The following is a 68,776-nucleotide window of genomic DNA, read 5'->3' as shown; positions in this document are numbered from 1 at the left end:
CTTTGGAAAGAAGACTGCGTGTTGTGCCTCTCAGCTCCAGGGCAATTTAGCATACCCAGAGCAGAAGTTCTACTTCAGCCAGATCTGGCCTGCAAACAAACTGCGTTTCACAGGCCTTTGTAAGAGATGTTCCCGGTAGGCTGTAAGAGCACTGTGTAGAGCGAGTTGTTTCTTAGCTTCCCAAAGAGCTGGAAGCAAGATGCTTTGGGGCCCAACTCGCCCTTTGGAAACAAGCCTGCACCTTGTACCTTTCAGCTCTAGGGCAATGTGGCACACCCAGAGCAGAAGTTCTACTTCAGCCAGATCAGGCCTGCAAAGAAACTGCCTTTCACAGGCCTTTGTAAGACATGTTCCCGGGAGGCTGTAAGAGCACTGTGCAGAGCGAGTTGTTTCTTCGCTTCCCAAAGAGCTGGAAGCAAGATGCTCTGGGGCCCAACACGCCCTTTGGAAAGAAGCCTGCACGTTGTGCCTTTCAGCTCTAGGGCAATGTGGCACACCCAGAGCAGAAGTTCTACTTCAGCCACATCAGGCCTGCAAAGAAAATGCGTTTCACAGGCCTTTGTAAGACATGTTCTAGGTAGGCTGGAAGAGCCCTGTGCACAGCAAGCTGTTTCTTACCTGCTCGAAGAGCTGGAAGCTGGACGCTGAGGTACTAGTCTCCCCTTGGGGAAACAAGGCAGGACTTGGTGCCTTGCATCTCTAGGGCCATGTTGCACACGGCAGAGCAGAAGTTCTACTTCAGCCAGATCAGGGCTGGGAAGAAACTGCGTTTCACAGTCCGTTTTAAGACATGTTCCCGGTAGGCTGTAAGAGCCCTATGCAGAGCGAGTTGTTTCTTAGCTGCCGAAAGAGCTGGATGCTTTACTTGAGGGACTTGTCTACCCTTGTGGAATCAAGGCAGGACTTTGTGCCTTGCAGCTCTAGCGCCATGTAGGACCCGGCAGAGCAGAAGTTCTACTTCAGCCAGATCAGGCCTGCAAAGAAATTGCGTTTCACAGGCATTGGAAGAGATGTTCCCTGTAGGCTATAAGAGCACTGGGCAGAGCGAATTGTTTCTCAGCTTCCCAAAGAGCTGGAAGCAAGATGCTTTGGGTCCCAACTCGCCCTTTGGAAAGAAGCCTGCACGTTGTGCCTTTCAGCTCTAGGGCCATGTGACACACCCAGAGCAGAAGTTCTACTTCAGCCAGATCAGGCCTGCAAAGAAACTGCGTTTAACAGGCCTTTGGAAGAGATGTTCCCGGTAGGCTGTAAGAGCACTATGCAGAGCGAATTGTTTCTTAGCTTCCCAAAGAGCTGGAAGCAAGATGCTTTGGGGCCCAACTCGCCCTTTGGAAACAAGCCTGCACGTTGTACATTTCAGCTCTAGGGCCATGTGGCACACCCAGAGCAGAAGTTCTACTTCAGCCAGATCAGGGCTGGGAAGAAACTGCGTTTCACTGTCCGTTTTAAGACATGTTCCCGGTAGGCTGTAAGAGCCCTATGCAGAGCGAGTTGTCTCTTAGCTGCTGAAAGAGCTGGATGCTGGACTTGAGGGACTTGTCTACCCTTGTGGAATCAAGGCAGGACTTTGTGCCTTGCAGCTCTAGCGCCATGTAGGACCCGGCAGAGCAGAAGTTCTACTTAAGCCAGATCAGGCCTGGGAAGAAACTGCGTTTCACAGGCCTTTGTAAGACTCGTTCCCTGTAGGCTGTAAAACACCAGTGCAGAGCAAGTTGTTTCTTAGCTGCCCAAAGAGGTGGAAGCCCCACGCTGTGGGGCCTGTCTGCCCTTGAGGAGTCAGGGCAGGACTTTGAGCCTTGCAACTCTAGGCCGATGAAGGACACGGCATAGCAGCAGTTCTACCTCAGCGAGATAAGGCCTGCAAAGAAAATGCGTTTCTCAGGCCTTTGGAAGACATGTTCCCGGTAGGCTGTAAGAGCACTGTGCAGAGCGAGTTGTTTCTTAGCTTCCCAAAGAGCTGGAAGCAAGATGCTTTGGGGCCCAACTCGCCCTGTGGAAAGAAGACTGCGTGTTGTGCCTCTCAGCTCCAGGGCAATTTAGCACACCCAGAGCAGAAGTTCTACTTCAGCCAGATCTGGCCTGCAAACAAACTGCGTTTCACAGGCCTTTGTAAGAGATGTTCCCGGTAGGCTGTAAGAGCACTGTGTAGAGCGAGTTGTTTCTTAGCTTCCCAAAGAGCTGGAAGCAAGATGCTTTGGGGCCCAACTCGCCCTTTGGAAACAAGCCTGCATCTTGTACCTTTCAGCTCTAGTGCCAGGTGGCACACCCAGAGCAGAAGTTCTACTTCAGCCAGATTTGGCCTGCAAAGAAACTGCGTTTCACAGGCCTTTGTAAGAGATGTTACCGGTAGGCTGTAAGAGCACTGTGCAGAGCGAGTTGTTTCTTCGCTTCCCAAAGAGCTGGAAGCAAGATGCTCTGGGGCCCAACTCGCCCTTTGGAAAGAAGCCTGCACGTTGTGCCTTTCAGCTCTAGGGCAATGTGGCACACCCAGAGCAGAAGTTCTACTTCAGCCAGATCAGGCCTGCAAACAAACTGCGTTTCACAGGCCTTTGTAAGAGATGTTCCCGGTAGGCTGTAAGTGCACTGTGCAGAGCGAGTTGTTTCTTAGCTTCCCAAAGAGCTGGAAGCAAGATGCTTTGGGGCCCAACTCGCCCTTTGGAAAGAAGACTGCGTGTTGTGCCTCTCAGCTCCAGGGCAATTTAGCACACCCAGAGCAGAAGTTCTACTTCAGCCAGATCTGGCCTGCAAACAAACTGCGTTTCACAGGCCTTTGTAAGAGATGTTCCCGGTAGGCTGTAAGAGCACTGTGTAGAGCGAGTTGTTTCTTAGCTTCCCAAAGAGCTGGAAGCAAGATGCTTTGGGGCCCAACTCGCCCTTTGGAAACAAGCCTGCACCTTGTACCTTTCAGCTCTAGTGCCAGGTGGCACACCCAGAGCAGAAGTTCTACTTCAGCCAGATTTGGCCTGCAAAGAAACTGCGTTTCACAGGCCTTTGTAAGAGATGTTACCGGTAGGCTGTAAGAGCACTGTGCAGAGCGAGTTGTTTCTTCGCTTCCCAAAGAGCTGGAAGCAAGATGCTCTGGGGCCCAACTCGCCCTTTGGAAAGAAGCCTGCACGTTGTGCCTTTCAGCTCTAGGGCAATGTGGCACACCCAGAGCAGAAGTTCTACTTCAGCCAGATCAGGCCTGCAAAGAAACTGCGTTTCACAGGCCTTTGTAAGAGATGTTCCCTGTAGGCTGTAAGAGCACTGGGCAGAGCGAATTGTTTCTCAGCTTCCCAAAGAGCTGGAATCAAGATGCTTTGGGTCCCAACTCGCCCTTTGGAAAGAAGCCTGCACGTTGTGCCTTTCAGCTCTAGGGCCATGTGACACACCCAGAGCAGAAGTTCTACTTCAGCCAGATCAGGGCTGGGAAGAAACTGCGTTTAACAGGCCTTTGGAAGAGATGTTCCCGGTAGGCTGTAAGAGCACTGTGCTGAGCCAGTTGTTTCTTAGCTGCCGAAAGAGCTGGAAGCTGGACCTGAGGGACTTGTCTACCCTTGTGGAAACAAGGCCGGACTTTGTGCCTTGCAGCTCTAGCGCCATGTAGGACCCGGCAGAGCAGAAGTTCTTCTTCAGCCAGATCAGGGCTGGGAAGAAACTGCGTTTCACAGGCCTTTGTAAGACTCGTTCCCTGTAGGCTGTAAAACACCAGTGCAGAGCAAGTTGTTTCTTAGCTGCCCAAAGAGGTGGAAGCCCCACGCTGTGGGGCCTGTCTGCCCTTGAGGAGTCAAGGCAGGACTTTGAGCCTTGCAACTCTAGGCCGATGAAGGACACGGCATAGCAGCAGTTCTACCTCAGCGAGATAAGGCCTGCAAGGAAACTGTATTTCTCAGGCCTTTGCAAGAGATGTTCCCGGTTGGCTGTAAGAGAGGTCTGCAGAGCGAGTTGTTTCTTAGCTTCCCAAAGAGCTGGAAGCAAGATGCTCTGGGGCCCAACTCGCCCTTTGGAAAGAAGACTGGGGGTTGTGCCTCTCAGCTCCAGGGCAATTTAGCACACCCAGAGCAGAAGTTCTACTTCAGCCAGATCAGGCCTGCAAAGAAACTGCCTTTCACAGGCCTTTGTAAGACATGTTCCCGGGAGGCTGTAAGAGCACTGTGCAGAGCAAGTTGTTTCTTCGCTTCCCAAAGAGCTGGAAGCAAGATGCTCTGGGGCCCAACACGCCCTTTGGAAAGAAGCCTGCACGTTGTGCCTTTCAGCTCTAGGGCAATGTGGCACACCCAGAGCAGAAGTTCTACTTCAGCCAGATCAGGGCTGGGAAGAAACTGCGTTTCACAGTCCGTTTTAAGACATGTTCCCGGTAGGCTGTAAGAGCCCTATGCAGAGCGAGTTGTCTCTTAGCTGCTGAAAGAGCTGGATGCTGGACTTGAGGGACTTGTCTACCCTTGTGGAATCAAGGCAGGACTTTGTGCCTTGCAGCTCTAGCGCCATGTAGGACCCGGCAGAGCAGAAGTTCTACTTAAGCCAGATCAGGCCTGGGAAGAAACTGCGTTTCACAGGCCTTTGTAAGACTCGTTCCCTGTAGGCTGTAAAACACCAGTGCAGAGCAAGTTGTTTCTTAGCTGCCCAAAGAGGTGGAAGCCCCACGCTGTGGGGCCTGTATGCCCTTGAGGAGTCAGGGCAGGACTTTGAGCCTTGCAACTCTAGGCCGATGAAGGACACGGCATAGCAGAAGTTCTACCTCAGCGAGATAAGGCCTGCAAAGAAAATGCGTTTCTCAGGCCTTTGGAAGACATGTTCCCGGTAGGCTGTAAGAGCACTGTGCAGAGCGAGTTGTTTCTTAGCTTCCCAAAGAGCTGGAAGCAAGATGCTTTGGGGCCCAACTCGCCCTTTGGAAAGAAGACTGCGTGTTGTGCCTCTCAGCTCCAGGGCAATTTAGCACACCCAGAGCAGAAGTTCTACTTCAGCCAGATCTGGCCTGCAAACAAACTGCGTTTCACAGGCCTTTGTAAGAGATGTTCCCGGTAGGCTGTAAGAGCACTGTGTAGAGCGAGTTGTTTCTTAGCTTCCCAAAGAGCTGGAAGCAAGATGCTTTGGGGCCCAACTCGCCCTTTGGAAACAAGCCTGCACCTTGTACCTTTCAGCTCTAGTGCCAGGTGGCACACCCAGAGCAGAAGTTCTACTTCAGCCAGATTTGGCCTGCAAAGAAACTGCGTTTCACAGGCCTTTGTAAGAGATGTTACCGGTAGGCTGTAAGAGCACTGTGCAGAGCGAGTTGTTTCTTCGCTTCCCAAAGAGCTGGAAGCAAGATGCTCTGGGGCCCAACTCGCCCTTTGGAAAGAAGCCTGCACGTTGTGCCTTTCAGCTCTAGGGCAATGTGGCACACCCAGAGCAGAAGTTCTACTTCAGCCAGATCAGGCCTGCAAACAAACTGCGTTTCACAGGCCTTTGTAAGAGATGTTCCCGGTAGGCTGTAAGTGCACTGTGCAGAGCGAGTTGTTTCTTAGCTTCCCAAAGAGCTGGAAGCAAGATGCTTTGGGGCCCAACTCGCCCTTTGGAAAGAAGACTGCGTGTTGTGCCTCTCAGCTCCAGGGCAATTTAGCACACCCAGAGCAGAAGTTCTACTTCAGCCAGATCTGGCCTGCAAACAAACTGCGTTTCACAGGCCTTTGTAAGAGATGTTCCCGGTAGGCTGTAAGAGCACTGTGTAGAGCGAGTTGTTTCTTAGCTTCCCAAAGAGCTGGAAGCAAGATGCTTTGGGGCCCAACTCGCCCTTTGGAAACAAGCCTGCACCTTGTACCTTTCAGCTCTAGTGCCAGGTGGCACACCCAGAGCAGAAGTTCTACTTCAGCCAGATTTGGCCTGCAAAGAAACTGCGTTTCACAGGCCTTTGTAAGAGATGTTACCGGTAGGCTGTAAGAGGACTGTGCAGAGCGAGTTGTTTCTTCGCTTCCCAAAGAGCTGGAAGCAAGATGCTCTGGGGCCCAACTCGCCCTTTGGAAAGAAGCCTGCACGTTGTGCCTTTCAGCTCTAGAGCAATGTGGCACACCCAGAGCAGAAGGTCTACTTCAGCCAGATCAGGCCTGCAAAGAAACTGCGTTTCACAGGCCTTTGTAAGAGATGTTCCCTGTAGGCTGTAAGAGCACTGGGCAGAGCGAATTGTTTCTCAGCTTCCCAAAGAGCTGGAATCAAGATGCTTTGGGTCCCAACTCGCCCTTTGGAAAGAAGCCTGCACGTTGTGCCTTTCAGCTCTAGGGCCATGTGACACACCCAGAGCAGAAGTTCTACTTCAGCCAGATCAGGCCTGCAAAGAAACTGCGTTTCACAGGCCTTTGTAAGACATGTTCCCGGTAGGCTGTAAGAGCACTGTGCAGAGCGAGTTGTTTCTTAGCTTCCCAAAGTGCTGGAAGCAAGATTCTTTGGGGCCCAACTCGCTTTTTGGAAAGGAGAGTGCAGGTTGTGCCTTTCAGCTCCAGGGCAATGTAGCACACCCAGAGCAGAAGTTCTACTTCAGCCAGATCAGGCCTGCAAAGAAACTGCCTTTCACAGGCCTTTGGAAGAGATGTTCCCTGTAGGCTGTAAGAGCACTGTGCAGAGCGAGTTGTTTCTTCGCTTCCCAAAGAGCTGGAAGCAACATGCTCTGGGGCCCAACACGCCCTTTGGAAAGAAGCCAGCACGTTGTGCCTCTCAGCTCTAGGGCAATGTGGCACACCCAGAGCAGAAGTTCTACTTCAGCCACATCAGGCCTGCAAAGAAACTGCGTTTCACAGGCCTTTGTAAGACATGTTCTAGGTAGGCTGGAAGAGCCCTGTGCACAGCAAGCTGTTTCTTAGCTGCTCCAAGAGCTGGAAGCTGGACGCTGAGGTGCTAGTCTCCCCTTGGGGAAACAAGGCAGGACTTTGTGCCTTGCATCTCTAGGGCCAGGTTGCACACGGCAGAGCAGAAGTTCTACTTCAGCCAGATCAGGGCTGGGAAGGAACTGCGTTTCACAGTCCGTTTTAAGACATGTTCCGGTAGCTGTAAGAGCCCTATGCAGAGCGAGTTGTTTCTTAGCAGCCGAAAGAGCTGGATGCTGGACTTGAGGGACTTGTTTACCCTTGTGGAATCAAGGCAGGACTTTGTGCCTTGCAGCTCTAGCGCCATGTAGGACCCAGCAGAGCAGAAGTTCTACTTCAGCCAGGTCAGGCCTGCAAAGAAACTGCCTTTCACAGGCCTTTGTAAGAGATGATCCCGGTAGGCTGTAAGAGCACTGTGCAGAGCGAGTTGTCTCTTAGCTGCTGAAAGAGCTGGATGCTGGACTTGAGGGACTTGTCTACCCTTGTGGAATCAAGGCAGGACTTTGTGCCTTGCAGCTCTAGCGCCATGTAGGACCCGGCAGAGCAGAAGTTCTACTTAAGCCAGATCAGGCCTGGGAAGAAACTGCGTTTCACAGGCCTTTGTAAGACTCGTTCCCTGTAGGCTGTAAAACACCAGTGCAGAGCAAGTTGTTTCTTAGCTGCCCAAAGAGGTGGAAGCCCCACGCTGAGGGGCCTGTCTGCCCTTGAGGAGTCAGGGCATGACTTTGAGCCTTGAAACTCTAGGCCGATGTAGGACACGGCATAGCAGCAGTTCTACCTCAGCGAGATAAGGCCTGCAAAGAAAATGCGTTTCTCAGGCCTTTGGAAGACATGTTCCCGGTAGGCTGTAAGAGCACTGTGCAGAGCGAGTTGTTTCTTAGCTTCCCAAAGAGCTGGAAGCAAGATGCTTTGGGGCCCAACTCGCCCTTTGGAAAGAAGACTGCGTGTTGTGCCTCTCAGCTCCAGGGCAATTTAGCACACCCAGAGCAGAAGTTCTACTTCAGCCAGATCTGGCCTGCAAACAAACTGCGTTTCACAGGCCTTTGTAAGAGATGTTCCCGGTAGGCTGTAAGAGCACTGTGTAGAGCGAGTTGTTTCTTAGCTTCCCAAAGAGCTGGAAGCAAGATGCTTTGGGGCCCAACTCGCCCTTTGGAAACAAGCCTGCACCTTGTACCTTTCAGCTCTAGTGCCAGGTGGCACACCCACAGCAGAAGTTCTACTTCAGCCAGATTTGGCCTGCAAAGAAACTGCGTTTCACAGGCCTTTGTAAGAGATGTTACCGGTAGGCTGTAAGAGCACTGTGCAGAGCGAGTTGTTTCTTCGCTTCCCAAAGAGCTGGAAGCAAGATGCTCTGGGGCCCAACTCGCCCTTTGGAAAGAAGCCTGCACGTTGTGCATTTCAGCTCTAGGGCAATGTGGCACACCCAGTGCAGAAGTTCTACTTCAGCCAGATCAGGCCTGCAAACAAACTGCGTTTCACAGGCCTTTGTAAGAGATGTTCCCGGTAGGCTGTAAGTGCACTGTGCAGAGCGAGTTGTTTCTTAGCTTCCCAAAGAGCTGGAAGCAAGATGCTTTGGGGCCCAACTCGCCCTTTGGAAAGAAGACTGCGTGTTGTGCCTCTCAGCTCCAGGGCAATTTAGCACACCCAGAGCAGAAGTTCTACTTCAGCCAGATCTGGCCTGCAAACAAACTGCGTTTCACAGGCCTTTGTAAGAGATGTTCCCGGTAGGCTGTAAGAGCACTGTGTAGAGCGAGTTGTTTCTTAGCTTCCCAAAGAGCTGGAAGCAAGATGCTTTGGGGCCCAACTCGCCCTTTGGAAACAAGCCTGCACCTTGTACCTTTCAGCTCTAGTGCCAGGTGGCACACCCAGAGCAGAAGTTCTACTTCAGCCAGATTTGGCCTGCAAAGAAACTGCGTTTCACAGGCCTTTGTAAGAGATGTTACCGGTAGGCTGTAAGAGCACTGTGCAGAGCGAGTTGTTTCTTCGCTTCCCAAAGAGCTGGAAGCAAGATGCTCTGGGGCCCAACTCGCCCTTTGGAAAGAAGCCTGCACGTTGTGCCTTTCAGCTCTAGGGCAATGTGGCACACCCAGAGCAGAAGTTCTACTTCAGCCAGATCAGGCCTGCAAAGAAACTGCGTTTCACAGGCCTTTGTAAGAGATGTTCCCTGTAGGCTGTAAGAGCACTGGGCAGAGCGAATTGTTTCTCAGCTTCCCAAAGAGCTGGAATCAAGATGCTTTGGGTCCCAACTCGCCCTTTGGAAAGAAGCCTGCACGTTGTGCCTTTCAGCTCCAGGGCCATGTGACACACCCAGAGCAGAAGTTCTACTTCAGCCAGATCAGGGCTGGGAAGAAACTGCGTTTAACAGGCCTTTGGAAGAGATGTTCCCGGTAGGCTGTAAGAGCACTGTGCTGAGCCAGTTGTTTCTTAGCTGCCGAAAGAGCTGGAAGCTGGACCTGAGGGACTTGTCTACCCTTGTGGAAACAAGGCCGGACTTTGTGTCTTGCAGCTCTAGCGCCATGTAGGACCCGGCAGAGCAGAAGTTCTTCTTCAGCCAGATCAGGGCTGGGAAGAAACTGCGTTTCACAGGCCTTTGTAAGACTCGTTCCCTGTAGGCTGTAAAACACCAGTGCAGAGCAAGTTGTTTCTTAGCTGCCCAAAGAGGTGGAAGCCCCACGCTGTGGGGCCTGTCTGCCCTTGAGGAGTCAAGGCAGGACTTTGAGCCTTGCAACTCTAGGCCGATGAAGGACACGGCATAGCAGCAGTTCTACCTCAGCGAGATAAGGCCTGCAAGGAAACTGTATTTCTCAGGCCTTTGCAAGAGATGTTCCCGGTTGGCTGTAAGAGAGGTCTGCAGAGCGAGTTGTTTCTTAGCTTCCCAAAGAGCTGGAAGCAAGATGCTCTGGGGCCCAACTCGCCCTTTCGAAAGAAGACTGGGGGTTGTGCCTCTCAGCTCCAGGGCAATTTAGCACACCCAGAGCAGAAGTTCTACTTCAGCCAGATCAGGCCTGCAAAGAAACTGCCTTTCACAGGCCTTTGTAAGACATGTTCCCGGGAGGCTGTAAGAGCACTGTGCAGAGCAAGTTGTTTCTTCGCTTCCCAAAGAGCTGGAAGCAAGATGCTCTGGGGCCCAACACGCCCTTTGGAAAGAAGCCTGCACGTTGTGCCTTTCAGCTCTAGGGCAATGTGGCACACCCAGAGCAGAAGTTCTACTTCAGCCAGATCGGGCCTGCAAAGAAACTGCGTTTCACAGGCCTTTGTAAGACATGTTCCAGGTAGGCTGGAAGAGCCCTGTGCACAGCAAGCTGTTTCTTACCTGCTCCAAGAGCTGGAAGCTGGACGCTGAGGTACTAGTCTCCCCTTGGGGAAACAAGGCAGGACTTGGTGCCTTGCATCTCTAGGGCCATGTTGCACACGGCAGAGCAGAAGTTCTACTTCAGCCAGATCAGGGCTGGGAAGAAACTGCGTTTCACAGTCCGTTTTAAGACATGTTCCCGGTAGGCTGTAAGAGCCCTATGCAGAGCGAGTTGTTTCTTAGCTGCCGAAAGAGCTGGATGCTGGACTTGAGGGACTTGTCTACCCTTGTGGAATCAAGGCAGGACTTTGTGCCTTGCAGCTCTAGCGCCATGTAGGACCCGGCAGAGCAGAAGTTCTACTTCAGCCAGATCAGGCCTGCAAAGAAATTGCGTTTCACAGGCCTTTGTAAGAGATGTTCCCTGCTGTCTGTAAGAGCACTGGGCAGAGCGAATTGTTTCTCAGCTTCCCAAAGAGCTGGAATCAAGATGCTTTGGGTCCCAACTCGCCCTTTGGAAAGAAGCCTGCACGTTGTGCCTTTCAGCTCTAGGGCCATGTGACACACCCAGAGCAGAAGTTCTACTTCAGCCAGATCAGGCCTGCAAAGAAACTGCGTTTAACAGGCCTTTGGAAGAGATGTTCCCGGTAGGCTGTAAGAGCACTATGCAGAGCGAATTGTTTCTTAGCTTCCCAAAGAGCTGGAAGCAAGATGCTTTGGGGCCCAACTCGCCCTTTGGAAACAAGCCTGCACGTTGTACATTTCAGCTCTAGGGCCATGTGGCACACCCAGAGCAGAAGTTCTACTTCAGCCAGATCAGGGCTGGGAAGAAACTGCGTTTCACTGTCCGTTTTAAGACATGTTCCCGGTAGGCTGTAAGAGCCCTATGCAGAGCGAGTTGTCTCTTAGCTGCTGAAAGAGCTGGATGCTGGACTTGAGGGACTTGTCTACCCTTGTGGAATCAAGGCAGGACTTTGTGCCTTGCAGCTCTAGCGCCATGTAGGACCCGGCAGAGCAGAAGTTCTACTTAAGCCAGATCAGGCCTGGGAAGAAACTGCGTTTCACAGGCCTTTGTAAGACTCGTTCCCTGTAGGCTGTAAAACACCAGTGCAGAGCAAGTTGTTTCTTAGCTGCCCAAAGAGGTGGAAGCCCCACGCTGTGGGGCCTGTATGCCCTTGAGGAGTCAGGGCAGGACTTTGAGCCTTGCAACTCTAGGCCGATGTAGGACACGGCATAGCAGCAGTTCTACCTCAGCGAGATAAGGCCTGCAAAGAAAATGCGTTTCTCAGGCCTTTGGAAGACATGTTCCCGGTAGGCTGTAAGAGCACTGTGCAGAGCGAGTTGTTTCTTAGCTTCCCAAAGAGCTGGAAGCAAGATGCTTTGGGGCCCAACTCGCCCTTTGGAAAGAAGACTGCGTGTTGTGCCTCTCAGCTCCAGGGCAATTTAGCACACCCAGAACAGAAGTTCTACTTCAGCCAGATGTGGCCTGCAAAGAAACTGCGTTTCACAGGCCTTTGGAAGAGATGTTCCAGGTAGGCTGTAAGAGCACTGTGCAGAGCGAGTTGTTTCTTAGCTTCCCAAAGAGCTGGAAACAAGATGCTCTGGGGCCCAACTCGCCCTTTGGAAACAAGCCTGCACGTTGTACCTTTCAGCTCTAGTGCCAGGTGGCACACCCAGAGCAAGAGTTCTACTTCAGCCAGATTTGGCCTGCAAAGAAACTGCGTTTCACAGGCCTTTGTAAGAGATGTTCCCGGTAGGCTGTAAGAGCACTGTGCAGAGCGAGTTGTTTCTTCGCTTCCCAAAGAGCTGGAAGCAAGATGCTCTGGGGCCCAACTCGCCCTTTGGAAAGAAGCCTGCACGTTGTGCCTTTCAGCTCTAGGGCAATGTGGCACACCCAGAGCAGAAGTTCTACTTCAGCCAGATCAGGCCTGCAAAGAAACTGCGTTTCACAGGCCTTTGTAAGAGATGTTCCCTGTAGGCTGTAAGAGCACTGGGCAGAGCGAATTGTTTCTCAGCTTCCCAAAGAGCTGGAATCAAGATGCTTTGGGTCCCAACTCGCCCTTTGGAAAGAAGCCTGCACGTTGTGCCTTTCAGCTCCAGGGCCATGTGACACACCCAGAGCAGAAGTTCTACTTCAGCCAGATCAGGGCTGGGAAGAAACTGCGTTTAACAGGCCTTTGGAAGAGATGTTCCCGGTAGGCTGTAAGAGCACTGTGCTGAGCCAGTTGTTTCTTAGCTGCCGAAAGAGCTGGAAGCTGGACCTGAGGGACTTGTCTACCCTTGTGGAAACAAGGCCGGACTTTGTGTCTTGCAGCTCTAGCGCCATGTAGGACCCGGCAGAGCAGAAGTTCTTCTTCAGCCAGATCAGGGCTGGGAAGAAACTGCGTTTCACAGGCCTTTGTAAGACTCGTTCCCTGTAGGCTGTAAAACACCAGTGCAGAGCAAGTTGTTTCTTAGCTGCCCAAAGAGGTGGAAGCCCCACGCTGTGGGGCCTGTCTGCCCTTGAGGAGTCAAGGCAGGACTTTGAGCCTTGCAACTCTAGGCCGATGAAGGACACGGCATAGCAGCAGTTCTACCTCAGCGAGATAAGGCCTGCAAGGAAACTGTATTTCTCAGGCCTTTGCAAGAGATGTTCCCGGTTGGCTGTAAGAGAGGTCTGCAGAGCGAGTTGTTTCTTAGCTTCCCAAAGAGCTGGAAGCAAGATGCTCTGGGGCCCAACTCGCCCTTTCGAAAGAAGACTGGGGGTTGTGCCTCTCAGCTCCAGGGCAATTTAGCACACCCAGAGCAGAAGTTCTACTTCAGCCAGATCAGGCCTGCAAAGAAACTGCCTTTCACAGGCCTTTGTAAGACATGTTCCCGGGAGGCTGTAAGAGCACTGTGCAGAGCAAGTTGTTTCTTCGCTTCCCAAAGAGCTGGAAGCAAGATGCTCTGGGGCCCAACACGCCCTTTGGAAAGAAGCCTGCACGTTGTGCCTTTCAGCTCTAGGGCAATGTGGCACACCCAGAGCAGAAGTTCTACTTCAGCCAGATCGGGCCTGCAAAGAAACTGCGTTTCACAGGCCTTTGTAAGACATGTTCCAGGTAGGCTGGAAGAGCCCTGTGCACAGCAAGCTGTTTCTTACCTGCTCCAAGAGCTGGAAGCTGGACGCTGAGGTACTAGTCTCCCCTTGGGGAAACAAGGCAGGACTTGGTGCCTTGCATCTCTAGGGCCATGTTGCACACGGCAGAGCAGAAGTTCTACTTCAGCCAGATCAGGGCTGGGAAGAAACTGCGTTTCACAGTCCGTTTTAAGACATGTTCCCGGTAGGCTGTAAGAGCCCTATGCAGAGCGAGTTGTTTCTTAGCTGCCGAAAGAGCTGGATGCTGGACTTGAGGGACTTGTCTACCCTTGTGGAATCAAGGCAGGACTTTGTGCCTTGCAGCTCTAGCGCCATGTAGGACCCGGCAGAGCAGAAGTTCTACTTCAGCCAGATCAGGCCTGCAAAGAAATTGCGTTTCACAGGCCTTTGTAAGAGATGTTCCCTGCTGTCTGTAAGAGCACTGGGCAGAGCGAATTGTTTCTCAGCTTCCCAAAGAGCTGGAATCAAGATGCTTTGGGTCCCAACTCGCCCTTTGGAAAGAAGCCTGCACGTTGTGCCTTTCAGCTCTAGGGCCATGTGACACACCCAGAGCAGAAGTTCTACTTCAGCCAGATCAGGCCTGCAAAGAAACTGCGTTTAACAGGCCTTTGGAAGAGATGTTCCCGGTAGGCTGTAAGAGCACTATGCAGAGCGAATTGTTTCTTAGCTTCCCAAAGAGCTGGAAGCAAGATGCTTTGGGGCCCAACTCGCCCTTTGGAAACAAGCCTGCACGTTGTACATTTCAGCTCTAGGGCCATGTGGCACACCCAGAGCAGAAGTTCTACTTCAGCCAGATCAGGGCTGGGAAGAAACTGCGTTTCACTGTCCGTTTTAAGACATGTTCCCGGTAGGCTGTAAGAGCCCTATGCAGAGCGAGTTGTCTCTTAGCTGCTGAAAGAGCTGGATGCTGGACTTGAGGGACTTGTCTACCCTTGTGGAATCAAGGCAGGACTTTGTGCCTTGCAGCTCTAGCGCCATGTAGGACCCGGCAGAGCAGAAGTTCTACTTAAGCCAGATCAGGCCTGGGAAGAAACTGCGTTTCACAGGCCTTTGTAAGACTCGTTCCCTGTAGGCTGTAAAACACCAGTGCAGAGCAAGTTGTTTCTTAGCTGCCCAAAGAGGTGGAAGCCCCACGCTGTGGGGCCTGTCTGCCCTTGAGGAGTCAGGGCAGGACTTTGAGCCTTGCAACTCTAGGCCGATGTAGGACACGGCATAGCAGCAGTTCTACCTCAGCGAGATAAGGCCTGCAAAGAAAATGCGTTTCTCAGGCCTTTGGAAGACATGTTCCCGGTAGGCTGTAAGAGCACTGTGCAGAGCGAGTTGTTTCTTAGCTTCCCAAAGAGCTGGAAGCAAGATGCTTTGGGGCCCAACTCGCCCTTTGGAAAGAAGACTGCGTGTTGTGCCTCTCAGCTCCAGGGCAATTTAGCACACCCAGAACAGAAGTTCTACTTCAGCCAGATGTGGCCTGCAAAGAAACTGCGTTTCACAGGCCTTTGGAAGAGATGTTCCAGGTAGGCTGTAAGAGCACTGTGCAGAGCGAGTTGTTTCTTAGCTTCCCAAAGAGCTGGAAACAAGATGCTCTGGGGCCCAACTCGCCCTTTGGAAACAAGCCTGCACGTTGTACCTTTCAGCTCTAGTGCCAGGTGGCACACCCAGAGCAAGAGTTCTACTTCAGCCAGATTTGGCCTGCAAAGAAACTGCGTTTCACAGGCCTTTGTAAGAGATGTTCCCGGTAGGCTGTAAGAGCACTGTGCAGAGCGAGTTGTTTCTTCGCTTCCCAAAGAGCTGGAAGCAAGATGCTCTGGGGCCCAACTCGCCCTTTGGAAAGAAGCCTGCACGTTGTGCCTTTCAGCTCTAGGGCAATGTGGCACACCCAGAGCAGAAGTTCTACTTCAGCCAGATCAGGCCTGCAAAGAAACTGCGTTTCACAGGCCTTTGTAAGAGATGTTCCCTGTAGGCTGTAAGAGCACTGGGCAGAGCGAATTGTTTCTCAGCTTCCCAAAGAGCTGGAATCAAGATGCTTTGGGTCCCAACTCGCCCTTTGGAAAGAAGCCTGCACGTTGTGCCTTTCAGCTCCAGGGCCATGTGACACACCCAGAGCAGAAGTTCTACTTCAGCCAGATCAGGGCTGGGAAGAAACTGCGTTTAACAGGCCTTTGGAAGAGATGTTCCCGGTAGGCTGTAAGAGCACTGTGCTGAGCCAGTTGTTTCTTAGCTGCCGAAAGAGCTGGAAGCTGGACCTGAGGGACTTGTCTACCCTTGTGGAAACAAGGCCGGACTTTGTGTCTTGCAGCTCTAGCGCCATGTAGGACCCGGCAGAGCAGAAGTTCTTCTTCAGCCAGATCAGGGCTGGGAAGAAACTGCGTTTCACAGGCCTTTGTAAGACTCGTTCCCTGTAGGCTGTAAAACACCAGTGCAGAGCAAGTTGTTTCTTAGCTGCCCAAAGAGGTGGAAGCCCCACGCTGTGGGGCCTGTCTGCCCTTGAGGAGTCAAGGCAGGACTTTGAGCCTTGCAACTCTAGGCCGATGAAGGACACGGCATAGCAGCAGTTCTACCTCAGCGAGATAAGGCCTGCAAGGAAACTGTATTTCTCAGGCCTTTGCAAGAGATGTTCCCGGTTGGCTGTAAGAGAGGTCTGCAGAGCGAGTTGTTTCTTAGCTTCCCAAAGAGCTGGAAGCAAGATGCTCTGGGGCCCAACTCGCCCTTTCGAAAGAAGACTGGGGGTTGTGCCTCTCAGCTCCAGGGCAATTTAGCACACCCAGAGCAGAAGTTCTACTTCAGCCAGATCAGGCCTGCAAAGAAACTGCCTTTCACAGGCCTTTGTAAGACATGTTCCCGGGAGGCTGTAAGAGCACTGTGCAGAGCAAGTTGTTTCTTCGCTTCCCAAAGAGCTGGAAGCAAGATGCTCTGGGGCCCAACACGCCCTTTGGAAAGAAGCCTGCACGTTGTGCCTTTCAGCTCTAGGGCAATGTGGCACACCCAGAGCAGAAGTTCTACTTCAGCCAGATCGGGCCTGCAAAGAAACTGCGTTTCACAGGCCTTTGTAAGACATGTTCCAGGTAGGCTGGAAGAGCCCTGTGCACAGCAAGCTGTTTCTTACCTGCTCCAAGAGCTGGAAGCTGGACGCTGAGGTACTAGTCTCCCCTTGGGGAAACAAGGCAGGACTTGGTGCCTTGCATCTCTAGGGCCATGTTGCACACGGCAGAGCAGAAGTTCTACTTCAGCCAGATCAGGGCTGGGAAGAAACTGCGTTTCACAGTCCGTTTTAAGACATGTTCCCGGTAGGCTGTAAGAGCCCTATGCAGAGCGAGTTGTTTCTTAGCTGCCGAAAGAGCTGGATGCTGGACTTGAGGGACTTGTCTACCCTTGTGGAATCAAGGCAGGACTTTGTGCCTTGCAGCTCTAGCGCCATGTAGGACCCGGCAGAGCAGAAGTTCTACTTCAGCCAGATCAGGCCTGCAAAGAAATTGCGTTTCACAGGCCTTTGTAAGAGATGTTCCCTGCTGTCTGTAAGAGCACTGGGCAGAGCGAATTGTTTCTCAGCTTCCCAAAGAGCTGGAATCAAGATGCTTTGGGTCCCAACTCGCCCTTTGGAAAGAAGCCTGCACGTTGTGCCTTTCAGCTCTAGGGCCATGTGACACACCCAGAGCAGAAGTTCTACTTCAGCCAGATCAGGCCTGCAAAGAAACTGCGTTTAACAGGCCTTTGGAAGAGATGTTCCCGGTAGGCTGTAAGAGCACTATGCAGAGCGAATTGTTTCTTAGCTTCCCAAAGAGCTGGAAGCAAGATGCTTTGGGGCCCAACTCGCCCTTTGGAAACAAGCCTGCACGTTGTACATTTCAGCTCTAGGGCCATGTGGCACACCCAGAGCAGAAGTTCTACTTCAGCCAGATCAGGGCTGGGAAGAAACTGCGTTTCACTGTCCGTTTTAAGACATGTTCCCGGTAGGCTGTAAGAGCCCTATGCAGAGCGAGTTGTCTCTTAGCTGCTGAAAGAGCTGGATGCTGGACTTGAGGGACTTGTCTACCCTTGTGGAATCAAGGCAGGACTTTGTGCCTTGCAGCTCTAGCGCCATGTAGGACCCGGCAGAGCAGAAGTTCTACTTAAGCCAGATCAGGCCTGGGAAGAAACTGCGTTTCACAGGCCTTTGTAAGACTCGTTCCCTGTAGGCTGTAAAACACCAGTGCAGAGCAAGTTGTTTCTTAGCTGCCCAAAGAGGTGGAAGCCCCACGCTGTGGGGCCTGTATGCCCTTGAGGAGTCAGGGCAGGACTTTGAGCCTTGCAACTCTAGGCCGATGTAGGACACGGCATAGCAGCAGTTCTACCTCAGCGAGATAAGGCCTGCAAAGAAAATGCGTTTCTCAGGCCTTTGGAAGACATGTTCCCGGTAGGCTGTAAGAGCACTGTGCAGAGCGAGTTGTTTCTTAGCTTCCCAAAGAGCTGGAAGCAAGATGCTTTGGGGCCCAACTCGCCCTTTGGAAAGAAGACTGCGTGTTGTGCCTCTCAGCTCCAGGGCAATTTAGCACACCCAGAACAGAAGTTCTACTTCAGCCAGATGTGGCCTGCAAAGAAACTGCGTTTCACAGGCCTTTGGAAGAGATGTTCCAGGTAGGCTGTAAGAGCACTGTGCAGAGCGAGTTGTTTCTTAGCTTCCCAAAGAGCTGGAAACAAGATGCTCTGGGGCCCAACTCGCCCTTTGGAAACAAGCCTGCACGTTGTACCTTTCAGCTCTAGTGCCAGGTGGCACACCCAGAGCAAGAGTTCTACTTCAGCCAGATTTGGCCTGCAAAGAAACTGCGTTTCACAGGCCTTTGTAAGAGATGTTCCCGGTAGGCTGTAAGAGCACTGTGCAGAGCGAGTTGTTTCTTCGCTTCCCAAAGAGCTGGAAGCAAGATGCTCTGGGGCCCAACTCGCCCTTTGGAAAGAAGCCTGCACGTTGTGCCTTTCAGCTCTAGGGCAATGTGGCACACCCAGAGCAGAAGTTCTACTTCAGCCAGATCAGGCCTGCAAACAAACTGCGTTTCACAGGCCTTTGTAAGAGATGTTCCCGGTAGGCTGTAAGTGCACTGTGCAGAGCGAGTTGTTTCTTAGCTTCCCAAAGAGCTGGAAGCAAGATGCTTTGGGGCCCAACTCGCCCTTTGGAAAGAAGACTGCGTGTTGTGCCTCTCAGCTCCAGGGCAATTTAGCACACCCAGAGCAGAAGTTCTACTTCAGCCAGATCTGGCCTGCAAACAAACTGCGTTTCACAGGCCTTTGTAAGAGATGTTCCCGGTAGGCTGTAAGAGCACTGTGTAGAGCGAGTTGTTTCTTAGCTTCCCAAAGAGCTGGAAGCAAGATGCTTTGGGGCCCAACTCGCCCTTTGGAAACAAGCCTGCACCTTGTACCTTTCAGCTCTAGGGCAATGTGGCACACCCAGAGCAGAAGTTCTACTTCAGCCAGATCAGGCCTGCAAAGAAACTGCCTTTCACAGGCCTTTGTAAGACATGTTCCCGGGAGGCTGTAAGAGCACTGTGCAGAGCGAGTTGTTTCTTCGCTTCCCAAAGAGCTGGAAGCAAGATGCTCTGGGGCCCAACACGCCCTTTGGAAAGAAGCCTGCACGTTGTGCCTTTCAGCTCTAGGGCAATGTGGCACACCCAGAGCAGAAGTTCTACTTCAGCCACATCAGGCCTGCAAAGAAACTGCGTTTCACAGGCCTTTGTAAGACATGTTCTAGGTAGGCTGGAAGAGCCCTGTGCACAGCAAGCTGTTTCTTACCTGCTCGAAGAGCTGGAAGCTGGACGCTGAGGTACTAGTCTCCCCTTGGGGAAACAAGGCAGGACTTGGTGCCTTGCATCTCTAGGGCCATGTTGCACACGGCAGAGCAGAAGTTCTACTTCAGCCAGATCAGGGCTGGGAAGAAACTGCGTTTCACAGTCCGTTTTAAGACATGTTCCCGGTAGGCTGTAAGAGCCCTATGCAGAGCGAGTTGTTTCTTAGCTGCCGAAAGAGCTGGATGCTTTACTTGAGGGACTTGTCTACCCTTGTGGAATCAAGGCAGGACTTTGTGCCTTGCAGCTCTAGCGCCATGTAGGACCCGGCAGAGCAGAAGTTCTACTTCAGCCAGATCAGGCCTGCAAAGAAATTGCGTTTCACAGGCATTGGAAGAGATGTTCCCTGTAGGCTATAAGAGCACTGGGCAGAGCGAATTGTTTCTCAGCTTCCCAAAGAGCTGGAAGCAAGATGCTTTGGGTCCCAACTCGCCCTTTGGAAAGAAGCCTGCACGTTGTGCCTTTCAGCTCTAGGGCCATGTGACACACCCAGAGCAGAAGTTCTACTTCAGCCAGATCAGGCCTGCAAAGAAACTGCGTTTAACAGGCCTTTGGAAGAGATGTTCCCGGTAGGCTGTAAGAGCACTATGCAGAGCGAATTGTTTCTTAGCTTCCCAAAGAGCTGGAAGCAAGATGCTTTGGGGCCCAACTCGCCCTTTGGAAACAAGCCTGCACGTTGTACATTTCAGCTCTAGGGCCATGTGGCACACCCAGAGCAGAAGTTCTACTTCAGCCAGATCAGGGCTGGGAAGAAACTGCGTTTCACTGTCCGTTTTAAGACATGTTCCCGGTAGGCTGTAAGAGCCCTATGCAGAGCGAGTTGTCTCTTAGCTGCTGAAAGAGCTGGATGCTGGACTTGAGGGACTTGTCTACCCTTGTGGAATCAAGGCAGGACTTTGTGCCTTGCAGCTCTAGCGCCATGTAGGACCCGGCAGAGCAGAAGTTCTACTTAAGCCAGATCAGGCCTGGGAAGAAACTGCGTTTCACAGGCCTTTGTAAGACTCGTTCCCTGTAGGCTGTAAAACACCAGTGCAGAGCAAGTTGTTTCTTAGCTGCCCAAAGAGGTGGAAGCCCCACGCTGTGGGGCCTGTCTGCCCTTGAGGAGTCAGGGCAGGACTTTGAGCCTTGCAACTCTAGGCCGATGAAGGACACGGCATAGCAGCAGTTCTACCTCAGCGAGATAAGGCCTGCAAAGAAAATGCGTTTCTCAGGCCTTTGGAAGACATGTTCCCGGTAGGCTGTAAGAGCACTGTGCAGAGCGAGTTGTTTCTTAGCTTCCCAAAGAGCTGGAAGCAAGATGCTTTGGGGCCCAACTCGCCCTGTGGAAAGAAGACTGCGTGTTGTGCCTCTCAGCTCCAGGGCAATTTAGCACACCCAGAGCAGAAGTTCTACTTCAGCCAGATCTGGCCTGCAAACAAACTGCGTTTCACAGGCCTTTGGAAGAGATGTTCCCGGTAGGCTGTAAGAGCACTGTGTAGAGCGAGTTGTTTCTTAGCTTCCCAAAGAGCTGGAAGCAAGATGCTTTGGGGCCCAACTCGCCCTTTGGAAACAAGCCTGCACCTTGTACCTTTCAGCTCTAGTGCCAGGTGGCACACCCAGAGCAGAAGTTCTACTTCAGCCAGATTTGGCCTGCAAAGAAACTGCGTTTCACAGGCCTTTGTAAGAGATGTTACCGGTAGGCTGTAAGAGCACTGTGCAGAGCGAGTTGTTTCTTCGCTTCCCAAAGAGCTGGAAGCAAGATGCTCTGGGGCCCAACTCGCCCTTTGGAAAGAAGCCTGCACGTTGTGCCTTTCAGCTCTAGGGCAATGTGGCACACCCAGAGCAGAAGTTCTACTTCAGCCAGATCAGGCCTGCAAACAAACTGCGTTTCACAGGCCTTTGTAAGAGATGTTCCCGGTAGGCTGTAAGTGCACTGTGCAGAGCGAGTTGTTTCTTAGCTTCCCAAAGAGCTGGAAGCAAGATGCTTTGGGGCCCAACTCGCCCTTTGGAAAGAAGACTGCGTGTTGTGCCTCTCAGCTCCAGGGCAATTTAGCACACCCAGAGCAGAAGTTCTACTTCAGCCAGATCTGGCCTGCAAACAAACTGCGTTTCACAGGCCTTTGTAAGAGATGTTCCCGGTAGGCTGTAAGAGCACTGTGTAGAGCGAGTTGTTTCTTAGCTTCCCAAAGAGCTGGAAGCAAGATGCTTTGGGGCCCAACTCGCCCTTTGGAAACAAGCCTGCACCTTGTACCTTTCAGCTCTAGTGCCAGGTGGCACACCCAGAGCAGAAGTTCTACTTCAGCCAGATTTGGCCTGCAAAGAAACTGCGTTTCACAGGCCTTTGTAAGAGATGTTACCGGTAGGCTGTAAGAGCACTGTGCAGAGCGAGTTGTTTCTTCGCTTCCCAAAGAGCTGGAAGCAAGATGCTCTGGGGCCCAACTCGCCCTTTGGAAAGAAGCCTGCACGTTGTGCCATTCAGCTCTAGGGCAATGTGGCACACCCAGAGCAGAAGTTCTACTTCAGCCAGATCAGGCCTGCAAACAAACTGCGTTTCACAGGCCTTTGTAAGAGATGTTCCCGGTAGGCTGTAAGTGCACTGTGCAGAGCGAGTTGTTTCTTAGCTTCCCAAAGAGCTGGAAGCAAGATGCTTTGGGGCCCAACTCGCCCTTTGGAAAGAAGACTGCGTGTTGTGCCTCTCAGCTCCAGGGCAATTTAGCACACCCAGAGCAGAAGTTCTACTTCAGCCAGATCTGGCCTGCAAACAAACTGCGTTTCACAGGCCTTTGTAAGAGATGTTCCCGGTAGGCTGTAAGAGCACTGTGTAGAGCGAGTTGTTTCTTAGCTTCCCAAAGAGCTGGAAGCAAGATGCTTTGGGGCCCAACTCGCCCTTTGGAAACAAGCCTGCACCTTGTACCTTTCAGCTCTAGTGCCAGGTGGCACACCCAGAGCAGAAGTTCTACTTCAGCCAGATTTGGCCTGCAAAGAAACTGCGTTTCACAGGCCTTTGTAAGAGATGTTACCGGTAGGCTGTAAGAGCACTGTGCAGAGCGAGTTGTTTCTTCGCTTCCCAAAGAGCTGGAAGCAAGATGCTCTGGGGCCCAACTCGCCCTTTGGAAAGAAGCCTGCACGTTGTGCCTTTCAGCTCTAGGGCAATGTGGCACACCCAGAGCAGAAGTTCTACTTCAGCCAGATCAGGCCTGCAAAGAAACTGCGTTTCACAGGCCTTTGTAAGAGATGTTCCCTGTAGGCTGTAAGAGCACTGGGCAGAGCGAATTGTTTCTCAGCTTCCCAAAGAGCTGGAATCAAGATGCTTTGGGTCCCAACTCGCCCTTTGGAAAGAAGCCTGCACGTTGTGCCTTTCAGCTCTGGGGCCATGTGACACACCCAGAGCAGAAGTTCTACTTCAGCCAGATCAGGGCTGGGAAGAAACTGCGTTTAACAGGCCTTTGGAAGAGATGTTCCCGGTAGGCTGTAAGAGCACTGTGCTGAGCCAGTTGTTTCTTAGCTGCCGAAAGAGCTGGAAGCTGGACCTGAGGGACTTGTCTACCCTTGTGGAAACAAGGCCGGACTTTGTGCCTTGCAGCTCTAGCGCCATGTAGGACCCGGCAGAGCAGAAGTTCTACTTCAGCCAGATCAGGGCTGGGAAGAAACTGCGTTTCACAGGCCTTTGTAAGACTCGTTCCCTGTAGGCTGTAAAACACCAGTGCAGAGCAAGTTGTTTCTTAGCTGCCCAAAGAGGTGGAAGCCCCACGCTGTGGGGCCTGTCTGCCCTTGAGGAGTCAAGGCAGGACTTTGAGCCTTGCAACTCTAGGCCGATGAAGGACACGGCATAGCAGCAGTTCTACCTCAGCGAGATAAGGCCTGCAAGGAAACTGTATTTCTCAGGCCTTTGCAAGAGATGTTCCCGGTTGGCTGTAAGAGAGGTCTGCAGAGCGAGTTGTTTCTTAGCTTCCCAAAGAGCTGGAAGCAAGATGCTTTGGGGCCCAACTCGCCCTTTGGAAAGAAGACTGGGGGTTGTGCCTCTCAGCTCCAGGGCAATTTAGCACACCCAGAGCAGAAGTTCTACTTCAGCCAGATCAGGCCTGCCAAGAAACTGCCTTTCACAGGCCTTTGTAAGACATGTTCCCGGGAGGCTGTAAGAGCACTGTGCAGAGCAAGTTGTTTCTTCGCTTCCCAAAGAGCTGGAAGCAAGATGCTCTGGGGCCCAACACGCCCTTTGGAAAGAAGCCTGCACGTTGTGCCTTTCAGCTCTAGGGCAATGTGGCACACCCAGAGCAGAAGTTCTACTTCAGCCAGATCGGGCCTGCAAAGAAACTGCGTTTCACAGGCCTTTGTAAGACATGTTCCAGGTAGGCTGTAAGTGCACTGTGCAGAGCGAGTTGTTTCTTACCTGCTCCAAGAGCTGGAAGCTGGACGCTGAGGTACTAGTCTCCCCTTGGGGAAACAAGGCAGGACTTGGTGCCTTGCATCTCTAGGGCCATGTTGCACACGGCAGAGCAGAAGTTCTACTTCAGCCAGATCAGGGCTGGGAAGAAACTGCGTTTCACAGTCCGTTTTAAGACATGTTCCCGGTAGGCTGTAAGAGCCCTATGCAGAGCGAGTTGTTTCTTAGCTGCCGAAAGAGCTGGATGCTGGACTTGAGGGACTTGTCTACCCTTGTGGAATCAAGGCAGGACTTTGTGCCTTGCAGCTCTAGCGCCATGTAGGACCCGGCAGAGCAGAAGTTCTACTTCAGCCAGATCAGGCCTGCAAAGAAATTGCGTTTCACAGGCCTTTGTAAGAGATGTTCCCTGCTGTCTGTAAGAGCACTGGGCAGAGCGAATTGTTTCTCAGCTTCCCAAAGAGCTGGAATCAAGATGCTTTGGGTCCCAACTCGCCCTTTGGAAAGAAGCCTGCACGTTGTGCCTTTCAGCTCTAGGGCCATGTGACACACCCAGAGCAGAAGTTCTACTTCAGCCAGATCAGGCCTGCAAAGAAACTGCGTTTCACAGGCCTTTGGAAGAGATGTTCCCGGTAGGCTGTAAGAGCACTATGCAGAGCGAATTGTTTCTTAGCTTCCCAAAGAGCTGGAAGCAAGATGCTTTGGGGCCCAACTCGCCCTTTGGAAACAAGCCTGCACGTTGTACATTTCAGCTCTAGGGCCATGTGGCACACCCAGAGCAGAAGTTCTACTTCAGCCAGATCAGGGCTGGGAAGAAACTGCGTTTCACTGTCCGTTTTAAGACATGTTCCCGGTAGGCTGTAAGAGCCCTATGCAGAGCGAGTTGTCTCTTAGCTGCTGAAAGAGCTGGATGCTGGACTTGAGGGACTTGTCTACCCTTGAGGAATCAAGGCAGGACTTTGTGCCTTGCAGCTCTAGCGCCATGTAGGACCCGGCAGAGCAGAAGTTCTACTTAAGCCAGATCAGGCCTGGGAAGAAACTGCGTTTCACAGGCCTTTGTAAGACTCGTTCCCTGTAGGCTGTAAAACACCAGTGCAGAGCAAGTTGTTTCTTAGCTGCCCAAAGAGGTGGAAGCCCCACGCTGTGGGGCCTGTCTGCCCTTGAGGAGTCAGGGCAGGACTTTGAGCCTTGCAACTCTAGGCCGATGTAGGACACGGCATAGCAGCAGTTCTACCTCAGCGAGATAAGGCCTGCAAAGAAAATGCGTTTCTCAGGCCTTTGGAAGACATGTTCCCGGTAGGCTGTAAGAGCACTGTGCAGAGCGAGTTGTTTCTTAGCTTCCCAAAGAGCTGGAAGCAAGATGCTTTGGGGCCCAACTCGCCCTTTGGAAAGAAGACTGCGGGTTGTGCCTTTCAGCTCCAGGGCAATGTAGCACACCCAGAGCAGAAGTTCTACTTCAGCCAGATCAGGCCTGCAAACAAACTGCGTTTCACAGGCCTTTGTAAGAGATGTTCCCGGTAGGCTGTAAGAGCACTGTGCAGAGCGAGTTGTTTCTCAGCTTCCCAAAGAGCTGGAATCAAGATGCTTTGGGTCCCAACTCGCCCTTTGGAAAGAAGCCTGCACGTTGTGCCTTTCAGCTCTAGGGCCATGTGACACACCCAGAGCAGAAGTTCTACTTCAGCCAGATCAGGCCTGCAAAGAAACTGCGTTTAACAGGCCTTTGGAAGAGATGTTCCCGGTAGGCTGTAAGAGCACTATGCAGAGCGAATTGTTTCTTAGCTTCCCAAAGAGCTGGAAGCAAGATGCTTTGGGGCCCAACTCGCCCTTTGGAAACAAGCCTGCACCTTGTACCTTTCAGCTCTAGTGCCAGGTGGCACACCCAGAGCAGAAGTTCTACTTCAGCCAGATTTGGCCTGCAAAGAAACTGCGTTTCACAGGCCTTTGTAAGAGATGTTACCGGTAGGCTGTAAGAGCACTGTGCAGAGCGAGTTGTTTCTTCGCTTCCCAAAGAGCTGGAAGCAAGATGCTCTGGGGCCCAACTCGCCCTTTGGAAAGAAGCCTGCACGTTGTGCCTTTCAGCTCTAGGGCAATGTGGCACACCCAGAGCAGAAGTTCTACTTCAGCCAGATCAGGCCTGCAAACAAACTGCGTTTCACAGGCCTTTGTAAGAGATGTTCCCGGTAGGCTGTAAGTGCACTGTGCAGAGCGAGTTGTTTCTTAGCTTCCCAAAGAGCTGGAAGCAAGATGCTTTGGGGCCCAACTCGCCCTTTGGAAAGAAGACTGCGTGTTGTGCCTCTCAGCTCCAGGGCAATTTAGCACACCCAGAGCAGAAGTTCTACTTCAGCCAGATCTGGCCTGCAAACAAACTGCGTTTCACAGGCCTTTGTAAGAGATGTTCCCGGTAGGCTGTAAGAGCACTGTGTAGAGCGAGTTGTTTCTTAGCTTCCCAAAGAGCTGGAAGCAAGATGCTTTGGGGCCCAACTCGCCCTTTGGAAACAAGCCTGCACCTTGTACCTTTCAGCTCTAGTGCCAGGTGGCACACCCAGAGCAGAAGTTCTACTTCAGCCAGATTTGGCCTGCAAAGAAACTGCGTTTCACAGGCCTTTGTAAGAGATGTTACCGGTAGGCTGTAAGAGCACTGTGCAGAGCGAGTTGTTTCTTCGCTTCCCAAAGAGCTGGAAGCAAGATGCTCTGGGGCCCAACTCGCCCTTTGGAAAGAAGCCTGCACGTTGTGCCTTTCAGCTCTAGGGCAATGTGGCACACCCAGAGCAGAAGTTCTACTTCAGCCAGATCAGGCCTGCAAAGAAACTGCGTTTCACAGGCCTTTGTAAGAGATGTTCCCTGTAGGCTGTAAGAGCACTGGGCAGAGCGAATTGTTTCTCAGCTTCCCAAAGAGCTGGAATCAAGATGCTTTGGGTCCCAACTCGCCCTTTGGAAAGAAGCCTGCACGTTGTGCCTTTCAGCTCTAGGGCCATGTGACACACCCAGAGCAGAAGTTCTACTTCAGCCAGATCAGGGCTGGGAAGAAACTGCGTTTAACAGGCCTTTGGAAGAGATGTTCCCGGTAGGCTGTAAGAGCACTGTGCTGAGCCAGTTGTTTCTTAGCTGCCGAAAGAGCTGGAAGCTGGACCTGAGGGACTTGTCTACCCTTGTGGAAACAAGGCCGGACTTTGTGCCTTGCAGCTCTAGCGCCATGTAGGACCCGGCAGAGCAGAAGTTCTTCTTCAGCCAGATCAGGGCTGGGAAGAAACTGCGTTTCACAGGCCTTTGTAAGACTCGTTCCCTGTAGGCTGTAAAACACCAGTGCAGAGCAAGTTGTTTCTTAGCTGCCCAAAGAGGTGGAAGCCCCACGCTGTGGGGCCTGTCTGCCCTTGAGGAGTCAAGGCAGGACTTTGAGCCTTGCAACTCTAGGCCGATGAAGGACACGGCATAGCAGCAGTTCTACCTCAGCGAGATAAGGCCTGCAAGGAAACTGTATTTCTCAGGCCTTTGCAAGAGATGTTCCCGGTTGGCTGTAAGAGAGGTCTGCAGAGCGAGTTGTTTCTTAGCTTCCCAAAGAGCTGGAAGCAAGATGCTCTGGGGCCCAACTCGCCCTTTGGAAAGAAGACTGGGGGTTGTGCCTCTCAGCTCCAGGGCAATTTAGCACACCCAGAGCAGAAGTTCTACTTCAGCCAGATCAGGCCTGCAAAGAAACTGCCTTTCACAGGCCTTTGTAAGACATGTTCCCGGGAGGCTGTAAGAGCACTGTGCAGAGCAAGTTGTTTCTTCGCTTCCCAAAGAGCTGGAAGCAAGATGCTCTGGGGCCCAACACGCCCTTTGGAAAGAAGCCTGCACGTTGTGCCTTTCAGCTCTAGGGCAATGTGGCACACCCAGAGCAGAAGTTCTACTTCAGCCAGATCGGGCCTGCAAAGAAACTGCGTTTCACAGGCCTTTGTAAGACATGTTCCAGGTAGGCTGGAAGAGCCCTGTGCACAGCAAGCTGTTTCTTACCTGCTCCAAGAGCTGGAAGCTGGACGCTGAGGTACTAGTCTCCCCTTGGGGAAACAAGGCAGGACTTGGTGCCTTGCATCTCTAGGGCCATGTTGCACACGGCAGAGCAGAAGTTCTACTTCAGCCAGATCAGGGCTGGGAAGAAACTGCGTTTCACAGTCCGTTTTAAGACATGTTCCCGGTAGGCTGTAAGAGCCCTATGCAGAGCGAGTTGTTTCTTAGCTGCCGAAAGAGCTGGATGCTGGACTTGAGGGACTTGTCTACCCTTGTGGAATCAAGGCAGGACTTTGTGCCTTGCAGCTCTAGCGCCATGTAGGACCCGGCAGAGCAGAAGTTCTACTTCAGCCAGATCAGGCCTGCAAAGAAATTGCGTTTCACAGGCCTTTGTAAGAGATGTTCCCTGCTGTCTGTAAGAGCACTGGGCAGAGCGAATTGTTTCTCAGCTTCCCAAAGAGCTGGAATCAAGATGCTTTGGGTCCCAACTCGCCCTTTGGAAAGAAGCCTGCACGTTGTGCCTTTCAGCTCTAGGGCCATGTGACACACCCAGAGCAGAAGTTCTACTTCAGCCAGATCAGGCCTGCAAAGAAACTGCGTTTCACAGGCCTTTGGAAGAGATGTTCCCGGTAGGCTGTAAGAGCACTATGCAGAGCGAATTGTTTCTTAGCTTCCCAAAGAGCTGGAAGCAAGATGCTTTGGGGCCCAACTCGCCCTTTGGAAACAAGCCTGCACGTTGTACATTTCAGCTCTAGGGCCATGTGGCACACCCAGAGCAGAAGTTCTACTTCAGCCAGATCAGGGCTGGGAAGAAACTGCGTTTCACTGTCCGTTTTAAGACATGTTCCCGGTAGGCTGTAAGAGCCCTATGCAGAGCGAGTTGTCTCTTAGCTGCTGAAAGAGCTGGATGCTGGACTTGAGGGACTTGTCTACCCTTGAGGAATCAAGGCAGGACTTTGTGCCTTGCAGCTCTAGCGCCATGTAGGACCCGGCAGAGCAGAAGTTCTACTTAAGCCAGATCAGGCCTGGGAAGAAACTGCGTTTCACAGGCCTTTGTAAGACTCGTTCCCTGTAGGCTGTAAAACACCAGTGCAGAGCAAGTTGTTTCTTAGCTGCCCAAAGAGGTGGAAGCCCCACGCTGTGGGGCCTGTCTGCCCTTGAGGAGTCAGGGCAGGACTTTGAGCCTTGCAACTCTAGGCCGATGTAGGACACGGCATAGCAGCAGTTCTACCTCAGCGAGATAAGGCCTGCAAAGAAAATGCGTTTCTCAGGCCTTTGGAAGACATGTTCCCGGTAGGCTGTAAGAGCACTGTGCAGAGCGAGTTGTTTCTTAGCTTCCCAAAGAGCTGGAAGCAAGATGCTTTGGGGCCCAACTCGCCCTTTGGAAAGAAGACTGCGGGTTGTGCCTTTCAGCTCCAGGGCAATGTAGCACACCCAGAGCAGAAGTTCTACTTCAGCCAGATCAGGCCTGCAAACAAACTGCGTTTCACAGGCCTTTGTAAGAGATGTTCCCGGTAGGCTGTAAGAGCACTGTGCAGAGCGAGTTGTTTCTCAGCTTCCCAAAGAGCTGGAATCAAGATGCTTTGGGTCCCAACTCGCCCTTTGGAAAGAAGCCTGCACGTTGTGCCTTTCAGCTCTAGGGCCATGTGACACACCCAGAGCAGAAGTTCTACTTCAGCCAGATCAGGCCTGCAAAGAAACTGCGTTTAACAGGCCTTTGGAAGAGATGTTCCCGGTAGGCTGTAAGAGCACTATGCAGAGCGAATTGTTTCTTAGCTTCCCAAAGAGCTGGAAGCAAGATGCTTTGGGGCCCAACTCGCCCTTTGGAAACAAGCCTGCACCTTGTACCTTTCAGCTCTAGTGCCAGGTGGCACACCCAGAGCAGAAGTTCTACTTCAGCCAGATTTGGCCTGCAAAGAAACTGCGTTTCACAGGCCTTTGTAAGAGATGTTACCGGTAGGCTGTAAGAGCACTGTGCAGAGCGAGTTGTTTCTTCGCTTCCCAAAGAGCTGGAAGCAAGATGCTCTGGGGCCCAACTCGCCCTTTGGAAAGAAGCCTGCACGTTGTGCCTTTCAGCTCTAGGGCAATGTGGCACACCCAGAGCAGAAGTTCTACTTCAGCCAGATCAGGCCTGCAAACAAACTGCGTTTCACAGGCCTTTGTAAGAGATGTTCCCGGTAGGCTGTAAGTGCACTGTGCAGAGCGAGTTGTTTCTTAGCTTCCCAAAGAGCTGGAAGCAAGATGCTTTGGGGCCCAACTCGCCCTTTGGAAAGAAGACTGCGTGTTGTGCCTCTCAGCTCCAGGGCAATTTAGCACACCCAGAGCAGAAGTTCTACTTCAGCCAGATCTGGCCTGCAAACAAACTGCGTTTCACAGGCCTTTGTAAGAGATGTTCCCGGTAGGCTGTAAGAGCACTGTGTAGAGCGAGTTGTTTCTTAGCTTCCCAAAGAGCTGGAAGCAAGATGCTTTGGGGCCCAACTCGCCCTTTGGAAACAAGCCTGCACCTTGTACCTTTCAGCTCTAGTGCCAGGTGGCACACCCAGAGCAGAAGTTCTACTTCAGCCAGATTTGGCCTGCAAAGAAACTGCGTTTCACAGGCCTTTGTAAGAGATGTTACCGGTAGGCTGTAAGAGCACTGTGCAGAGCGAGTTGTTTCTTCGCTTCCCAAAGAGCTGGAAGCAAGATGCTCTGGGGCCCAACTCGCCCTTTGGAAAGAAGCCTGCACGTTGTGCCTTTCAGCTCTAGGGCAATGTGGCACACCCAGAGCAGAAGTTCTACTTCAGCCAGATCAGGCCTGCAAAGAAACTGCGTTTCACAGGCCTTTGTAAGAGATGTTCCCTGTAGGCTGTAAGAGCACTGGGCAGAGCGAATTGTTTCTCAGCTTCCCAAAGAGCTGGAATCAAGATGCTTTGGGTCCCAACTCGCCCTTTGGAAAGAAGCCTGCACGTTGTGCCTTTCAGCTCTAGGGCCATGTGACACACCCAGAGCAGAAGTTCTACTTCAGCCAGATCAGGGCTGGGAAGAAACTGCGTTTAACAGGCCTTTGGAAGAGATGTTCCCGGTAGGCTGTAAGAGCACTGTGCTGAGCCAGTTGTTTCTTAGCTGCCGAAAGAGCTGGAAGCTGGACCTGAGGGACTTGTCTACCCTTGTGGAAACAAGGCCGGACTTTGTGCCTTGCAGCTCTAGCGCCATGTAGGACCCGGCAGAGCAGAAGTTCTACTTCAGCCAGATCAGGGCTGGGAAGAAACTGCGTTTCACAGGCCTTTGTAAGACTCGTTCCCTGTAGGCTGTAAAACACCAGTGCAGAGCAAGTTGTTTCTTAGCTGCCCAAAGAGGTGGAAGCCCCACGCTGTGGGGCCTGTCTGCCCTTGAGGAGTCAAGGCAGGACTTTGAGCCTTGCAACTCTAGGCCGATGAAGGACACGGCATAGCAGCAGTTCTACCTCAGCGAGATAAGGCCTGCAAGGAAACTGTATTTCTCAGGCCTTTGCAAGAGATGTTCCCGGTTGGCTGTAAGAGAGGTCTGCAGAGCGAGTTGTTTCTTAGCTTCCCAAAGAGCTGGAAGCAAGATGCTTTGGGGCCCAACTCGCCCTTTGGAAAGAAGACTGGGGGTTGTGCCTCTCAGCTCCAGGGCAATTTAGCACACCCAGAGCAGAAGTTCTACTTCAGCCAGATCAGGCCTGCCAAGAAACTGCCTTTCACAGGCCTTTGTAAGACATGTTCCCGGGAGGCTGTAAGAGCACTGTGCAGAGCAAGTTGTTTCTTCGCTTCCCAAAGAGCTGGAAGCAAGATGCTCTGGGGCCCAACACGCCCTTTGGAAAGAAGCCTGCACGTTGTGCCTTTCAGCTCTAGGGCAATGTGGCACACCCAGAGCAGAAGTTCTACTTCAGCCAGATCGGGCCTGCAAAGAAACTGCGTTTCACAGGCCTTTGTAAGACATGTTCCAGGTAGGCTGTAAGTGCACTGTGCAGAGCGAGTTGTTTCTTACCTGCTCCAAGAGCTGGAAGCTGGACGCTGAGGTACTAGTCTCCCCTTGGGGAAACAAGGCAGGACTTGGTGCCTTGCATCTCTAGGGCCATGTTGCACACGGCAGAGCAGAAGTTCTACTTCAGCCAGATCAGGCCTGCAAAGAAATTGCGTTTCACAGGCATTGGAAGAGATGTTCCCTGTAGGCTATAAGAGCACTGGGCAGAGCGAATTGTTTCTCAGCTTCCCAAAGAGCTGGAAGCAAGATGCTTTGGGTCCCAACTCGCCCTTTGGAAAGAAGCCTGCACGTTGTGCCTTTCAGCTCTAGGGCCATGTGACACACCCAGAGCAGAAGTTCTACTTCAGCCAGATCAGGCCTGCAAAGAAACTGCGTTTAACAGGCCTTTGGAAGAGATGTTCCCGGTAGGCTGTAAGAGCACTATGCAGAGCGAATTGTTTCTTAGCTTCCCAAAGAGCTGGAAGCAAGATGCTTTGGGGCCCAACTCGCCCTTTGGAAACAAGCCTGCACGTTGTACATTTCAGCTCTAGGGCCATGTGGCACACCCAGAGCAGAAGTTCTACTTCAGCCAGATCAGGGCTGGGAAGAAACTGCGTTTCACTGTCCGTTTTAAGACATGTTCCCGGTAGGCTGTAAGAGCCCTATGCAGAGCGAGTTGTCTCTTAGCTGCTGAAAGAGCTGGATGCTGGACTTGAGGGACTTGTCTACCCTTGTGGAATCAAGGCAGGACTTTGTGCCTTGCAGCTCTAGCGCCATGTAGGACCCGGCAGAGCAGAAGTTCTACTTAAGCCAGATCAGGCCTGGGAAGAAACTGCGTTTCACAGGCCTTTGTAAGACTCGTTCCCTGTAGGCTGTAAAACACCAGTGCAGAGCAAGTTGTTTCTTAGCTGCCCAAAGAGGTGGAAGCCCCACGCTGTGGGGCCTGTATGCCCTTGAGGAGTCAGGGCAGGACTTTGAGCCTTGCAACTCTAGGCCGATGAAGGACACGGCATAGCAGCAGTTCTACCTCAGCGAGATAAGGCCTGCAAAGAAAATGCGTTTCTCAGGCCTTTGGAAGACATGTTCCCGGTAGGCTGTAAGAGCACTGTGCAGAGCGAGTTGTTTCTTAGCTTCCCAAATAGCTGGAAGCAAGATGCTTTGGGGCCCAACTCGCCCTTTGGAAAGAAGACTGCGTGTTGTGCCTCTCAGCTCCAGGGCAATTTAGCACACCCAGAGCAGAAGTTCTACTTCAGCCAGATCTGGCCTGCAAACAAACTGCGTTTCACAGGCCTTTGTAAGAGATGTTCCCGGTAGGCTGTAAGAGCACTGTGTAGAGCGAGTTGTTTCTTAGCTTCCCAAAGAGCTGGAAGCAAGATGCTTTGGGGCCCAACTCGCCCTTTGGAAACAAGCCTGCACCTTGTACCTTTCAGCTCTAGTGCCAGGTGGCACACCCAGAGCAGAAGTTCTACTTCAGCCAGATTTGGCCTGCAAAGAAACTGCGTTTCACAGGCCTTTGTAAGAGATGTTACCGGTAGGCTGTAAGAGCACTGTGCAGAGCGAGTTGTTTCTTCGCTTCCCAAAGAGCTGGAAGCAAGATGCTCTGGGGCCCAACTCGCCCTTTGGAAAGAAGCCTGCACGTTGTGCCTTTCAGCTCTAGGGCAATGTGGCACACCCAGAGCAGAAGTTCTACTTCAGCCAGATCAGGCCTGCAAACAAACTGCGTTTCACAGGCCTTTGTAAGAGATGTTCCCGGTAGGCTGTAAGTGCACTGTGCAGAGCGAGTTGTTTCTTAGCTTCCCAAAGAGCTGGAAGCAAGATGCTTTGGGGCCCAACTCGCCCTTTGGAAAGAAGACTGCGTGTTGTGCCTCTCAGCTCCAGGGCAATTTAGCACACCCAGAGCAGAAGTTCTACTTCAGCCAGATCTGGCCTGCAAACAAACTGCGTTTCACAGGCCTTTGTAAGAGATGTTCCCGGTAGGCTGTAAGAGCACTGTGTAGAGCGAGTTGTTTCTTAGCTTCCCAAAGAGCTGGAAGCAAGATGCTTTGGGGCCCAACTCGCCCTTTGGAAACAAGCCTGCACCTTGTACCTTTCAGCTCTAGTGCCAGGTGGCACACCCAGAGCAGAAGTTCTACTTCAGCCAGATTTGGCCTGCAAAGAAACTGCGTTTCACAGGCCTTTGTAAGAGATGTTACCGGTAGGCTGTAAGAGCACTGTGCAGAGCGAGTTGTTTCTTCGCTTCCCAAAGAGCTGGAAGCAAGATGCTCTGGGGCCCAACTCGCCCTTTGGAAAGAAGCCTGCACGTTGTGCCTTTCAGCTCTAGGGCAATGTGGCACACCCAGAGCAGAAGTTCTACTTCAGCCAGATCAGGCCTGCAAAGAAACTGCGTTTCACAGGCCTTTGTAAGAGATGTTCCCACTAGGCTGTAAGAGCACTGGGCAGAGCGAATTGTTTCTCAGCTTCCCAAAGAGCTGGAATCAAGATGCTTTGGGTCCCAACTCGCCCTTTGGAAAGAAGCCTGCACGTTGTGCCTTTCAGCTCTAGGGCCATGTGACACACCCAGAGCAGAAGTTCTACTTCAGCCAGATCAGGGCTGGGAAGAAACTGCGTTTAACAGGCCTTTGGAAGAGATGTTCCCGGTAGGCTGTAAGAGCACTGTGCTGAGCCAGTTGTTTCTTAGCTGCCGAAAGAGCTGGAAGCTGGACCTGAGGGACTTGTCTACCCTTGTGGAAACAAGGCCGGACTTTGTGCCTTGCAGCTCTAGCGCCATGTAGGACCCGGCAGAGCAGAAGTTCTACTTCAGCCAGATCAGGGCTGGGAAGAAACTGCGTTTCACAGGCCTTTGTAAGACTCGTTCCCTGTAGGCTGTAAAACACCAGTGCAGAGCAAGTTGTTTCTTAGCTGCCCAAAGAGGTGGAAGCCCCACGCTGTGGGGCCTGTCTGCCCTTGAGGAGTCAAGGCAGGACTTTGAGCCTTGCAACTCTAGGCCGATGAAGGACACGGCATAGCAGCAGTTCTACCTCAGCGAGATAAGGCCTGCAAGGAAACTGTATTTCTCAGGCCTTTGCAAGAGATGTTCCCGGTTGGCTGTAAGAGAGGTCTGCAGAGCGAGTTGTTTCTTAGCTTCCCAAAGAGCTGGAAGCAAGATGCTTTGGGGCCCAACTCGCCCTTTGGAAAGAAGACTGGGGGTTGTGCCTCTCAGCTCCAGGGCAATTTAGCACACCCAGAGCAGAAGTTCTACTTCAGCCAGATCGGGCCTGCAAAGAAACTGCGTTTCACAGGCCTTTGTAAGACATGTTCCAGGTAGGCTGTAAGTGCACTGTGCAGAGCGAGTTGTTTCTTACCTGCTCCAAGAGCTGGAAGCTGGACGCTGAGGTACTAGTCTCCCCTTGGGGAAACAAGGCAGGACTTGGTGCCTTGCATCTCTAGGGCCATGTTGCACACGGCAGAGCAGAAGTTCTACTTCAGCCAGATCAGGGCTGGGAAGAAACTGCGTTTCACAGTCCGTTTTAAGACATGTTCCCGGTAGGCTGTAAGAGCCCTATGCAGAGCGAGTTGTTTCTTAGCTGCCGAAAGAGCTGGATGCTGGACTTGAGGGACTTGTCTACCCTTGTGGAATCAAGGCAGGACTTTGTGCCTTGCAGCTCTAGCGCCATGTAGGACCCGGCAGAGCAGAAGTTCTACTTCAGCCAGATCAGGCCTGCAAAGAAATTGCGTTTCACAGGCCTTTGTAAGAGATGTTCCCTGCTGTCTGTAAGAGCACTGGGCAGAGCGAATTGTTTCTCAGCTTCCCAAAGAGCTGGAATCAAGATGCTTTGGGTCCCAACTCGCCCTTTGGAAAGAAGCCTGCACGTTGTGCCTTTCAGCTCTAGGGCCATGTGACACACCCAGAGCAGAAGTTCTACTTCAGCCAGATCAGGCCTGCAAAGAAACTGCGTTTAACAGGCCTTTGGAAGAGATGTTCCCGGTAGGCTGTAAGAGCACTATGCAGAGCGAATTGTTTCTTAGCTTCCCAAAGAGCTGGAAGCAAGATGCTTTGGGGCCCAACTCGCCCTTTGGAAACAAGCCTGCACGTTGTACATTTCAGCTCTAGGGCCATGTGGCACACCCAGAGCAGAAGTTCTACTTCAGCCAGATCAGGGCTGGGAAGAAACTGCGTTTCACTGTCCGTTTTAAGACATGTTCCCGGTAGGCTGTAAGAGCCCTATGCAGAGCGAGTTGTCTCTTAGCTGCTGAAAGAGCTGGATGCTGGACTTGAGGGACTTGTCTACCCTTGTGGAATCAAGGCAGGACTTTGTGCCTTGCAGCTCTAGCGCCATGTAGGACCCGGCAGAGCAGAAGTTCTACTTAAGCCAGATCAGGCCTGGGAAGAAACTGCGTTTCACAGGCCTTTGTAAGACTCGTTCCCTGTAGGCTGTAAAACACCAGTGCAGAGCAAGTTGTTTCTTAGCTGCCCAAAGAGGTGGAAGCCCCACGCTGTGGGGCCTGTCTGCCCTTGAGGAGTCAGGGCAGGACTTTGAGCCTTGCAACTCTAGGCCGATGTAGGACACGGCATAGCAGCAGTTCTACCTCAGCGAGATAAGGCCTGCAAAGAAAATGCGTTTCTCAGGCCTTTGGAAGACATGTTCCCGGTAGGCTGTAAGAGCACTGTGCAGAGCGAGTTGTTTCTTAGCTTCCCAAAGAGCTGGAAGCAAGATGCTTTGGGGCCCAACTCGCCCTTTGGAAAGAAGACTGCGGGTTGTGCCTTTCAGCTCCAGGGCAATGTAGCACACCCAGAGCAGAAGTTCTACTTCAGCCAGATCAGGCCTGCAAACAAACTGCGTTTCACAGGCCTTTGTAAGAGATGTTCCCGGTAGGCTGTAAGAGCACTGTGCAGAGCGAGTTGTTTCTCAGCTTCCCAAAGAGCTGGAATCAAGATGCTTTGGGTCCCAACTCGCCCTTTGGAAAGAAGCCTGCACGTTGTGCCTTTCAGCTCTAGGGCCATGTGACACACCCAGAGCAGAAGTTCTACTTCAGCCAGATCAGGCCTGCAAAGAAACTGCGTTTAACAGGCCTTTGGAAGAGATGTTCCCGGTAGGCTGTAAGAGCACTATGCAGAGCGAATTGTTTCTTAGCTTCCCAAAGAGCTGGAAGCAAGATGCTTTGGGGCCCAACTCGCCCTTTGGAAACAAGCCTGCACCTTGTACCTTTCAGCTCTAGTGCCAGGTGGCACACCCAGAGCAGAAGTTCTACTTCAGCCAGATTTGGCCTGCAAAGAAACTGCGTTTCACAGGCCTTTGTAAGAGATGTTACCGGTAGGCTGTAAGAGCACTGTGCAGAGCGAGTTGTTTCTTCGCTTCCCAAAGAGCTGGAAGCAAGATGCTCTGGGGCCCAACTCGCCCTTTGGAAAGAAGCCTGCACGTTGTGCCTTTCAGCTCTAGGGCAATGTGGCACACCCAGAGCAGAAGTTCTACTTCAGCCAGATCAGGCCTGCAAACAAACTGCGTTTCACAGGCCTTTGTAAGAGATGTTCCCGGTAGGCTGTAAGTGCACTGTGCAGAGCGAGTTGTTTCTTAGCTTCCCAAAGAGCTGGAAGCAAGATGCTTTGGGGCCCAACTCGCCCTTTGGAAAGAAGACTGCGTGTTGTGCCTCTCAGCTCCAGGGCAATTTAGCACACCCAGAGCAGAAGTTCTACTTCAGCCAGATCTGGCCTGCAAACAAACTGCGTTTCACAGGCCTTTGTAAGAGATGTTCCCGGTAGGCTGTAAGAGCACTGTGTAGAGCGAGTTGTTTCTTAGCTTCCCAAAGAGCTGGAAGCAAGATGCTTTGGGGCCCAACTCGCCCTTTGGAAACAAGCCTGCACCTTGTACCTTTCAGCTCTAGTGCCAGGTGGCACACCCAGAGCAGAAGTTCTACTTCAGCCAGATTTGGCCTGCAAAGAAACTGCGTTTCACAGGCCTTTGTAAGAGATGTTACCGGTAGGCTGTAAGAGCACTGTGCAGAGCGAGTTGTTTCTTCGCTTCCCAAAGAGCTGGAAGCAAGATGCTGTGGGGCCCAACTCGCCCTTTGGAAAGAAGCCTGCACGTTGTGCCTTTCAGCTCTAGGGCAATGTGGCACACCCAGAGCAGAAGTTCTACTTCAGCCAGATCAGGCCTGCAAAGAAACTGCGTTTCACAGGCCTTTGTAAGAGATGTTCCCTGTAGGCTGTAAGAGCACTGGGCAGAGCGAATTGTTTCTCAGCTTCCCAAAGAGCTGGAATCAAGATGCTTTGGGTCCCAACTCGCCCTTTGGAAAGAAGCCTGCACGTTGTGCCTTTCAGCTCTAGGGCCATGTGACACACCCAGAGCAGAAGTTCTACTTCAGCCAGATCAGGGCTGGGAAGAAACTGCGTTTAACAGGCCTTTGGAAGAGATGTTCCCGGTAGGCTGTAAGAGCACTGTGCTGAGCCAGTTGTTTCTTAGCTGCCGAAAGAGCTGGAAGCTGGACCTGAGGGACTTGTCTACCCTTGTGGAAACAAGGCCGGACTTTGTGCCTTGCAGCTCTAGCGCCATGTAGGACCCGGCAGAGCAGAAGTTCTACTTCAGCCAGATCAGGGCTGGGAAGAAACTGCGTTTCACAGGCCTTTGTAAGACTCGTTCCCTGTAGGCTGTAAAACACCAGTGCAGAGCAAGTTGTTTCTTAGCTGCCCAAAGAGGTGGAAGCCCCACGCTGTGGGGCCTGTCTGCCCTTGAGGAGTCAAGGCAGGACTTTGAGCCTTGCAACTCTAGGCCGATGAAGGACACGGCATAGCAGCAGTTCTACCTCAGCGAGATAAGGCCTGCAAGGAAACTGTATTTCTCAGGCCTTTGCAAGAGATGTTCCCGGTTGGCTGTAAGAGAGGTCTGCAGAGCGAGTTGTTTCTTAGCTTCCCAAAGAGCTGGAAGCAAGATGCTTTGGGGCCCAACTCGCCCTTTGGAAAGAAGACTGGGGGTTGTGCCTCTCAGCTCCAGGGCAATTTAGCACACCCAGAGCAGAAGTTCTACTTCAGCCAGATCAGGCCTGCCAAGAAACTGCCTTTCACAGGCCTTTGTAAGACATGTTCCCGGGAGGCTGTAAGAGCACTGTGCAGAGCAAGTTGTTTCTTCGCTTCCCAAAGAGCTGGAAGCAAGATGCTCTGGGGCCCAACACGCCCTTTGGAAAGAAGCCTGCACGTTGTGCCTTTCAGCTCAAGGGCAATGTGGCACACCCAGAGCAGAAGTTCTACTTCAGCCAGATCGGGCCTGCAAAGAAACTGCGTTTCACAGGCCTTTGTAAGACATGTTCCAGGTAGGCTGTAAGTGCACTGTGCAGAGCGAGTTGTTTCTTACCTGCTCCAAGAGCTGGAAGCTGGACGCTGAGGTACTAGTCTCCCCTTGGGGAAACAAGGCAGGACTTGGTGCCTTGCATCTCTAGGGCCATGTTGCACACGGCAGAGCAGAAGTTCTACTTCAGCCAGATCAGGCCTGCAAAGAAATTGCGTTTCACAGGCATTGGAAGAGATGTTCCCTGTAGGCTATAAGAGCACTGGGCAGAGCGAATTGTTTCTCAGCTTCCCAAAGAGCTGGAAGCAAGATGCTTTGGGTCCCAACTCGCCCTTTGGAAAGAAGCCTGCACGTTGTGCCTTTCAGCTCTAGGGCCATGTGACACACCCAGAGCAGAAGTTCTACTTCAGCCAGATCAGGCCTGCAAAGAAACTGCGTTTAACAGGCCTTTGGAAGAGATGTTCCCGGTAGGCTGTAAGAGCACTATGCAGAGCGAATTGTTTCTTAGCTTCCCAAAGAGCTGGAAGCAAGATGCTTTGGGGCCCAACTCGCCCTTTGGAAACAAGCCTGCACGTTGTACATTTCAGCTCTAGGGCCATGTGGCACACCCAGAGCAGAAGTTCTACTTCAGCCAGATCAGGGCTGGGAAGAAACTGCGTTTCACTGTCCGTTTTAAGACATGTTCCCGGTAGGCTGTAAGAGCCCTATGCAGAGCGAGTTGTCTCTTAGCTGCTGAAAGAGCTGGATGCTGGACTTGAGGGACTTGTCTACCCTTGTGGAATCAAGGCAGGACTTTGTGCCTTGCAGCTCTAGCGCCATGTAGGACCCGGCAGAGCAGAAGTTCTACTTAAGCCAGATCAGGCCTGGGAAGAAACTGCGTTTCACAGGCCTTTGTAAGACTCGTTCCCTGTAGGCTGTAAAACACCAGTGCAGAGCAAGTTGTTTCTTAGCTGCCCAAAGAGGTGGAAGCCCCACGCTGTGGGGCCTGTCTGCCCTTGAGGAGTCAGGGCAGGACTTTGAGCCTTGCAACTCTAGGCCGATGAAGGACACGGCATAGCAGCAGTTCTACCTCAGCGAGATAAGGCCTGCAAAGAAAATGCGTTTCTCAGGCCTTTGGAAGACATGTTCCCGGTAGGCTGTAAGAGCACTGTGCAGAGCGAGTTGTTTCTTAGCTTCCCAAAGAGCTGGAAGCAAGATGCTTTGGGGCCCAACTCGCCCTGTGGAAAGAAGACTGCGTGTTGTGCCTCTCAGCTCCAGGGCAATTTAGCACACCCAGAGCAGAAGTTCTACTTCAGCCAGATCTGGCCTGCAAACAAACTGCGTTTCACAGGCCTTTGTAAGAGATGTTCCCGGTAGGCTGTAAGAGCACTGTGTAGAGCGAGTTGTTTCTTAGCTTCCCAAAGAGCTGGAAGCAAGATGCTTTGGGGCCCAACTCGCCCTTTGGAAACAAGCCTGCACCTTGTACCTTTCAGCTCTAGTGCCAGGTGGCACACCCAGAGCAGAAGTTCTACTTCAGCCAGATTTGGCCTGCAAAGAAACTGCGTTTCACAGGCCTTTGTAAGAGATGTTACCGGTAGGCTGTAAGAGCACTGTGCAGAGCGAGTTGTTTCTTCGCTTCCCAAAGAGCTGGAAGCAAGATGCTCTGGGGCCCAACTCGCCCTTTGGAAAGAAGCCTGCACGTTGTGCCTTTCAGCTCTAGGGCAATGTGGCACACCCAGAGCAGAAGTTCTACTTCAGCCAGATCAGGCCTGCAAACAAACTGCGTTTCACAGGCCTTTGTAAGAGATGTTCCCGGTAGGCTGTAAGTGCACTGTGCAGAGCGAGTTGTTTCTTAGCTTCCCAAAGAGCTGGAAGCAAGATGCTTTGGGGCCCAACTCGCCCTTTGGAAAGAAGACTGCGTGTTGTGCCTCTCAGCTCCAGGGCAATTTAGCACACCCAGAGCAGAAGTTCTACTTCAGCCAGATCTGGCCTGCAAACAAACTGCGTTTCACAGGCCTTTGTAAGAGATGTTCCCGGTAGGCTGTAAGAGCACTGTGTAGAGCGAGTTGTTTCTTAGCTTCCCAAAGAGCTGGAAGCAAGATGCTTTGGGGCCCAACTCGCCCTTTGGAAACAAGCCTGCACCTTGTACCTTTCAGCTCTAGTGCCAGGTGGCACACCCAGAGCAGAAGTTCTACTTCAGCCAGATTTGGCCTGCAAAGAAACTGCGTTTCACAGGCCTTTGTAAGAGATGTTACCGGTAGGCTGTAAGAGCACTGTGCAGAGCGAGTTGTTTCTTCGCTTCCCAAAGAGCTGGAAGCAAGATGCTCTGGGGCCCAACTCGCCCTTTGGAAAGAAGCCTGCACGTTGTGCCTTTCAGCTCTAGGGCAATGTGGCACACCCAGAGCAGAAGTTCTACTTCAGCCAGATCAGGCCTGCAAAGAAACTGCGTTTCACAGGCCTTTGTAAGAGATGTTCCCTGTAGGCTGTAAGAGCACTGGGCAGAGCGAATTGTTTCTCAGCTTCCCAAAGAGCTGGAATCAAGATGCTTTGGGTCCCAACTCGCCCTTTGGAAAGAAGCCTGCACGTTGTGCCTTTCAGCTCTAGGGCCATGTGACACACCCAGAGCAGAAGTTCTACTTCAGCCAGATCAGGGCTGGGAAGAAACTGCGTTTAACAGGCCTTTGGAAGAGATGTTCCCGGTAGGCTGTAAGAGCACTGTGCTGAGCCAGTTGTTTCTTAGCTGCCGAAAGAGCTGGAAGCTGGACCTGAGGGACTTGTCTACCCTTGTGGAAACAAGGCCGGACTTTGTGCCTTGCAGCTCTAGCGCCATGTAGGACCCGGCAGAGCAGAAGTTCTACTTCAGCCAGATCAGGGCTGGGAAGAAACTGCGTTTCACAGGCCTTTGTAAGACTCGTTCCCTGTAGGCTGTAAAACACCAGTGCAGAGCAAGTTGTTTCTTAGCTGCCCAAAGAGGTGGAAGCCCCACGCTGTGGGGCCTGTCTGCCCTTGAGGAGTCAAGGCAGGACTTTGAGCCTTGCAACTCTAGGCCGATGAAGGACACGGCATAGCAGCAGTTCTACCTCAGCGAGATAAGGCCTGCAAGGAAACTGTATTTCTCAGGCCTTTGCAAGAGATGTTCCCGGTTGGCTGTAAGAGAGGTCTGCAGAGCGAGTTGTTTCTTGGCTTCCCAAAGAGCTGGAAGCAAGATGCTTTGGGGCCCAACTCGCCCTTTGGAAAGAAGACTGGGGGTTGTGCCTCTCAGCTCCAGGGCAATTTAGCACACCCAGAGCAGAAGTTCTACTTCAGCCAGATCAGGCCTGCCAAGAAACTGCCTTTCACAGGCCTTTGTAAGACATGTTCCCGGGAGGCTGTAAGAGCACTGTGCAGAGCAAGTTGTTTCTTCGCTTCCCAAAGAGCTGGAAGCAAGATGCTCTGGGGCCCAACACGCCCTTTGGAAAGAAGCCTGCACGTTGTGCCTTTCAGCTCTAGGGCAATGTGGCACACCCAGAGCAGAAGTTCTACTTCAGCCAGATCGGGCCTGCAAAGAAACTGCGTTTCACAGGCCTTTGTAAGACATGTTCCAGGTAGGCTGTAAGTGCACTGTGCAGAGCGAGTTGTTTCTTACCTGCTCCAAGAGCTGGAAGCTGGACGCTGAGGTACTAGTCTCCCCTTGGGGAAACAAGGCAGGACTTGGTGCCTTGCATCTCTAGGGCCATGTTGCACACGGCAGAGCAGAAGTTCTACTTCAGCCAGATCAGGGCTGGGAAGAAACTGCGTTTCACAGTCCGTTTTAAGACATGTTCCCGGTAGGCTGTAAGAGCCCTATGCAGAGCGAGTTGTTTCTTAGCTGCCGAAAGAGCTGGATGCTGGACTTGAGGGACTTGTCTACCCTTGTGGAATCAAGGCAGGACTTTGTGCCTTGCAGCTCTAGCGCCATGTAGGACCCGGCAGAGCAGAAGTTCTACTTCAGCCAGATCAGGCCTGCAAAGAAATTGCGTTTCACAGGCCTTTGTAAGAGATGTTCCCTGCTGTCTGTAAGAGCACTGGGCAGAGCGAATTGTTTCTCAGCTTCCCAAAGAGCTGGAATCAAGATGCTTTGGGTCCCAACTCGCCCTTTGGAAAGAAGCCTGCACGTTGTGCCTTTCAGCTCTAGGGCCATGTGACACACCCAGAGCAGAAGTTCTACTTCAGCCAGATCAGGCCTGCAAAGAAACTGCGTTTAACAGGCCTTTGGAAGAGATGTTCCCGGTAGGCTGTAAGAGCACTATGCAGAGCGAATTGTTTCTTAGCTTCCCAAAGAGCTGGAAGCAAGATGCTTTGGGGCCCAACTCGCCCTTTGGAAACAAGCCTGCACGTTGTACATTTCAGCTCTAGGGCCATGTGGCACACCCAGAGCAGAAGTTCTACTTCAGCCAGATCAGGGCTGGGAAGAAACTGCGTTTCACTGTCCGTTTTAAGACATGTTCCCGGTAGGCTGTAAGAGCCCTATGCAGAGCGAGTTGTCTCTTAGCTGCTGAAAGAGCTGGATGCTGGACTTGAGGGACTTGTCTACCCTTGTGGAATCAAGGCAGGACTTTGTGCCTTGCAGCTCTAGCGCCATGTAGGACCCGGCAGAGCAGAAGTTCTACTTCAGCCAGATCAGGGCTGGGAAGAAACTGCGTTTCACAGGCCTTTGTAAGACTCGTTCCCTGTAGGCTGTAAAACACCAGTGCAGAGCAAGTTGTTTCTTAGCTGCCCAAAGAGGTGGAAGCCCCACGCTGTGGGGCCTGTCTGCCCTTGAGGAGTCAGGGCAGGACTTTGAGCCTTGCAACTCTAGGCCGATGTAGGACACGGCATAGCAGCAGTTCTACCTCAGCGAGATAAGGCCTGCAAAGAAAATGCGTTTCTCAGGCCTTTGGAAGACATGTTCCCGGTAGGCTGTAAGAGCACTGTGCAGAGCGAGTTGTTTCTTAGCTTCCCAAAGAGCTGGAAGCAAGATGCTTTGGGGCCCAACTCGCCCTTTGGAAAGAAGACTGCGGGTTGTGCCTTTCAGCTCCAGGGCAATGTAGCACACCCAGAGCAGAAGTTCTACTTCAGCCAGATCAGGCCTGCAAACAAACTGCGTTTCACAGGCCTTTGTAAGAGATGTTCCCGGTAGGCTGTAAGAGCACTGTGCAGCCGAGTTGTTTCTCAGCTTCCCAAAGAGCTGGAATCAAGATGCTTTGGGTCCCAACTCGCCCTTTGGAAAGAAGCCTGCACGTTGTGCCTTTCAGCTCTAGGGCCATGTGACACACCCAGAGCAGAAGTTCTACTTCAGCCAGATCAGGCCTGCAAAGAAACTGCGTTTAACAGGCCTTTGGAAGAGATGTTCCCGGTAGGCTGTAAGAGCACTATGCAGAGCGAATTGTTTCTTAGCTTCCCAAAGAGCTGGAAGCAAGATGCTTTGGGGCCCAACTCGCCCTTTGGAAACAAGCCTGCACCTTGTACCTTTCAGCTCTAGTGCCAGGTGGCACACCCAGAGCAGAAGTTCTACTTCAGCCAGATTTGGCCTGCAAAGAAACTGCGTTTCACAGGCCTTTGTAAGAGATGTTACCGGTAGGCTGTAAGAGCACTGTGCAGAGCGAGTTGTTTCTTCGCTTCCCAAAGAGCTGGAAGCAAGATGCTCTGGGGCCCAACTCGCCCTTTGGAAAGAAGCCTGCACGTTGTGCCTTTCAGCTCTAGGGCAATGTGGCACACCCAGAGCAGAAGTTCTACTTCAGCCAGATCAGGCCTGCAAACAAACTGCGTTTCACAGGCCTTTGTAAGAGATGTTCCCGGTAGGCTGTAAGTGCACTGTGCAGAGCGAGTTGTTTCTTAGCTTCCCAAAGAGCTGGAAGCAAGATGCTTTGGGGCCCAACTCGCCCTTTGGAAAGAAGACTGCGTGTTGTGCCTCTCAGCTCCAGGGCAATTTAGCACACCCAGAGCAGAAGTTCTACTTCAGCCAGATCTGGCCTGCAAACAAACTGCGTTTCACAGGCCTTTGTAAGAGATGTTCCCGGTAGGCTGTAAGAGCACTGTGTAGAGCGAGTTGTTTCTTAGCTTCCCAAAGAGCTGGAAGCAAGATGCTTTGGGGCCCAACTCGCCCTTTGGAAACAAGCCTGCACCTTGTACCTTTCAGCTCTAGTGCCAGGTGGCACACCCAGAGCAGAAGTTCTACTTCAGCCAGATTTGGCCTGCAAAGAAACTGCGTTTCACAGGCCTTTGTAAGAGATGTTACCGGTAGGCTGTAAGAGCACTGTGCAGAGCGAGTTGTTTCTTCGCTTCCCAAAGAGCTGGAAGCAAGATGCTGTGGGGCCCAACTCGCCCTTTGGAAAGAAGCCTGCACGTTGTGCCTTTCAGCTCTAGGGCAATGTGGCACACCCAGAGCAGAAGTTCTACTTCAGCCAGATCAGGCCTGCAAAGAAACTGCGTTTCACAGGCCTTTGTAAGAGATGTTCCCTGTAGGCTGTAAGAGCACTGGGCAGAGCGAATTGTTTCTCAGCTTCCCAAAGAGCTGGAATCAAGATGCTTTGGGTCCCAACTCGCCCTTTGGAAAGAAGCCTGCACGTTGTGCCTTTCAGCTCTAGGGCCATGTGACACACCCAGAGCAGAAGTTCTACTTCAGCCAGATCAGGGCTGGGAAGAAACTGCGTTTAACAGGCCTTTGGAAGAGATGTTCCCGGTAGGCTGTAAGAGCACTGTGCTGAGCCAGTTGTTTCTTAGCTGCCGAAAGAGCTGGAAGCTGGACCTGAGGGACTTGTCTACCCTTGTGGAAACAAGGCCGGACTTTGTGCCTTGCAGCTCTAGCGCCATGTAGGACCCGGCAGAGCAGAAGTTCTACTTCAGCCAGATCAGGGCTGGGAAGAAACTGCGTTTCACAGGCCTTTGTAAGACTCGTTCCCTGTAGGCTGTAAAACACCAGTGCAGAGCAAGTTGTTTCTTAGCTGCCCAAAGAGGTGGAAGCCCCACGCTGTGGGGCCTGTCTGCCCTTGAGGAGTCAAGGCAGGACTTTGAGCCTTGCAACTCTAGGCCGATGAAGGACACGGCATAGCAGCAGTTCTACCTCAGCGAGATAAGGCCTGCAAGGAAACTGTATTTCTCAGGCCTTTGCAAGAGATGTTCCCGGTTGGCTGTAAGAGAGGTCTGCAGAGCGAGTTGTTTCTTAGCTTCCCAAAGAGCTGGAAGCAAGATGCTCTGGGGCCCAACTCGCCCTTTGGAAAGAAGACTGGGGGTTGTGCCTCTCAGCTCCAGGGCAATTTAGCACACCCAGAGCAGAAGTTCTACTTCAGCCAGATCAGGCCTGCAAAGAAACTGCCTTTCACAGGCCTTTGTAAGACATGTTCCCGGGAGGCTGTAAGAGCACTGTGCAGAGCAAGTTGTTTCTTCGCTTCCCAAAGAGCTGGAAGCAAGATGCTCTGGGGCCCAACACGCCCTTTGGAAAGAAGCCTGCACGTTGTGCCTTTCAGCTCTAGGGCAATGTGGCACACCCAGAGCAGAAGTTCTACTTCAGCCAGATCGGGCCTGCAAAGAAACTGCGTTTCACAGGCCTTTGTAAGACATGTTCCAGGTAGGCTGGAAGAGCCCTGTGCACAGCAAGCTGTTTCTTACCTGCTCCAAGAGCTGGAAGCTGGACGCTGAGGTACTAGTCTCCCCTTGGGGAAACAAGGCAGGACTTGGTGCCTTGCATCTCTAGGGCCATGTTGCACACGGCAGAGCAGAAGTTCTACTTCAGCCAGATCAGGGCTGGGAAGAAACTGCGTTTCACAGTCCGTTTTAAGACATGTTCCCGGTAGGCTGTAAGAGCCCTATGCAGAGCGAGTTGTTTCTTAGCTGCCGAAAGAGCTGGATGCTGGACTTGAGGGACTTGTCTACCCTTGTGGAATCAAGGCAGGACTTTGTGCCTTGCAGCTCTAGCGCCATGTAGGACCCGGCAGAGCAGAAGTTCTACTTCAGCCAGATCAGGCCTGCAAAGAAATTGCGTTTCACAGGCCTTTGTAAGAGATGTTCCCTGCTGTCTGTAAGAGCACTGGGCAGAGCGAATTGTTTCTCAGCTTCCCAAAGAGCTGGAATCAAGATGCTTTGGGTCCCAACTCGCCCTTTGGAAAGAAGCCTGCACGTTGTGCCTTTCAGCTCTAGGGCCATGTGACACACCCAGAGCAGAAGTTCTACTTCAGCCAGATCAGGCCTGCAAAGAAACTGCGTTTAACAGGCCTTTGGAAGAGATGTTCCCGGTAGGCTGTAAGAGCACTATGCAGAGCGAATTGTTTCTTAGCTTCCCAAAGAGCTGGAAGCAAGATGCTTTGGGGCCCAACTCGCCCTTTGGAAACAAGCCTGCACGTTGTACATTTCAGCTCTAGGGCCATGTGGCACACCCAGAGCAGAAGTTCTACTTCAGCCAGATCAGGGCTGGGAAGAAACTGCGTTTCACTGTCCGTTTTAAGACATGTTCCCGGTAGGCTGTAAGAGCCCTATGCAGAGCGAGTTGTCTCTTAGCTGCTGAAAGAGCTGGATGCTGGACTTGAGGGACTTGTCTACCCTTGTGGAATCAAGGCAGGACTTTGTGCCTTGCAGCTCTAGCGCCATGTAGGACCCGGCAGAGCAGAAGTTCTACTTAAGCCAGATCAGGCCTGGGAAGAAACTGCGTTTCACAGGCCTTTGTAAGACTCGTTCCCTGTAGGCTGTAAAACACCAGTGCAGAGCAAGTTGTTTCTTAGCTGCCCAAAGAGGTGGAAGCCCCACGCTGTGGGGCCTGTCTGCCCTTGAGGAGTCAGGGCAGGACTTTGAGCCTTGCAACTCTAGGCCGATGTAGGACACGGCATAGCAGCAGTTCTACCTCAGCGAGATAAGGCCTGCAAGGAAACTGTATTTCTCAGGCCTTTGCAAGAGATGTTCCCGGTCGGCTGTAAGAGAGGTCTGCAGAGCGAGTAGTTTCTTAGCTTCCCAAAGAGCTGGAAGCAAGATGCTTTGGGGCCCAACTCGCCCTTTGGAAAGAAGACTGGGGGTTGTGCCTCTCAGCTCCAGGGCAATTTAGCACACCCAGAGCAGAAGTTCTACTTCAGCCAGATCAGGCCTGCAAACAAACTGCGTTTCACAGGCCTTTGTAAGAGATGTTCCCGGTAGGCTGTAAGTGCACTGTGCAGAGCGAGTTGTTTCTTCGCTTCCCAAAGAGCTGGAAGCAAGATGCTTTGGGGCCCAACTCGCCCTTTGGAAAGAAGCCTGCACGTTGTGCCTTTCAGCTCTAGGGCCATGTGACACACCCAGAGCAGAAGTTCTACTTCAGCCAGATCAGGGCTGGGAAGAAACTGCGTTTAACAGGCCTTTGGAAGAGATGTTCCCGGTAGGCTGTAAGAGCACTGTGCTGAGCCAGTTGTTTCTTAGCTGCCGAAAGAGCTGGAAGCTGGACCTGAGGGACTTGTCTACCCTTGTGGAAACAAGGCCGGACTTTGTGCCTTGCAGCTCTAGCACCATGTAGGACCCGGCAGAGCAGAAGTTCTACTTCAGCCAGATCAGGGCTGGGAAGAAACTGCGTTTCACAGGCCTTTGTAAGACTCGTTCCCTGTAGGCTGTAAAACACCAGTGCAGAGCAAGTTGTTTCTTAGCTGCCCAAAGAGGTGGAAGCCCCACGCTGTGGGGCCTGTCTGCCCTTGAGGAGTCAAGGCAGGACTTTGAGCCTTGCAACTCTAGGCCGATGAAGGACACGGCATAGCAGCAGTTCTACCTCAGCGAGATAAGGCCTGCAAGGAAACTGTATTTCTCAGGCCTTTGCAAGAGATGTTCCCGGTTGGCTGTAAGAGAGGTCTGCAGAGCGAGTTGTTTCTTAGCTTCCCAAAGAGCTGGAAGCAAGATGCTTTGGGGCCCAACTCGCCCTTTGGAAAGAAGACTGGGGGTTGTGCCTCTCAGCTCCAGGGCAATTTAGCACACCCAGAGCAGAAGTTCTACTTCAGCCAGATCAGGCCTGCAAAAAAACTGCGTTTCACAGGCCTTTGTAAGACATGTTCCCGGTAGGCTGTAAGAGCACTGTGCAGAGCGAGTTGTTTCTTAGCTTCCCAAAGAGCTGGAAGCAAGATTCTTTGGGGCCCAACTCGCTTTTTGGAAAGGAGACTGCGGGTTGTGCCTTTCAGCTCCAGGGCAATGTAGCACACCCAGAGCAGAAGTTCTACTTCAGCCAGATCAGGCCTGCAAAGAAACTGCCTTTCACAGGCCTTTGGAAGAGATGTTCCCTGTAGGCTGTAAGAGCACTGTGCAGAGCGAGTTGTTTCTTCGCTTCCCAAAGAGCTGGAAGCAACATGCTCTGGGGCCCAACACGCCCTTTGGAAAGAAGCCAGCACGTTGTGCCTCTCAGCTCTAGGGCAATGTGGCACACCCAGAGCAGAAGTTCTACTTCAGCCACATCAGGCCTGCAAAGAAACTGCGTTTCACAGGCCTTTGTAAGACATGTTCTAGGTAGGCTGGAAGAGCCCTGTGCACAGCAAGCTGTTTCTTAGCTGCTCCAAGAGCTGGAAGCTGGACGCTGAGGGGCTAGTCTCCCCTTGGGGAAACAAGGCAGGACTTTGTGCCTTGCATCTCTAGGGCCAGGTTGCACACGGCAGAGCAGAAGTTCTACTTCAGCCAGATCAGGGCTGGGAAGGAACTGCGTTTCACAGTCCGTTTTAAGACATGTTCCGGTAGCTGTAAGAGCCCTATGCAGAGCGAGTTGTTTCTTAGCAGCCGAAAGAGCTGGATGCTGGACTTGAGGGACTTGTTTACCCTTGTGGAATCAAGGCAGGACTTTGTGCCTTGCAGCTCTAGCGCCATGTAGGACCCAGCAGAGCAGAAGTTCTACTTCAGCCAGGTCAGGCCTGCAAAGAAACTGCCTTTCACAGGCCTTTGTAAGAGATGATCCCGGTAGGCTGTAAGAGCACTGTGCAGAGCGAGTTGTCTCTTAGCTGCTGAAAGAGCTGGATGCTGGACTTGAGGGACTTGTCTACCCTTGTGGAATCAAGGCAGGACTTTGTGCCTTGCAGCTCTAGCGCCATGTAGGACCCGGCAGAGCAGAAGTTCTACTTAAGCCAGATCAGGCCTGGGAAGAAACTGCGTTTCACAGGCCTTTGTAAGACTCGTTCCCTGTAGGCTGTAAAACACCAGTGCAGAGCAAGTTGTTTCTTAGCTGCCCAAAGAGGTGGAAGCCCCACGCTGTGGGGCCTGTCTGCCCTTGAGGAGTCAGGGCATGACTTTGAGCCTTGCAACTCTAGGCCGATGTAGGACACGGCATAGCAGCAGTTCTACCTCAGCGAGATAAGGCCTGCAAAGAAAATGCGTTTCTCAGGCCTTTGGAAGACATGTTCCCGGTAGGCTGTAAGAGCACTGTGCAGAGCGAGTTGTTTCTTAGCTTCCCAAAGAGCTGGAAGCAAGATGCTTTGGGGCCCAATCGCCCTTTGGAAAGAAGACTGCGTGTTGTGCCTCTCAGCTCCAGGGCAATTTAGCACACCCAGAGCAGAAGTTCTACTTCAGCCAGATCTGGCCTGCAAACAAACTGCGTTTCACAGGCCTTTGTAAGAGATGTTCCCGGTAGGCTGTAAGAGCACTGTGTAGAGCGAGTTGTTTCTTAGCTTCCCAAAGAGCTGGAAGCAAGATGCTTTGGGGCCCAACTCGCCCTTTGGAAACAAGCCTGCACCTTGTACCTTTCAGCTCTAGTGCCAGGTGGCACACCCACAGCAGAAGTTCTACTTCAGCCAGATTTGGCCTGCAAAGAAACTGCGTTTCACAGGCCTTTGTAAGAGATGTTACCGGTAGGCTGTAAGAGCACTGTGCAGAGCGAGTTGTTTCTTCGCTTCCCAAAGAGCTGGAAGCAAGATGCTCTGGGGCCCAACTCGCCCTTTGGAAAGAAGCCTGCACGTTGTGCCTTTCAGCTCTAGGGCAATGTGGCACACCCAGTGCAGAAGTTCTACTTCAGCCAGATCAGGCCTGCAAACAAACTGCGTTTCACAGGCCTTTGTAAGAGATGTTCCCGGTAGGCTGTAAGTGCACTGTGCAGAGCGAGTTGTTTCTTAGCTTCCCAAAGAGCTGGAAGCAAGATGCTTTGGGGCCCAACTCGCCCTTTGGAAAGAAGACTGCGTGTTGTGCCTCTCAGCTCCAGGGCAATTTAGCACACCCAGAGCAGAAGTTCTACTTCAGCCAGATCTGGCCTGCAAACAAACTGCGTTTCACAGGCCTTTGTAAGAGATGTTCCCGGTAGGCTGTAAGAGCACTGTGTAGAGCGAGTTGTTTCTTAGCTTCCCAAAGAGCTGGAAGCAAGATGCTTTGGGGCCCAACTCGCCCTTTGGAAACAAGCCTGCACCTTGTACCTTTCAGCTCTAGTGCCAGGTGGCACACCCAGAGCAGAAGTTCTACTTCAGCCAGATTTGGCCTGCAAAGAAACTGCGTTTCACAGGCCTTTGTAAGAGATGTTACCGGTAGGCTGTAAGAGCACTGTGCAGAGCGAGTTGTTTCTTCGCTTCCCAAAGAGCTGGAAGCAAGATGCTCTGGGGCCCAACTCGCCCTTTGGAAAGAAGCCTGCACGTTGTGCCTTTCAGCTCTAGGGCAATGTGGCACACCCAGAGCAGAAGTTCTACTTCAGCCAGATCAGGCCTGCAAACAAACTGCGTTTCACAGGCCTTTGTAAGAGATGTTCCCTGTAGGCTGTAAGAGCACTGGGCAGAGCGAATTGTTTCTCAGCTTCCCAAAGAGCTGGAATCAAGATGCTTTGGGTCCCAACTCGCCCTTTGGAAAGAAGCCTGCACGTTGTGCCTTTCAGCTCTAGGGCCATGTGACACACCCAGAGAAGAAGTTCTACTTCAGCCAGATCAGGGCTGGGAAGAAACTGCGTTTAACAGGCCTTTGGAAGAGATGTTCCCGGTAGGCTGTAAGAGCACTGTGCTGAGCCAGTTGTTTCTTAGCTGCCGAAAGAGCTGGAAGCTGGACCTGAGGGACTTGTCTACCCTTGTGGAAACAAGGCCGGACTTTGTGCCTTGCAGCTCTAGCGCCATGTAGGACCCGGCAGAGCAGAAGTTCTTCTTCAGCCAGATCAGGGCTGGGAAGAAACTGCGTTTCACAGGCCTTTGTAAGACTCGTTCCCTGTAGGCTGTAAAACACCAGTGCAGAGCAAGTTGTTTCTTAGCTGCCCAAAGAGGTGGAAGCCCCACGCTGTGGGGCCTGTCTGCCCTTGAGGAGTCAAGGCAGGACTTTGAGCCTTGCAACTCTAGGCCGATGAAGGACACGGCATAGCAGCAGTTCTACCTCAGCGAGATAAGGCCTGCAAGGAAACTGTATTTCTCAGGCCTTTGCAAGAGATGTTCCCGGTTGGCTGTAAGAGAGGTCTGCAGAGCGAGTTGTTTCTTAGCTTCGCAAAGAGCTGGAAGCAAGATGCTCTGGGGCCCAACTCGCCCTTTGGAAAGAAGACTGGGGGTTGTGCCTCTCAGCTCCAGGGCAATTTAGCACACCCAGAGCAGAAGTTCTACTTCAGCCAGATCAGGCCTGCAAAGAAACTGCCTTTCACAGGCCTTTGTAAGACATGTTCCCGGGAGGCTGTAAGAGCACTGTGCAGAGCAAGTTGTTTCTTCGCTTCCCAAAGAGCTGGAAGCAAGATGCTCTGGGGCCCAACACGCCCTTTGGAAAGAAGCCTGCACGTTGTGCCTTTCAGCTCTAGGGCAATGTGGCACACCCAGAGCAGAAGTTCTACTTCAGCCAGATCGGGCCTGCAAAGAAACTGCGTTTCACAGGCCTTTGTAAGACATGTTCCAGGTAGGCTGGAAGAGCCCTGTGCACAGCAAGCTGTTTCTTACCTGCTCCAAGAGCTGGAAGCTGGACGCTGAGGTACTAGTCTCCCCTTGGGGAAACAAGGCAGGACTTGGTGCCTTGCATCTCTAGGGCCATGTTGCACACGGCAGAGCAGAAGTTCTACTTCAGCCAGATCAGGGCTGGGAAGAAACTGCGTTTCACAGTCCGTTTTAAGACATGTTCCCGGTAGGCTGTAAGAGCCCTATGCAGAGCGAGTTGTTTCTTAGCAGCCGAAAGAGCTGGATGCTGGACTTGAGGGACTTGTCTACCCTTGTGGAATCAAGGCAGGACTTTGTGCCTTGCAGCTCTAGCGCCATGTAGGACCCGGCAGAGCAGAAGTTCTACTTCAGCCAGATCAGGCCTGCAAAGAAATTGCGTTTCACAGGCATTGGAAGAGATGTTCCCTGTAGGCTATAAGAGCACTGGGCAGAGCGAATTGTTTCTCAGCTTCCCAAAGAGCTGGAAGCAAGATGCTTTGGGTCCCAACTCGCCCTTTGGAAAGAAGCCTGCACGTTGTGCCTTTCAGCTCTAGGGCCATGTGACACACCCAGAGCAGAAGTTCTACTTCAGCCAGATCAGGCCTGCAAAGAAACTGCGTTTAACAGGCCTTTGGAAGAGATGTTCCCGGTAGGCTGTAAGAGCACTATGCAGAGCGAATTGTTTCTTAGCTTCCCAAAGAGCTGGAAGCAAGATGCTTTGGGGCCCAACTCGCCCTTTGGAAACAAGCCTGCACGTTGTACATTTCAGCTCTAGGGCCATGTGGCACACCCAGAGCAGAAGTTCTACTTCAGCCAGATCAGGGCTGGGAAGAAACTGCGTTTCACTGTCCGTTTTAAGACATGTTCCCGGTAGGCTGTAAGAGCCCTATGCAGAGCGAGTTGTCTCTTAGCTGCTGAAAGAGCTGGATGCTGGACTTGAGGGACTTGTCTACCCTTGTGGAATCAAGGCAGGACTTTGTGCCTTGCAGCTCTAGCGCCATGTAGGACCCGGCAGAGCAGAAGTTCTACTTAAGCCAGATCAGGCCTGGGAAGAAACTGCGTTTCACAGGCCTTTGTAAGACTCGTTCCCTGTAGGCTGTAAAACACCAGTGCAGAGCAAGTTGTTTCTTAGCTGCCCAAAGAGGTGGAAGCCCCACGCTGTGGGGCCTGTCTGCCCTTGAGGAGTCAGGGCAGGACTTTGAGCCTTGCAACTCTAGGCCGATGTAGGACACGGCATAGCAGCAGTTCTACCTCAGCGAGATAAGGCCTGCAAAGAAAATGCGTTTCTCAGGCCTTTGGAAGACATGTTCCCGGTAGGCTGTAAGAGCACTGTGCAGAGCGAGTTGTTTCTTAGCTTCCCAAAGAGCTGGAAGCAAGATGCTTTGGGGCCCAACTCGCCCTTTGGAAAGAAGACTGCGGGTTGTGCCTTTCAGCTCCAGGGCAATGTAGCACACCCAGAGCAGAAGTTCTACTTCAGCCAGATCAGGCCTGCAAACAAACTGCGTTTCACAGGCCTTTGTAAGAGATGTTCCCGGTAGGCTGTAAGAGCACTGTGCAGAGCGAGTTGTTTCTTAGCTTCCCAAAGAGCTGGAAGCAAGATGCTTTGGGGCCCAACTCGCCCTTTGGAAAGAAGACTGCGGGTTGTGCCTTTCAGCTCCAGGGCAATGTAGCACACCCAGAGGAGAAGTTCTACTTAAGCCAGATCAGGCCTGCAAACAAACTGCGTTTCACAGGCCTTTGTAAGAGATGTTCCCGGTAGGCTGTAAGAGCACTGTGCAGAGCGAGTTGTTTCTTCGCTTCCCAAAGAGCTGGAAGCAAGATGCTCTGGGGCCCAACTCGCCCTTTGGAAAGAAGCCTGCACGTTGTGCCTTTCAGCTCTAGGGCAATGTGGCACGCCCAGAGCAGAAGTTCTACTTCAGCCACATCAGGCCTGCAAAGAAACTGCGTTTCACAGGCCTTTGTAAGACATGTTCTAGGTAGGCTGGAAGAGCCCTGTGCACAGCAAGCTGTTTCTTACCTGCTCGAAGAGCTGGAAGCTGGACGCTGAGGTACTAGTCTCCCCTTGGGGAAACAAGGCAGGACTTGGTGCCTTGCATCTCTAGGGCCATGTTGCACACGGCAGAGCAGAAGTTCTACTTCAGCCAGATCAGGGCTGGGAAGAAACTGCGTTTCACAGTCCGTTTTAAGACATGTTCCCGGTAGGTTGTAAGAGCCCTATGCAGAGCGAGTTGTTTCTTAGCTGCCGAAAGAGCTGGATGCTTTACTTGAGGGACTTGTCTACCCTTGTGGAATCAAGGCAGGACTTTGTGCCTTGCAGCTCTAGCGCCATGTAGGACCCGGCAGAGCAGAAGTTCTACTTCAGCCAGATCAGGCCTGCAAAGAAATTGCGTTTCACAGGCATTGGAAGAGATGTTCCCTGTAGGCTATAAGAGCACTGGGCAGAGCGAATTGTTTCTCAGCTTCCCAAAGAGCTGGAAGCAAGATGCTTTGGGTCCCAACTCGCCCTTTGGAAAGAAGCCTGCACGTTGTGCCTTTCAGCTCTAGGGCCATGTGACACACCCAGAGCAGAAGTTCTACTTCAGCCAGATCAGGCCTGCAAAGAAACTGCGTTTAACAGGCCTTTGGAAGAGATGTTCCCGGTAGGCTGTAAGAGCACTATGCAGAGCGAATTGTTTCTTAGCTTCCCAAAGAGCTGGAAGCAAGATGCTTTGGGGCCCAACTCGCCCTTTGGAAACAAGCCTGCACGTTGTACATTTCAGCTCTAGGGCCATGTGGCACACCCAGAGCAGAAGTTCTACTTCAGCCAGATCAGGGCTGGGAAGAAACTGCGTTTCACTGTCCGTTTTAAGACATGTTCCCGGTAGGCTGTAAGAGCCCTATGCAGAGCGAGTTGTCTCTTAGCTGCTGAAAGAGCTGGATGCTGGACTTGAGGGACTTGTCTACCCTTGTGGAATCAAGGCAGGACTTTGTGCCTTGCAGCTCTAGCGCCATGTAGGACCCGGCAGAGCAGAAGTTCTACTTAAGCCAGATCAGGCCTGGGAAGAAACTGCGTTTCACAGGCCTTTGTAAGACTCGTTCCCTGTAGGCTGTAAAACACCAGTGCAGAGCAAGTTGTTTCTTAGCTGCCCAAAGAGGTGGAAGCCCCACGCTGTGGGGCCTGTCTGCCCTTGAGGAGTCAGGGCAGGACTTTGAGCCTTGCAACTCTAGGCCGATGAAGGACACGGCATAGCAGCAGTTCTACCTCAGCGAGATAAGGCCTGCAAAGAAAATGCGTTTCTCAGGCCTTTGGAAGACATGTTCCCGGTAGGCTGTAAGAGCACTGTGCAGAGCGAGTTGTTTCTTAGCTTCCCAAAGAGCTGGAAGCAAGATGCTTTGGGGCCCAACTCGCCCTGTGGAAAGAAGACTGCGTGTTGTGCCTCTCAGCTCCAGGGCAATTTAGCACACCCAGAGCAGAAGTTCTACTTCAGCCAGATCTGGCCTGCAAACAAACTGCGTTTCACAGGCCTTTGTAAGAGATGTTCCCGGTAGGCTGTAAGAGCACTGTGTAGAGCGAGTTGTTTCTTAGCTTCCCAAAGAGCTGGAAGCAAGATGCTTTGGGGCCCAACTCGCCCTTTGGAAACAAGCCTGCACCTTGTACCTTTCAGCTCTAGTGCCAGGTGGCACACCCAGAGCAGAAGTTCTACTTCAGCCAGATTTGGCCTGCAAAGAAACTGCGTTTCACAGGCCTTTGTAAGAGATGTTACCGGTAGGCTGTAAGAGCACTGTGCAGAGCGAGTTGTTTCTTCGCTTCCCAAAGAGCTGGAAGCAAGATGCTGTGGGGCCCAACTCGCCCTTTGGAAAGAAGCCTGCACGTTGTGCCTTTCAGCTCTAGGGCAATGTGGCACACCCAGAGCAGAAGTTCTACTTCAGCCAGATCAGGCCTGCAAACAAACTGCGTTTCACAGGCCTTTGTAAGAGATGTTCCCGGTAGGCTGTAAGTGCACTGTGCAGAGCGAGTTGTTTCTTAGCTTCCCAAAGAGCTGGAAGCAAGATGCTTTGGGGCCCAACTCGCCCTTTGGAAAGAAGACTGCGTGTTGTGCCTCTCAGCTCCAGGGCAATTTAGCACACCCAGAGCAGAAGTTCTACTTCAGCCAGATCTGGCCTGCAAACAAACTGCGTTTCACAGGCCTTTGTAAGAGATGTTCCCGGTAGGCTGTAAGAGCACTGTGTAGAGCGAGTTGTTTCTTAGCTTCCCAAAGAGCTGGAAGCAAGATGCTTTGGGGCCCAACTCGCCCTTTGGAAACAAGCCTGCACCTTGTACCTTTCAGCTCTAGTGCCAGGTGGCACACCCAGAGCAGAAGTTCTACTTCAGCCAGATTTGGCCTGCAAAGAAACTGCGTTTCACAGGCCTTTGTAAGAGATGTTACCGGTAGGCTGTAAGAGCACTGTGCAGAGCGAGTTGTTTCTTCGCTTCCCAAAGAGCTGGAAGCAAGATGCTCTGGGGCCCAACTCGCCCTTTGGAAAGAAGCCTGCACGTTGTGCCTTTCAGCTCTAGGGCAATGTGGCACACCCAGAGCAGAAGTTCTACTTCAGCCAGATCAGGCCTGCAAAGAAACTGCGTTTCACAGGCCTTTGTAAGAGATGTTCCCTGTAGGCTGTAAGAGCACTGGGCAGAGCGAATTGTTTCTCAGCTTCCCAAAGAGCTGGAATCAAGATGCTTTGGGTCCCAACTCGCCCTTTGGAAAGAAGCCTGCACGTTGTGCCTTTCAGCTCTAGGGCCATGTGACACACCCAGAGCAGAAGTTCTACTTCAGCCAGATCAGGGCTGGGAAGAAACTGCGTTTAACAGGCCTTTGGAAGAGATGTTCCCGGTAGGCTGTAAGAGCACTGTGCTGAGCCAGTTGTTTCTTAGCTGCCGAAAGAGCTGGAAGCTGGACCTGAGGGACTTGTCTACCCTTGTGGAAACAAGGCCGGACTTTGTGCCTTGCAGCTCTAGCGCCATGTAGGACCCGGCAGAGCAGAAGTTCTACTTCAGCCAGATCAGGGCTGGGAAGAAACTGCGTTTCACAGGCCTTTGTAAGACTCGTTCCCTGTAGGCTGTAAAACACCAGTGCAGAGCAAGTTGTTTCTTAGCTGCCCAAAGAGGTGGAAGCCCCACGCTGTGGGGCCTGTCTGCCCTTGAGGAGTCAAGGCAGGACTTTGAGCCTTGCAACTCTAGGCCGATGAAGGACACGGCATAGCAGCAGTTCTACCTCAGCGAGATAAGGCCTGCAAGGAAACTGTATTTCTCAGGCCTTTGCAAGAGATGTTCCCGGTTGGCTGTAAGAGAGGTCTGCAGAGCGAGTTGTTTCTTAGCTTCCCAAAGAGCTGGAAGCAAGATGCTTTGGGGCCCAACTCGCCCTTTGGAAAGAAGACTGGGGGTTGTGCCTCTCAGCTCCAGGGCAATTTAGCACACCCAGAGCAGAAGTTCTACTTCAGCCAGATCAGGCCTGCCAAGAAACTGCCTTTCACAGGCCTTTGTAAGACATGTTCCCGGGAGGCTGTAAGAGCACTGTGCAGAGCAAGTTGTTTCTTCGCTTCCCAAAGAGCTGGAAGCAAGATGCTCTGGGGCCCAACACGCCCTTTGGAAAGAAGCCTGCACGTTGTGCCTTTCAGCTCTAGGGCAATGTGGCACACCCAGAGCAGAAGTTCTACTTCAGCCAGATCGGGCCTGCAAAGAAACTGCGTTTCACAGGCCTTTGTAAGACATGTTCCAGGTAGGCTGTAAGTGCACTGTGCAGAGCGAGTTGTTTCTTACCTGCTCCAAGAGCTGGAAGCTGGACGCTGAGGTACTAGTCTCCCCTTGGGGAAACAAGGCAGGACTTGGTGCCTTGCATCTCTAGGGCCATGTTGCACACGGCAGAGCAGAAGTTCTACTTCAGCCAGATCAGGGCTGGGAAGAAACTGCGTTTCACAGTCCGTTTTAAGACATGTTCCCGGTAGGCTGTAAGAGCCCTATGCAGAGCGAGTTGTTTCTTAGCTGCCGAAAGAGCTGGATGCTGGACTTGAGGGACTTGTCTACCCTTGTGGAATCAAGGCAGGACTTTGTGCCTTGCAGCTCTAGCGCCATGTAGGACCCGGCAGAGCAGAAGTTCTACTTCAGCCAGATCAGGCCTGCAAAGAAATTGCGTTTCACAGGCCTTTGTAAGAGATGTTCCCTGCTGTCTGTAAGAGCACTGGGCAGAGCGAATTGTTTCTCAGCTTCCCAAAGAGCTGGAATCAAGATGCTTTGGGTCCCAACTCGCCCTTTGGAAAGAAGCCTGCACGTTGTGCCTTTCAGCTCTAGGGCCATGTGACACACCCAGAGCAGAAGTTCTACTTCAGCCAGATCAGGCCTGCAAAGAAACTGCGTTTAACAGGCCTTTGGAAGAGATGTTCCCGGTAGGCTGTAAGAGCACTATGCAGAGCGAATTGTTTCTTAGCTTCCCAAAGAGCTGGAAGCAAGATGCTTTGGGGCCCAACTCGCCCTTTGGAAACAAGCCTGCACGTTGTACATTTCAGCTCTAGGGCCATGTGGCACACCCAGAGCAGAAGTTCTACTTCAGCCAGATCAGGGCTGGGAAGAAACTGCGTTTCACTGTCCGTTTTAAGACATGTTCCCGGTAGGCTGTAAGAGCCCTATGCAGAGCGAGTTGTCTCTTAGCTGCTGAAAGAGCTGGATGCTGGACTTGAGGGACTTGTCTACCCTTGTGGAATCAAGGCAGGACTTTGTGCCTTGCAGCTCTAGCGCCATGTAGGACCCGGCAGAGCAGAAGTTCTACTTAAGCCAGATCAGGCCTGGGAAGAAACTGCGTTTCACAGGCCTTTGTAAGACTCGTTCCCTGTAGGCTGTAAAACACCAGTGCAGAGCAAGTTGTTTCTTAGCTGCCCAAAGAGGTGGAAGCCCCACGCTGTGGGGCCTGTCTGCCCTTGAGGAGTCAGGGCAGGACTTTGAGCCTTGCAACTCTAGGCCGATGTAGGACACGGCATAGCAGCAGTTCTACCTCAGCGAGATAAGGCCTGCAAAGAAAATGCGTTTCTCAGGCCTTTGGAAGACATGTTCCCGGTAGGCTGTAAGAGCACTGTGCAGAGCGAGTTGTTTCTTAGCTTCCCAAAGAGCTGGAAGCAAGATGCTTTGGGGCCCAACTCGCCCTTTGGAAAGAAGACTGCGGGTTGTGCCTTTCAGCTCCAGGGCAATGTAGCACACCCAGAGCAGAAGTTCTACTTCAGCCAGATCAGGCCTGCAAACAAACTGCGTTTCACAGGCCTTTGTAAGAGATGTTCCCGGTAGGCTGTAAGAGCACTGTGCAGAGCGAGTTGTTTCTTAGCTTCCCAAAGAGCTGGAAGCAAGATGCTTTGGGGCCCAACTCGCCCTTTGGAAAGAAGACTGCGGGTTGTGCCTTTCAGCTCCAGGGCAATGTAGCACACCCAGAGGAGAAGTTCTACTTAAGCCAGATCAGGCCTGCAAACAAACTGCGTTTCACAGGCCTTTGTAAGAGATGTTCCCGGTAGGCTGTAAGAGCACTGTGCAGAGCGAGTTGTTTCTTCGCTTCCCAAAGAGCTGGAAGCAAGATGCTCTGGGGCCCAACTCGCCCTTTGGAAAGAAGCCTGCACGTTGTGCCTTTCAGCTCTAGGGCAATGTGGCACGCCCAGAGCAGAAGTTCTACTTCAGCCACATCAGGCCTGCAAAGAAACTGCGTTTCACAGGCCTTTGGAAGACATGTTCCCAGTAGGCTGTAAGAGCACTATGCAGAGCGAGTTGTTTCTTAGCTTCCCAAAGAGCTGGAAGCAAGATTCTTTGGGGCCCAACTCGCTTTTTGGAAAGGAGACTGCGGGTTGTGCCTTTCAGCTCCAGGGCAATGTAGCACACCCAGAGCAGAAGTTCTACTTCAGCCAGATCAGGCCTGCAAAGAAACTGCGTTTAACAGGCCTTTGGAAGAGATGTTCCCTGTAGGCTGTAAGAGCACTGTGCAGAGCGAGTTGTTTCTTCGCTTCCCAAAGAGCTGGAAGCAACATGCTCTGGGGCCCAACACGCCCTTTGGAAACAAGCCTGCACGTTGTACATTTCAGCTCTAGGGCCATGTGGCACACCCAGAGCAGAAGTTCTACTTCAGCCAGATCAGGGCTGGGAAGAAACTGCGTTTCACAGTCCGTTTTAAGACATGTTCCCGGTAGGCTGTAAGAGCCCTATGCAGAGCGAGTTGTCTCTTAGCTGCTGAAAGAGCTGGATGCTGGACTTGAGGGACTTGTCTACCCTTGTGGAATCAAGGCAGGACTTTGTGCCTTGCAGCTCTAGCGCCATGTAGGACCCGGCAGAGCAGAAGTTCTACTTAAGCCAGATCAGGCCTGGGAAGAAACTGCGTTTCACAGGCCTTTGTAAGACTCGTTCCCTGTAGGCTGTAAAACACCAGTGCAGAGCAAGTTGTTTCTTAGCTGCCCAAAGAGGTGGAAGCCCCACGCTGTGGGGCCTGTCTGCCCTTGAGGAGTCAGGGCAGGACTTTGAGCCTTGCAACTCTAGGCCGATGTAGGACACGGCATAGCAGCAGTTCTACCTCAGCGAGATAAGGCCTGCAAGGAAACTGTATTTCTCAGGCCTTTGCAAGAGATGTTCCCGGTTGGCTGTAAGAGAGGTCTGCAGAGCGAGTAGTTTCTTAGCTTCCCAAAGAGCTGGAAGCAAGATGCTTTGGGGCCCAACTCGCCCTTTGGAAAGAAGACTGCGTGTTGTGCCTCTCAGCTCCAGGGCAATTTAGCACACCCAGAGCAGAAGTTCTACTTCAGCCAGATCTGGCCTGCAAACAAACTGCGTTTCACAGGCCTTTGTAAGAGATGTTCCCGGTAGGCTGTAAGAGCACTGTGTAGAGCGAGTTGTTTCTTAGCTTCCCAAAGAGCTGGAAGCAAGATGCTTTGGGGCCCAACTCGCCCTTTGGAAACAAGCCTGCACCTTGTACCTTTCAGCTCTAGTGCCAGGTGGCACACCCAGAGCAGAAGTTCTACTTCAGCCAGATTTGGCCTGCAAAGAAACTGCGTTTCACAGGCCTTTGTAAGAGATGTTACCGGTAGGCTGTAAGAGCACTGTGCAGAGCGAGTTGTTTCTTCGCTTCCCAAAGAGCTGGAAGCAAGATGCTGTGGGGCCCAACTCGCCCTTTGGAAAGAAGCCTGCACGTTGTGCCTTTCAGCTCTAGGGCAATGTGGCACACCCAGAGCAGAAGTTCTACTTCAGCCAGATCAGGCCTGCAAACAAACTGCGTTTCACAGGCCTTTGTAAGAGATGTTCCCGGTAGGCTGTAAGTGCACTGTGCAGAGCGAGTTGTTTCTTAGCTTCCCAAAGAGCTGGAAGCAAGATGCTTTGGGGCCCAACTCGCCCTTTGGAAAGAAGACTGCGTGTTGTGCCTCTCAGCTCCAGGGCAATTTAGCACACCCAGAGCAGAAGTTCTACTTCAGCCAGATCTGGCCTGCAAACAAACTGCGTTTCACAGGCCTTTGTAAGAGATGTTCCCGGTAGGCTGTAAGAGCACTGTGTAGAGCGAGTTGTTTCTTAGCTTCCCAAAGACCTGGAAGCAAGATGCTTTGGGGCCCAACTCGCCCTTTGGAAACAAGCCTGCACGTTGTGCCTTTCAGCTCTAGGGCCATGTGACACACCCAGAGCAGAAGTTCTACTTCAGCCAGATCAGGGCTGGGATGAAACTGCGTTTAACAGGCCTTTGGAAGAGATGTTCCCGGTAGGCTGTAAGAGCACTGTGCTGAGCCAGTTGTTTCTTAGCTGCCGAAAGAGCTGGAAGCTGGACCTGAGGGACTTGTCTACCCTTGTGGAAACAAGGCCGGACTTTGTGCCTTGCAGCTCTAGCGCCATGTAGGACCCGGCAGAGCAGAAGTTCTACTTCAGCCAGATAAGGCCTGGGAAGAAACTGCGTTTCACAGGCCTTTGTAAGACTCGTTCCCTGTAGGCTGTAAAACACCAGTGCAGAGCAAGTTGTTTCTTAGCTGCCCAAAGAGGTGGAAGCCCCACGCTGTGGGGCCTGTCTGCCCTTGAGGAGTCAAGGCAGGACTTTGAGCCTTGCAACTCTAGGCCGATGAAGGACACGGCATAGCAGCAGTTCTACCTCAGCGAGATAAGGCCTGCAAGGAAACTGTATTTCTCAGGCCTTTGCAAGAGATGTTCCCGGTTGGCTGTAAGAGAGGTCTGCAGAGCGAGTTGTTTCTTAGCTTCCCAAAGAGCTGGAAGCAAGATGCTTTGGGGCCCAACTCGCCCTTTGGAAAGAAGACTGGGGGTTGTGCCTCTCAGCTCCAGGGCAATTTAGCACACCCAGAGCAGAAGTTCTACTTCAGCCAGATCAGGCCTGCAAAGAAACTGCCTTTCACAGGCCTTTGTAAGACATGTTCCCGGGAGGCTGTAAGAGCACTGTGCAGAGCAAGTTGTTTCTTCGCTTCCCAAAGAGCTGGAAGCAAGATGCTCTGGGGCCCAACACGCCCTTTGGAAAGAAGCCTGCACGTTGTGCCTTTCAGCTCTAGGGCAATGTGGCACACCCAGAGCAGAAGTTCTACTTCAGCCAGATCGGGCCTGCAAAGAAACTGCGTTTCACAGGCCTTTGTAAGACATGTTCCAGGTAGGCTGGAAGAGCCCTGTGCACAGCAAGCTGTTTCTTACCTGCTCCAAGAGCTGGAAGCTGGACGCTGAGGTACTAGTCTCCCCTTGGGGAAACAAGGCAGGACTTGGTGCCTTGCATCTCTAGGGCCATGTTGCACACGGAAGAGCAGAAGTTCTACTTCAGCCAGATCAGGGCTGGGAAGAAACTGCGTTTCACAGTCCGTTTTAAGACATGTTGCCGGTAGGCTGTAAGAGCCCTATGCAGAGCGAGTTGTTTCTTAGCTGCCGAAAGAGCTGGATGCTGGACTTGAGGGACTTGTCTACCCTTGTGGAATCAAGGCAGGACTTTGTGCCTTGCAGCTCTAGCGCCATGTAGGACCCGGCAGAGCAGAAGTTCTACTTCAGCCAGATCAGGCCTGCAAAGAAATTGCGTTTCACAGGCCTTTGTAAGAGATGTTCCCTGCTGTCTGTAAGAGCACTGTGCAGAGCGAGTTGTTTCTTAGCTTCCCAAAGAGCTGGAAGCAAGATGCTTTGGGGCCCAACTCGCCCTTTGGAAACAAGCCTGCACCTTGTACCTTTCAGCTCTAGTGCCAGGTGGCACACCCAGAGCAGAAGTTCTACTTCAGCCAGATTTGGCCTGCAAAGAAACTGCGTTTCACAGGCCTTTGTAAGAGATGTTACCGGTAGGCTGTAAGAGCACTGTGCAGAGCGAGTTTTTTCTTCGCTTCCCAAAGAGCTGGAAGCAAGATGCTCTGGGGCCCAACTCGCCCTTTGGAAAGAAGCCTGCACGTTGTGCCTTTCAGCTCTAGGGCAATGTGGCACACCCAGAGCAGAAGTTCTACTTCAGCCAGATCAGGCCTGCAAAGAAACTGCGTTTCACAGGCCTTTGTAAGAGATGTTCCAGGTAGGCTGTAAGAGCACTGTGCAGAGCGAGTTGTTTCTTAGCTTCCCAAAGAGCTGGAAACAAGATGCTCTGGGGCCCAACTCGCCCTTTGGAAACAAGCCTGCACGTTGTACCTTTCAGCTCTAGTGCCAGGTGGCACACCCAGAGCAAGAGTTCTACTTCAGCCAGATTTGGCCTGCAAAGAAACTGCGTTTCACAGGCCTTTGTAAGAGATGTTACCGGTAGGCTGTAAGAGCACTGTGCAGAGCGAGTTGTTTCTTCGCTTCCCAGCGAGCTGGAAGCAAGATGCTCTGGGGCCCAACTCGCCCTTTGGAAAGAAGCCTGCGCGTTGTGCCTTTCAGCTCTAGGGCAATGTGGCACACCCAGAGCAGAAGTTCTACTTCAGCCAGATCAGGCCTGCAAACAAACTGCGTTTCACAGGCCTTTGTAAGAGATGTTCCCGGTAGGCTGTAAGTGCACTGTGCAGAGCGAGTTGTTTCTTAGCTTCCCAAAGAGCTGGAAGCAAGATGCTTTGGGGCCCAACTCGCCCTTTGGAAAGAAGACTGCGTGTTGTGCCTCTCAGCTCCAGGGCAATTTAGCACACCCAGAGCAGAAGTTCTACTTCAGCCAGATCTGGCCTGCAAACAAACTGCGTTTCACAGGCCTTTGTAAGAGATGTTCCCGGTAGGCTGTAAGAGCACTGTGTAGAGCGAATTGTTTCTTAGCTTCCCAAAGAGCTGGAAGCAAGATGCTTTGGGGCCCAACTCGCCCTTTGGAAACAAGCCTGCACCTTGTACCTTTCAGCTCTAGGGCAATGTGGCACACCCAGAGCAGAAGTTCTACTTCAGCCAGATCAGGCCTGCAAAGAAACTGCCTTTCACAGGCCTTTGTAAGACATGTTCCCGGGAGGCTGTAAGAGCACTGTGCAGAGCGAGTTGTTTCTTCGCTTCCCAAAGAGCTGGAAGCAAGATGCTCTGGGGCCCAACATGCCCTTTGGAAAGAAGCCTGCACGTTGTGCCTTTCAGCTCTAGGGCAATGTGGCACACCCAGAGCAGAAGTTCTACTTCAGCCACATCAGGCCTGCAAAGAAACTGCGTTTCACAGGCCTTTGTAAGACATGTTCTAGGTAGGCTGGAAGAGCCCTGTGCACAGCAAGCTGTTTCTTACCTGCTCGAAGAGCTGGAAGCTGGACGCTGAGGTACTAGTCTCCCCTTGGGGAAACAAGGCAGGACTTGGTGCCTTGCATCTCTAGGGCCATGTTGCACACGGCAGAGCAGAAGTTCTACTTCAGCCAGATCAGGGCTGGGAAGAAACTGCGTTTCACAGTCCGTTTTAAGACATGTTCCCGGTAGGCTGTAAGAGCCCTATGCAGAGCGAGTTGTTTCTTAGCTGCCGAAAGAGCTGGATGTTTTACTTGAGGGACTTGTCTACCCTTGTGGAATCAAGGCAGGACTTTGTGCCTTGCAGCTCTAGCGCCATGTAGGACCCGGCAGAGCAGAAGTTCTACTTCAGCCAGATCAGGCCTGCAAAGAAATTGCGTTTCACAGGCATTGGAAGAGATGTTCCCTGTAGGCTATAAGAGCACTGGGCAGAGCGAATTGTTTCTCAGCTTCCCAAAGAGCTGGAAGCAAGATGCTTTGGGTCCCAACTCGCCCTTTGGAAAGAAGCCTGCACGTTGTGCCTTTCAGCTCTAGGGCCATGTGACACACCCAGAGCAGAAGTTCTACTTCAGCCAGATCAGGCCTGCAAAGAAACTGCGTTTAACAGGCCTTTGGAAGAGATGTTCCCGGTAGGCTGTAAGAGCACTATGCAGAGCGAATTGTTTCTTAGTTTCCCAAAGAGCTGGAAGCAAGATGCTTTGGGGCCCAACTCGCCCTTTGGAAACAAGCCTGCACGTTGTACATTTCAGCTCTAGGGCCATGTGGCACACCCAGAGCAGAAGTTCTACTTCAGCCAGATCAGGGCTGGGAAGAAACTGCGTTTCACTGTCCGTTTTAAGACATGTTCCCGGTAGGCTGTAAGAGCCCTATGCAGAGCGAGTTGTCTCTTAGCTGCTGAAAGAGCTGGATGCTGGACTTGAGGGACTTGTCTACCCTTGTGGAATCAAGGCAGGACTTTGTGCCTTGCAGCTCTAGCGCCATGTAGGACCCGGCAGAGCAGAAGTTCTACTTAAGCCAGATCAGGCCTGGGAAGAAACTGCGTTTCACAGGCCTTTGTAAGACTCGTTCCCTGTAGGCTGTAAAACACCAGTGCAGAGCAAGTTGTTTCTTAGCTGCCCAAAGAGGTGGAAGCCCCACGCTGTGGGGCCTGTCTGCCCTTGAGGAGTCAGGGCAGGACTTTGAGCCTTGAAACTCTAGGCCGATGTAGGACACGGCATAGCAGCAGTTCTACCTCAGCGAGATAAGGCCTGCAAAGAAAATGCGTTTCTCAGGCCTTTGGAAGACATGTTCCCGGTAGGCTGTAAGAGCACTGTGCAGAGCGAGTTGTTTCTTAGCTTCCCAAAGAGCTGGAAGCAAGATGCTTTGGGGCCCAACTCGCCCTTTGGAAAGAAGACTGCGTGTTGTGCCTCTCAGCTCCAGGGCAATTTAGCACACCCAGAGCAGAAGTTCTACTTCAGCCAGATCTGGCCTGCAAACAAACTGCGTTTCACAGGCCTTTGTAAGAGATGTTCCCAGTAGGCTGTAAGAGCACTGTGTAGAGCGAGTTGTTTCTTAGCTTCCCAAAGAGCTGGAAGCAAGATGCTTTGGGGCCCAACTCGCCCTTTGGAAACAAGCCTGCACCTTGTACCTTTCAGCTCTAGTGCCAGGTGGCACACCCAGAGCAGAAGTTCTACTTCAGCCAGATTTGGCCTGCAAAGAAACTGCGTTTCACAGGCCTTTGTAAGAGATGTTACCGGTAGGCTGTAAGAGCACTGTGCAGAGCGAGTTGTTTCTTCGCTTCCCAAAGAGCTGGAAGCAAGATGCTGTGGGGCCCAACTCGCCCTTTGGAAAGAAGCCTGCACGTTGTGCCTTTCAGCTCTAGGGCAATGTGGCACACCCAGAGCAGAAGTTCTACTTCAGCCAGATCAGGCCTGCAAACAAACTGCGTTTCACAGGCCTTTGTAAGAGATGTTCCCGGTAGGCTGTAAGTGCACTGTGCAGAGCGAGTTGTTTCTTAGCTTCCCAAAGAGCTGGAAGCAAGATGCTTTGGGGCCCAACTCGCCCTTTGGAAAGAAGACTGCGTGTTGTGCCTCTCAGCTCCAGGGCAATTTAGCACACCCAGAGCAGAAGTTCTACTTCAGCCAGATCTGGCCTGCAAACAAACTGCGTTTCACAGGCCTTTGTAAGAGATGTTCCCGGTAGGCTGTAAGAGCACTGTGTAGAGCGAGTTGTTTCTTAGCTTCCCAAAGAGCTGGAAGCAAGATGCTTTGGGGCCCAACTCGCCCTTTGGAAACAAGCCTGCACCTTGTACCTTTCAGCTCTAGTGCCAGGTGGCACACCCAGAGCAGAAGTTCTACTTCAGCCAGATTTGGCCTGCAAAGAAACTGCGTTTCACAGGCCTTTGTAAGAGATGTTACCGGTAGGCTGTAAGAGCACTGTGCAGAGCGAGTTGTTTCTTCGCTTCCCAAAGAGCTGGAAGCAAGATGCTCTGGGGCCCAACTCGCCCTTTGGAAAGAAGCCTGCACGTTGTGCCTTTCAGCTCTAGGGCAATGTGGCACACCCAGAGCAGAAGTTCTACTTCAGCCAGATCAGGCCTGCAAAGAAACTGCGTTTCACAGGCCTTTGTAAGAGATGTTCCCTGTAGGCTGTAAGAGCACTGGGCAGAGCGAATTGTTTCTCAGCTTCCCAAAGAGCTGGAATCAAGATGCTTTGGGTCCCAACTCGCCCTTTGGAAAGAAGCCTGCACGTTGTGCCTTTCAGCTCTAGGGCCATGTGACACACCCAGAGCAGAAGTTCTACTTCAGCCAGATCAGGGCTGGGAAGAAACTGCGTTTAACAGGCCTTTGGAAGAGATGTTCCCGGTAGGCTGTAAGAGCACTGTGCTGAGCCAGTTGTTTCTTAGCTGCCGAAAGAGCTGGAAGCTGGACCTGAGGGACTTGTCTACCCTTGTGGAAACAAGGCCGGACTTTGTGCCTTGCAGCTCTAGCGCCATGTAGGACCCGGCAGAGCAGAAGTTCTACTTCAGCCAGATCAGGGCTGGGAAGAAACTGCGTTTCACAGGCCTTTGTAAGACTCGTTCCCTGTAGGCTGTAAAACACCAGTGCAGAGCAAGTTGTTTCTTAGCTGCCCAAAGAGGTGGAAGCCCCACGCTGTGGGGCCTGTCTGCCCTTGAGGAGTCAAGGCAGGACTTTGAGCCTTGCAACTCTAGGCCGATGAAGGACACGGCATAGCAGCAGTTCTACCTCAGCGAGATAAGGCCTGCAAGGAAACTGTATTTCTCAGGCCTTTGCAAGAGATGTTCCCAGTTGGCTGTAAGAGAGGTCTGCAGAGCGAGTTGTTTCTTAGCTTCCCAAAGAGCTGGAAGCAAGATGCTTTGGGGCCCAACTCGCCCTTTGGAAAGAAGACTGGGGGTTGTGCCTCTCAGCTCCAGGGCAATTTAGCACACCCAGAGCAGAAGTTCTACTTCAGCCAGATCAGGCCTGCCAAGAAACTGCCTTTCACAGGCCTTTGTAAGACATGTTCCCGGGAGGCTGTAAGAGCACTGTGCAGAGCAAGTTGTTTCTTCGCTTCCCAAAGAGCTGGAAGCAAGATGCTCTGGGGCCCAACACGCCCTTTGGAAAGAAGCCTGCACGTTGTGCCTTTCAGCTCTAGGGCAATGTGGCACACCCAGAGCAGAAGTTCTACTTCAGCCAGATCGGGCCTGCAAAGAAACTGCGTTTCACAGGCCTTTGTAAGACATGTTCCAGGTAGGCTGTAAGTGCACTGTGCAGAGCGAGTTGTTTCTTACCTGCTCCAAGAGCTGGAAGCTGGACGCTGAGGTACTAGTCTCCCCTTG

The sequence above is a fragment of the Equus caballus genome, chromosome 15 (genome assembly GCF_041296265.1).
Source record: "Equus caballus isolate H_3958 breed thoroughbred chromosome 15, TB-T2T, whole genome shotgun sequence".
NCBI classification, from domain to species: Eukaryota; Metazoa; Chordata; class Mammalia; order Perissodactyla; family Equidae; genus Equus; species Equus caballus.
This window is presented reverse-complemented; position numbering follows the sequence as displayed.